The sequence below is a fragment of the Grampus griseus genome (genome assembly GCF_964374135.1).
Source record: "Grampus griseus genome assembly, chromosome: 12".
NCBI lineage: Eukaryota > Metazoa > Chordata > Mammalia > Artiodactyla > Delphinidae > Grampus > Grampus griseus.
Window position 1 is genome coordinate 61,401,544 of NC_139006.1, and position 72,089 is coordinate 61,473,632.

At 43.4% G+C, this 72,089-nt stretch overlaps 1 protein-coding gene across 1 annotated transcript; it reads left to right on the plus strand.

Annotated features, from left to right (window-relative positions):
* Positions 1-478: 478 nt before the first annotated feature.
* SLC14A2 (solute carrier family 14 member 2) lies at positions 479-55,177 on the plus strand (the record flags this gene model as incomplete). Its single annotated transcript, XM_082668117.1, has 19 exons — positions 479-634; positions 9,394-9,574; positions 10,558-10,747; positions 13,255-13,383; positions 17,788-17,980; positions 21,872-22,019; positions 23,309-23,443; positions 24,977-25,026; positions 25,508-25,682; positions 40,818-40,940; positions 43,310-43,392; positions 44,448-44,607; positions 45,398-45,587; positions 45,909-46,037; positions 46,896-47,088; positions 49,992-50,139; positions 50,774-50,908; positions 51,973-52,022; positions 54,977-55,177. 19 exons carry the CDS (start codon positions 479-481, stop codon positions 55,175-55,177), a joined length of 2,769 nt encoding a protein of 922 aa, XP_082524243.1.
* Positions 55,178-72,089: the final 16,912 nt, after the last annotated feature.

Here is a 72,089-nt window from a genome sequence, read left to right on the forward strand (position 1 = left end):
AGCAATATAAGCTGCCCAGCAACTAAGAAAACAAATCTCTCTTAGACCCCCATTTTGTTGGAAGACCCAGATCCACATGTATGTATCAAGGGGAAAATATATGTACAACTAATTACCACAATAAGAGAGTACAATAGACGATATGAAAGGTAGAGAAAAAATATTTTAGTGATCAGAAAAAAAAAAGAGATCTAGTCTAACTGGGTGGTCAGGGAAATCTGCACAGCAGAAATGGACTTTCTTCTGGGCTTGGAAGAATGGGGGGATTTTGAAAGGTACAGGTCACGTGGGTTGAGGAATGGCTTCAGGCCCCTCTGGAGACTGGAGGAGTAGGTCCCTTGTGTCAGGACAGACCTCAGTCCTCCTGGGGCCTCCATCCAGCCTTGGTCAAGTCCCTGAGGCCCCATCCTGACTCACCTGTTCTTTCCCTTTCCTTTCACCAGTCACATGATCCATGAGTGACCGCCGCATGGAAGAGATGTCTGACACTCACATTCACAGCAGTCCTCTCCTGCCAGAGCCTCTTTCCAGCAGACACAAACTCTATGAGTCAGAGCTTACCAGCCCTAGCTGGCCCTCAAGCCCCCAGGATACACATCCGGCTCTGCCCCTCCTGGAAATGCCTGAAGAAAAGGTGAGGAACGTCCCTCCCAGGGTGTTTCCCAGGTGGATAGTAGGAGAAAGAGTGTAGAAAGATGCTGCCTCCCAGCACATGTGACCTAATGCCATGGAAGTGTCGCCGCTGGGGAGATTCTGCCCCCCATACGTGCTCACACCCACAAGCAGCCCTACTTGGCCTTAGATGGAAAATGTGGCTCTGTGTGCGACATGATTTTTAAGGACACGTAGAGAATGCACACACACACATACCAGTCTTCCAACCAGTCCCCAAAATCTTTCCCCTTACACCTGCACCCTTGAATTACTCTACTATCTCCAAAAGGAAGCCCTCATTCAAACACAGGCCTTCAACACTCCTTGGACCCAGAAGCACCAAGGCAGCCTGGCTAGCTACAGATTCAGTGGAAGAGAACCCAAGACTGCTTAGGTTTTTTTAACGAGATGTAATTCAGGTACCGTAAAATTCACGCCTTTCAAGTATACATTACAGTTTTTTAGCATATTTACAAAGCTGTGCAAACATCATCATTATCTAATGCCAGAATATTTTTATCACCTCAAAAAGAAAATCCATACTCATTAGCAGTCGGTCCTCATTCCATCCTCCCCCAACCCCTGGCAACCACCAATCTACTTTCTGTCCCTATGGATTTGCCTACTCTGTACATTTCATATAAATGGAATCATATAATTTGTGGCCTTTTGTGGTTGGTTTCATTCATTTAGCATAATGTTTTTGGGTTCTTTCAGTAGATCATTCCTTTTTATGGCCAAATAATATTTCATTGTATGAATATACTGTATTTTATTTATCCATCAGCTGATGGACATTTGGGTTGTTTCTGCTTTGAGGCTGTATAAGTAGTAATCCTACTATAAGCATCTGTGTAGAAGTTTTTGTGTGGACACGTTTCTATTTTTCTTGGGTATATACCTAGAAGTGGTATTTCTGGGTCATATGGTAAGTCTATGTTTAATATTTTAACAAACTGCCAAACTCTTTTTCCAAAGTGGCTGCATTAGTGTATATTCTCACCAGCAATGTGCACATCGTGCCACTACACCTCCTCATCAAAATGTGTTGTTGTCTTTTTTGTTACAGCCTAGGTGAATGTGAAATGGCATCTCATTGTGATTTTGATTAGCATTTCCCTAATGGCAAATGATGTCGAACATCTTTTCATGTTCTTACTGGCCACTTGTATATCTTCTTTGGAAAAATGTCTTTTCACACCTTTTGCCCATTTTTTAAATTGGGTTATTGGTCTTTTTATTGTGGAGTTGTAATCATTCTTTTTATATTCTTGATATTAGACCCTGTCCAGATATATAATTTGCAAATAATTTCTCCCACTCTGTAGGTTATCTTTTCACTTTCTTGATCATGTCCTAGAAGCAGAGTTTTTCATTCTGATTAAGTCCAATTTATCTATTTTTTCTTTGATTGCTTATGCTTTTGGTGTCATATGCAAGAAAACATTTTCTTATCCAAGGTCACAAAGATTTACTCCAATGTTTTAATCTAAGGGTTTTATAGTTTTAGCTCTTACATGTAAGTCTTTTATCCATTTTGAGTTCCCTTCTGTATATGGTATTAAATAGGGGTCCAATTTTAATACTTTACCAAGTGGATGTCCACTTGTCCCAGAATCATTTGTTAAAAAGATTATCCTTCCTCCACTGAATTGTCTTGATATTCCTATCAACAATCAATTGACTATAAATGTATGGGTTTGTTTCTGGACTCTCATTTCTATTGAACTGATTTATATGTTTATCCTTATGGCAATACCACACCACCTTGATCACTGTAGCTTTGCAGTAAGTTTTGAAATCAGAAAGTATGAGTTCTCCAACTTTGTTCTTCTTTTCCAAGATTGTTGTATCTATTCTGAGATCCTTAAATTTCCATATGAATTTTAGGATGCAACTTTCAATTTCTGAAAAAAAATAAAAAGGCAACTGGCATTTTGATAGGGATTGTGTTAAATCTATAGATCAATTTGGAGAATATTGTCATCTTAACAATATTAAGTCTTTCAGTCCTTGGACATAGGATATCTTTCCTTTTATTGAGTCTTTAATTTCTTTCAATGATGTTTCGTAGTTTTTAAGTGTACAGTCTTGCACCTCTTTTGTTAAATTCATTCCAAAATATTTGATTCTTTTTCATGCTGCATAAATAGAATTGTTTTCTTAATCTTATTTTTCAATTGTTCATTGCCAATGTATAAAAATAAATTTGTTTTGTATATTGGTTGTCTATCCTGCAAACTTGCTGAACTCATTCATTATCTCTAATAGTTTTTTGTAGATTCCTTAAGGATTTTATGTATAAAAGGATGTTCCATCTTCAAATAGAGATAGTTTAAATTCTTTCTTTCCAATATGGGTCCCTTTTGTCTGTTTTTTTCTTACCTAATTCCTCTGGCTAGAACTTCCAGTACAATGTTGAATAGTAGTGACAAGAGCACACATCTTTCTCTTGTTCCTGATCTTAGAGGGAAAGCATCCAGTCTTTCACCATTAAGTTTGATATTAGCTGTGGGTTTTTATTATTAGGTTGAGGAACTTCCTTTCTATTCCTAGTCTGTTGATTGTTTTTTATCAGGAAAGGTTGCTTAATTTTTCAAATGTTTTTTCTGTTTATCAAGATAACCATGTGAGTTTTTTTCTTTATTCTATTAAACAATCTGTTGATAGTTTTTATAGGTTGAAACAGTCTCAAATTCTTAGAATTCTCTTTTGGTCATAATCTTTTTTATATTCTGCTTGGATTTGTTTTGCTAGTATTTTGTTAAGGATTTTTGCATCTATATTCATAAAGCATATTGGTCTATAGTTTTCTTTCTTGTGATTACTTTGTCTGGTATTGATATCAGGATAATAGTAGCCTCATAGAATGTGTTAAGAAGTGTTCCCTTCTCTTCTACTCCTTAGAAGATATTGGTATTAATTCTTTAAACATTTGGTGCAATTCACAAGTGAAGCCACCAGGACTTGGGGTTTTGTGGGAAATTTTGGTTTGGTTTGGTTTGGTTTTTAACTAATTCAGTTGCTTTACTTTGTTATGAGTCAATTCAGATTTTCTATTTCTTCCTGAGTCAGTTTTGGTAGTTTGTGGCTTTCTAAGAATTTATACAGTTCATCTAGGTTATCTAATTTATTAGCATACAATTATTAATTTCTTTATAATCCACTTCCTTATAATTTTTTCTTTAAGGTTGGTAGTAATGCACCCTCTTTCATTTCTGATTCTAGTTATTTCAATCTGCTCTTTTTTTTCTTTGTAAAACTAGTTAAAAGTTTGTCAATTTTGATCTTTCCAAAGAACGAACTTTTCCTTCCTTCTACTTGCTTTGGATTTAATTCTCTGTTATTTTTCTAGTTTCTTAAAGTGAAAGGTTAGGTTGTTGAGATATTTCTTCTTTTTTAACATAGGTATTTATATTTACAAATTTCACTCTACTCAGTGATTTAGCTGCATCCCATAAGTTTTGGTGTGTTGTGGTTTTGTTTTCATTCATCTCAATGAATGAAATATTTTCCAATTTCTCTTCTGATTTCCTCTCTGATCCATGGATTATTTAGGAGTGTGTTGTTTAATTTCCACATATTTTCCAAATATCCTTCTATGTTTGATTTCTGATTTCACTCCATTGTGACCAGAGAACATATTGTGAATGATTTCAATCCCTTTACTGATATTTTTATCAGTAAAAATGTTTCACTTATTTATGGCCTAGTATGGTCTATATTGGAGAAGGTTCCATGTGCACTATAAAAGGTATATTCTGCTATTGCTGGGTGAAGTGTTCTATAGATATGTATTAGGTCTAGTTAGTTTATAGTGTTGTTCAAGTCTTCTATTTCCTTGATCTTCTGTCTAGTTATTCTATCCATTTTTTCAAGTGGAGTATAGAAGTCTCCAATTATTATTATTGAGTTGACTTTTCCTCCCTTCAATTCTGCCAACTTCTGCTTCATGTATTTTGGGGCTTTGTTAGGCATGTTAGTGTTTATAATTCTTATATCTTCTTCATAGATTGATCCTTTTATCATTAAAATTGTTTTTCTTACTCTCTAGTAACAATTTTTGTCTTAGCAAAAGGTTTATTTTGCTGATCTTAGTATAGTCACTCCAGCTTTTTTTTTTGGTAACGGTTTGCACAATATTATCTTTTTCCATCCTTACAATCTATTTACATATTTGAATATAAATTGTGTCTCTTGTAGACAATATATAGTTGTATAACTTTTTAAATTCCATTCTGCCAATCTCTGTCTTTTAATTGAATTGTGAATCCATTTATATTTAATTTAGTTACTGATAAGGTAGGATTTATGCCTGCCATTTTGCTATTTGTTTTCTATGTCTTTTTTCTGTTTCTCTATTATTTCACTATGCCATCTTTTGTCTTAAACAGATATTTTCTAGTGTATCATTTTAATTCTTCTGTCATTGTTTTCTATATGTTTCTAGTTATTTTCTGAGTAGTTGCCCTGGATATTACAACTAAACATCTTAATTTATAACATTCTAGCTTGGATTAAAACCAACTTAATTACAATATTATCCAAAAGCTGTGTTCCTATGTAGCTCTATCCCCACCTCCTTTGTGCTGTTACTGTCATACAAATTATATCTTTATACACTGTATGCCCACCAACACAGACTTACAATTATTTTATGAAGTTGTCTTTACATCAGAAGGGGAAGAAGAGAATTACCAAAAATACATTTATACTGTCTATTGTATTTACCTATGTAGTTACCTTTACCAATGCTCTTTATTTCTTCTTGAGATACTAGTGTCCTTCTTAATGTCCTTTCATATCAGCCTGAAGGACTCATTTTAATATTTCTCATAGGCAGGTCTACTAGCAATAAATTCTCTCAGTTTTCATTTATCTCAGAATGTGTTAATTTCTCCTTCATTTTTAAAAATCTGTTTTGCTGAATATAGAATTCTTGATTGACAGTCTTTCTTTCAGCACTTTCAATATGTCATTCCACTGCCTTCAGACTTCCATGGTTTCTGAAATTGGGTGTTAATTCTATCGAGGATTTCTTGTACGTAATGACTTGATTCACTCTTGCTGCTTTCAAGAGTCTATACAAAATTACTCTTGTCTTTGACTTTTCATAGTTTATGATATGTCTAGGTGAAGATCTCTTTGAGTTTATCCTACTGGAAGTTTGTTGAGCTACTTTGATGTGTCTATTACTGATTTTCATCAAATTTGGGAAGTTGTCCAATATTCCTGCCCCTTTCTCTCTCCTTCCCTTCTGGAATGCCCATTATGCATATGGTGGTACACTTGATGGGTCCCACAGGTCTCTGAGGCTATGTTCATTTTTCATCTTTCTGTTTTCTTTCTGTTCCTCAGATTGGATAATCTCAATTGACTTGCCTTTAGGTTTTCTGATTCTTTCTTTTTTGTTGTTTTTTTTGTTGTTTTTTTTTGCGGTACGCAGGCCTCTCACTGTTGTAGTCTCTCCCGTTGTGGAGCACAGGCTCCGGACGCGCAGGCTCAGCAGCCATGGCTCACGGGCCCAGCTGCTCCGCGGCATGTGGGATCTTCCTGGACCGGGGCACGAACCCATGTCCCCTGCATCGGCAGGCGGACTCTCAACCACTGCTCCACCAGGGAAGCCCTGATTCTTTCTTCTAAGTGCTCCAAGCTGCTGTTGAGCTCCTCTAACAAATTTTTCATTTCCATTTTTATACCTTTCAACTTCAGGATTTCTATTTGTTTCTTTTTTATAATTTCCTCTTTATTGATAATCTCTATTTAGTGAGATTGTTCTCATATTTCTCATACTCTCCTTTAGTTTTTAAACATGGTTTTCTTTTGTTCCCTGATGATATTTTAAGGTGATTTTAAATCTTTGTTTAATAAGTCTGGCCTTCCTCAGGGACAGTTCCTATTGATTGCTTTATTTCCCTTGTCTCATACTTTCTCGTTTCTTTGCATGTCTCATAATTGTTTGTTAAAAAACTGGATGTCTTAAATAATGTGACAACTCTGAAAATCAGATTCTTCCCTCTCCCCAGGTTTTGTCGTTGCTGGCTTGTTTGTTTAATGGCTTGTCTGGACTAGTTCTGGAAAGTCTTTATTTTTTTGTCATTTGTAGCCACTGAAATCTCTGCTCAGTCAGCTTAAAGTTTAGCTAATTATTGGCCAGAGATTTCCTTAAATGCCTGGGATCAGTAAGCTTCTCAGTCTTTGCCAAGGAGAGCTGTCTGTGTGTTGGGGCATCTTCAACACTCACCTAGGCAGTTTTCAACTCCACCTAGCCTTTAATTTCTGCTTTCATAGAGATTCAAACTAAGCCAGAGGTGAGAGCTTAGGGCATTCTCAGGTCTTTCTTGAGCATACATACTGTCCTGGGCATGTGCAAGCCCTACACATGCATGAGGTGTTCTAGATTCACAGCAATATGCCCAAGGCTTTTAAAGCCCCCTTTGGATGTCTCATTCCCCAGTTTTTCCTTTTAAGCTTTTTGATGAGCTTCTTGTTTTCCTCAATTGTTATCCACCACCTCCAGCACATTTTTTTCCAATGTTCTCATTGCCTTAATGGAGGAGAGAATTTGAGGAGGTCCTTACTTCACCATTTCTACTGACATCTTCAAGACATTTAAGTTTTGATGCAGTGATGAGGTTAGAGAAAGCTGTAGACCATCAGTATACAATAGTAACGTAATATGAGCCACACATGTAAGTTTAAATTTATATTAACTACATTTTAAAAAGTAAAAAGAAAAAGAAGCAGGTGAAATTAATTTATTTTTTATTTAAGTATGGTTGATTTACAATGTTGTGTTAGTTTCAGATATACAGCATAGTGATTCTGTTATATATATAACTATATATATATTATTGTTCAGTTTTATATATATATATACATATATATATATATGTATATATATATATGTTCTTTTTCAGATTCTTTTCCCTTATAGGTTATTACAAAATATTGAGTGTAGTTCTCTGTGCTATATAGTAGGTCCTTGTTGGTTATCTATTTTATACATAGTAATGTATATATGTTAATCCAAACTAACCATCCCTCCCCCTACTTCCCCCTTGGTAACCGTAAGTCTATTTTCTAAGTCTATGAGTCTATTTCTGTTTTGTATATAAGTTCCTTTGCATTATTTTTTCTTTCGATTCCACATATGAGCAATATCATATTTTGTCTCTCTCTGACTGACTTACCTCATCTAGTATGATAATCTCAAGGTCCATCCATGTTGCTGCAATTGGTATTATTTCATTCTTTCTTATGGCTGAGTAATATTCCATTGTATAAATATACCACATCTTCTTTGTCTATTCATCTGTTGATGGACACTTAGGTTGCTTCCATGTCTTGGCTATTGTAAATAGTGCTGCAATGAACATTGGGGTGCATGTATCTTTTTGAATTATGCTTTTCCCCGTATATATGCCTAGGATTGGGATTGAAGGATCATATGGCAGCTCTATTTTTAGTTTTTTCAGGAACCTCCATGCTGTTCTCCATAGTGGCTGCACCAATTTACATTCCCACCAACAGTGTATGAGGGCTCCCTTTTCTCAACACCCTCTCCAACATTTATTATTTGTAGACTTTTTGATGATGGCCATTCTGACTGGTATGAGGTGATACCTCATTGTAGTTTTCATTTGCATTTCTCTTATAATTAGTGATGTTGAGCATATTTTATGTACCTTTTGGCTATCTGTATTAATCAGGTGAAATTAATTTTAATAATATATTTTATTTAGCCTAATATATATAAATACATCTATTATTATTTTAATATTTAATCAATATAATGTATCACTGAGATCTTTTACACATTCTTTTTTCATACTAAACCTTCAAAACCTACTTCGAGCACATCTCAGTTCAGATTAGCCACATTTTAAGTGCCAAGAGCCATATGGATACTATATTGGAAAGCACAGTTTTAGAGCAAGGAGTCCTGACCCAGGCATCCATAGACAAGATTGACGGGGGTATGAACTTGGATGGAAAAACTAATTTATCTTTATTTTCACTAACCTCCAATGAACTTTAGCATTTACTTCAATTATAAATATAAGCAAAGAACAACAGCCGTATTAGTAGTACCTGAGATTTTTGTCATTGTCACATGATTGGGTTCCCCGAGAAAGCTGACTCTGAGATGGAGAGTTGGATGTAAGAAGTTTACTGGAGTGTATCCTTGGGGTCAATACTTGTAGAGAAGTAAAGGCAGCAGAATTAGGCAGAAGTTGGGCTGTGATGCAGTCACAATAAAGGCCTCAGGTGAGCCTACGGTGAGTTCTGGAGCTAGAATGGCCCTATAGAGTTGTCCTGAGTTGTTATCCCCCATAGTCACTCATCAATGCTTTAAAATTGTAATTGGTGCCCCTATATGCATAACAGGTTTTTTTTAATACTGTGATAACTGCATTTCAATATAATTGGTTTTCATTGCAATCTTATTTATTTTATTCATTTACAAACATTCTGGAAGGAAGCCCACAGGCCTACCAAACTGCCAAAGGGGATCCATGGCACAAAAAGTTAAGAACCCTGCTATGAGGAACGTGTAGAAGTCCTGGGAAGAGCAGGCCTGCGTGGGGCACTCTAGACAGCATTGCACAATGGACATTTATTTGTCTCATGATCCTCTACCTTTATCAAAAAATCTGACAATCTTCCCTACCCACAAATGCCCCTGCTCTCAAAAAGCTATATTATTTGATGTTTTGTCATGGCTTCTCCTTGAAGGATCTTCGGTCATCCAGCGAAGAAAGCCACATTGTGAAGATTGAAAAACCCAATGAAAAGGGTAGAAGAAGAGAAAGTGGGGCAGCCCCTCAGGGCTCTTTGGGCCAAGGGGGCATCAGCCTCTTTCAAGCTGTGGGCTACCTCACAGGCGAGATGAAGGAATGCAGGAACTGGCTGAAAGGTAGGCCAATGGCCAGGGCAGAAGCAGCCAGGCCAGGCCAGAGAGCCAGCCCTCCCTCTGGCTTGGACTAAGGAAGCTGCTCCCACACTCATCAATGGCAGGGCCCCCACATTTGAGGTCCTCCAGCTCAGGGCTGGCTCTGGGTGGCCGTAATGTACCCTACTACCTGAATTCCCATGGTTTCAAAATTCAGTGCATTCCACTGATTTTAGTTCTTTGCAAATTCTTCACTCCTACATGGAACAGATATAGGACAACCACATTAGCAACGTAGAAGCCATTTTCAAACAAACTGAATGGTCATTCCTTCACTTATTCCACAGTCATTTTCTATGTGCCAAGAAAATATTGGCCTCAGCCTCCCCAATGTTCCAGATTCTTCCCTTTTAACATCATTCTTCTCCTAGTTTCCCTAAACTAAATGTTGCAACAAATATACCTAACCTACCCTCCCCCACTTGCCCCCCACTTGTATATATTGTCCTGGAAACCAAACCAGAGAATGAGACAGAATGCATGTCAATACTCAATGTCAATACATAACTCAATGCTGATTTCACAGCTGGGCTAAAATCATTTCTTTCCAAGCCTTTTTTTCTCCAGACTGTATTCTTTGCTGCTCAGATACCAGCCCTCAACTGAGTCATACAGTTCTACACAAAAAGAGTTTCCTTCCCTCCCCACCTCTTCCTTTGGACCAATAAATTTCCCTTGGAATGTTCCTGGGGCTTCCTTACCAACCAAGGCGATGGCTGGAATAGCGTTAAATTGGTCTCAGCATGGTGCCTCAGTCTGTATGGCAAAACTGACACCACTGTGGACTGATTGTCAGGCCACGCAGAGATTCCGGCTGGGCGCCAGACTGAATGAGGGAAAATGTCCTGGCTAGTGCATCCCTGTCTGCCTTGGTTGCCTCGCCAACCAGTGGTCCAGCAGGGAAGCACAGGCTGATCCCTGCTGATGACTCTGCTTATCTCTTTCAGATAAGCCCCTGGCCTTCCAGTTCACAGACTGGGTTCTGAGGGGGGCCGCTCAGGTGATGTTCGTCAACAACCCTCTCAGCGGGCTCATCATCTTCATAGGGCTCCTGATCCAGAATCCCTGGTGGACAATTGCTGGGGGTCTGGGGACAGTGGTGTCAACTTTAACTGCCCTTGTCTTGAGCCAGGACAGGTGAGTTCCTCTCTCTGAGGGTCTTGGGTTCTTGGGATAGACAGGTGGAGAAGTGTTTACTTGAGTGACCTTATCCTAGTATCAGCCAACCACAGTCTCCTGAGTATCAGCTTTAAACATGTCACTGGAGTTCTTTACACAGTTAAACTTCTCCTAAGTTCACAACAAGTGACAGTACCAGGCTCCATCTGACTGTAGAGACTTCTGGAAACACTCCCTCAAAGGCAGGTGCAGAGGAACACTTAAGCTGCTCTTCCTTCATGGAGCCTACAATCTAGTTGAGGGAGATAAGACTAACAGATAAGAAAAGTCTCAGAATAATACAAGACAGTATATACTGGAGAGCTCAGAGAAGGCAGACCTCATTAAGTGTTGGGAAGTTTAGAGAGGGCAGCCTTGATCTAGTAACATTGATGTAGGAGAGAGGAAGGCGAGAGGAGAGGGCAGTGAGGGCGTGGGGGGGTGGCATGGAGAAGGGAACAACAGGAGCTGAAAGGGGGCAGGTTGGGTCGGGGGGTGGGGGTCAGCTCTGCACCGGTGGTCACAAAGCCCAGTAACAACAACAAGCGCATTTTAGAGAACGGGACCATTTCCTCAGACTTTGCCATATGTTATTCCAATGGTTCCCAAACTTTCCTGATGGCCAGGAACACCTGGACTGATTGTTAAGAAATGTAGTTTCTTAGCACCGCCCCAGTCCCCCTCCCTCCCAGAGATATTCCCATTCAGTGGATCTGGAGGTGGGCGGTGTTTTAAACAAGATTCTCCTGGGTAGTTCTGATGATCAGAGAGGTCTGGGAATGCCCAGAGTCTCAGGTTTTTTTAAATTTGGCAGTCACCACTTCATTTGTAGATCATGAATTTTTAAAAACAGGATTTTTTAAATTAAAATAGTACAGTAAAATAAAACAGATTAGAGTAATCCATATGTAGTAAAGGTAAATATTATTTTGTGAAATTTTTGTTTCAATCATGTTGGGTGTGTGTGGGGGTGGTGAGAGAGAGAGAGAAACTGGGCCATACTATAAAATATGAACACATTCCTTCCTTACCATGGGGTACTGTAAAAATATTGAAAAACACTGTCGTGCCTTGTTACCTGTGATTCTTCCTGCCACTTCACAAGGCAGACAGTGAAGGTAAGAGGGTCCACATTTTGCAAGTGAGAGAAAGAAGGCTAGGAGGAGTAAGGTGCTCACGGAAGGAGCCACAGCCAGTGGATGGCAGGGTTCAGGCTTGGACATGTGACCTGCGTCTTCTAGGCTGGAGGTCAGTGCTCTCCCTGGCACGTGGACAGAGTGGACGGCAGATCCGGGGGCCCCTGGTGACCCCAGAGCCTGGGGAGTGATCCGAGTTGCTTGTGTTATAACCAACGCTGCACTCCTCCAGCCCCCCTGACATTCCAGCTCCACCAAGGCACAGGCGTGGGTTGACTTGTCTCCCATGAGAAGTGTCAGTGCCCCTCTAAGGTGGCCTTGGGGGACCACGCCAATTCTAGCTGGGAGACCATACGAGATCAGATGAATAAGAGGCTGAATTCTTTGGGGTGTAGGTCTGGTAGGTGACAGAAGAAATGGGCTCCAGCCAAGATTTGTGTCTCTGTTTCAAGCAGTGGGTTCCCTATTCCTTGCTGCCACTCACCTACAGCCTCACGGAGAGCTGGCATAGAAATGGCCTCCAACAGGATCAGCTCTTGTCCTACTGTTCCATCACTGTTCGCCAAAACTGCGCTGAGGTGAACTCCATCCAGCCCACCTACAGGTCACCTTCAAGAAGCCTGTGTCCCTTCCTGCTCTGACAGTCTAATTCGCCAACTTCCCTCCTGACCATAATCCACTGGAAAACTTGCCAAGCCATTCAAAGAGCTGCTCCATGGACTCTTTCTTTGCTCCCAGTTTTATGAGGGAAACACACACACATTCCCTGCCTAATCTTCCCAAATATCTTGATTAAGAATCTAAGACAAGTGTGCATTAGCTAAAGACCCAGTCCCTCAGCTTGGTTTCCAAAGCCTTCTCTGATGGGTCCCACCCAACCTACCATGTAGCATCACACTCTTCCCAACTGAGCACTTTTGCTTCAGCCTAACTAATCCTACCCTTCCTTCAAATCCCTCCTCCGCCAGGGAGCCACCCCTGACTACCCCAGTGCTCTCTGAACCTTCCTTTCTCTCTGAAAAACCACACACACACACACCCTTTCCCCGTGACACACCTCAGGTTTCTCTTAGATTTCCCTCTATATAAAGCAGTCTAGACTCCCCTGAGAAGCAAAGGGGAGCTTAGACACAAAGTGCATTATTTAATTCTAGATCAGTAAGGGTAATCAAGGTGTGTGTGTGTGTGTGTGTGTGTGTGTGTGTGTGTGTGTGTGATCTAGAAATGTGCCGGCAGCTGTGTGACTACCCTATATTCATTGACTAAGCTGACTTTTTTCTGTGAGCAGCAGGAGGAACAGACCCAGTAAGTGCCAACAAATTCACACGGTACCTCTGTTTTCAACCCCAGGACCACCATCGCCTCGGGTCTCCATGGGTACAATGGGATGCTGGTGGGAATGCTGATAGCTGTGTTCTCCGAGAAGTTAGACTATTACTGGTGGCTTCTGCTTCCTGTGACCTTCACAGCCATGTCCTGGTGAGGCACCTCCTTCTTTCCACTCTCGGACCTACAGGGCCCCAAGGTGCTGTGTCTGACAATGTTGTGGGGCCCAGTGTCTTCATAGTCAACCTGGTTTGTCTCTATCTTGCAAGAGTCCCTGAGTTGAGTTGCAACAGAAGAGGATCATTTTGAGTTTGGAATAACACGGACCTTTCAAAGAGCAAATGTTACATTTTTTTTTTTTTTGCGGTACGCAGGCCTCTCACTGTTGTGGCCTCTCCTGTTGCGGAGCACAGGCTCCGGACGCGCAGGCTCAGTGGCCATGGCTCACGGGCCCAGCCGCTCCACAGCATGTGGGATCTTCCCGGACTGGGGCACGAACCCGTGTCCCCTGCATCAGCAGGCGGACGTTCAACCACTGCGCCACCAGGGAAGATTTTTTTTTTTTTTTTTTTTTTACTGCTACATTTTTTTTTTTTTTTAAACTGTGCTGACAACCTCCTCTGAATGATAGGCTTAGTAATAAAGGTTAACATTTACTGAGTATTTTCTACATGCCAGGCACAGTGCTAGGCAAGGGAGGACTATTACTGTCCCCAATTTACAGAAGGGAAGGCTAAGGCATGCAGAGGCTATGCAACCTGCCCCAGATGATGAACCCAGAGTCTGCACTATTCAACTCCAGCCTACATGGGAATCGTCTATCCCATGGCCTAACCAAGACCCAAAAGCTGAAACTCACTTGTGATAGAATCAAAGAGCTTTCTTGAAACAAAATGTCTATATTTAAAGCATAGAATCTTTGAACAAGAAGCATCAGTTGAGGTCTTGCTGTGCATTTGCCTCATTTTTCAGAAGGAATAAAAGTCAAGATGAAGGTGTTAGCAACAAATAGGCCTCTTACATATGTAATGTTCAGCTCACTTGAACCTACAGTGGTTCCTATAGCGTTCCTGTAGGTTCCTATAGGTTCCCAACCTATAGCGTCAAGGGGTCTGGTCGCACCCACTGTCACATGGTAGCAGGAAGCCTGAGGGGAGCCCATGTCCCCCAACCCCCTGAACTCTACCACTCTCTGACATGTCGACTGATTTTTAACATCTTTCTTTGGTTTCAAAGTCTGGAGTTACTAAAAACAGTTAGTTTAATTTAGTTTAAGTGCTGTTCCATTACTTTTTAGGAGTGTTTGCAAATAAATTACTACATTAAGCATTCTGGGCAATTTACATTTCTTCTTAGGATTTCTTCGTTAATCTATCAAGACAAAATGCTAACACAGTCATTTCTGTGGGGATTTCCTTAATGTCCCCCACACGCCACGCCTGAGGAGGAGGAGAACTTGTCTTCATTTGCATACATTTGGTTTATAACTACATAGATTAAGCCCCTCAGACACAGTGCACTGGGTGGCAGTGTGTCTGCCGTGCCCCCATCCCCACCCTCACTTCCCAATTTAAAGTGAAAAAAAAAAAAAAAGAAAAAAACATTGGGCCCCTACGCTGGCTGAGCTCTGTGCTACTATCCGGGCACTTCATGAATCCACTCACACAATCCTGGAAACCCAATCCACAGCGTAGGTACTAAGTAGTGCTGGAGTTATCCAACAAACAAAAATTTGCTGAGGGCCTGCTACGTGCAGAGACTATTCTAGATGTCGGGGAGAGCTGTGAGCAAGAGAAAGTCTCCATCCTCTGGGAGCTGACATTCTTCTTGGCAAAGATAGAAATAAACTCATCAATTGTTCAGTAAAATGATCGTTTCAAGATATGATATGTGCTTTGAGGAAAGCAAAATGGAGCAAATGGGACAAAGAGTGATCCCAGACTTGGGTGGTCAGGGAAGACCACTTGGAAGAGGAGACATCTGAACTGTCACCTAAATAAGAAAGTACCTGCCATCTGAAGATCTGGGTGAAGTATATTGCAGGCAGAACCAGTGGCATATGCAAAGACACCTACTGGAGAAGTATGATGTGTTCAAGAAACAAGACCAGAGGGGCTGAAGCCCAGTGAATGAAGGAGGGGTGGCAGGAGGTGAGGGCAGAAGTAGATGATGGCCAAGGCCCATACACCTTGTGGATCTAGTAAGCCTTTCTTTTAATTGAAATACACTTGCTGTACAACGTTATATAAGTTATAGGTGTATAATATAGTGATTCACAGTTTTTAAAGATTACACTCCATTTATAGTTATTATAAGATTGGTTATATTCCCCGTATTGTACAATATATCCTTGTAGCTTATTTTGTACCTAATAGTTTGTACTGCTCCAGTAAGCCTCTTGAGTTTTACAACTGTGATGAGAAGCAGTTAAAGGGTTTTAAGCAGAGGAGTGACAGGATGTGGTTTAAATTTAAACAAATCACTCTGCTGGTAGTGTGGAGAATGGATTTTAGCTGGAGTGGGAGTGGATGCTAGAAGCATAGTTAGGTCTGCTGCAATAACCCACAGAGGACAGGAATGCTTTAACCAGGGTGATGTCCATGAAGGTGAAGAGAAGTGGTTGGGCTTGGGGTATATTTTAAGGAAGGTAGTTGGCAGGACTTTCTGGGAGGCTGTGGAGTTTGGGGGTGGGGGTGAAGGAAGACTCGGTGCACTCCTATAATTTGCCTGAGCACCTGGGTTGATGGAGGAGACGGAAAGAAAAACCAGTTGATGGTGAGGGACAGGACACACGTCAAGAGTTCTGTCTGGACATATTAAACTTCAGCATTCTGAGTAGAGATGCTGAGAAAGAAATTGGATGTGCAAATCTGGAACTTAGTGATTTGGTCAAGATTAGGAAGGCAGAAGCATATGGAAGATATTTCATCCTTGAAACTAAAGGTTATCACCCAGGAGGAGAGGATTCCAAAAGAGAAGATCCAAGACAGAGCTGTAGGATCTTCCAAGATTTAGATGCCTGGCAGAAGAGTGGAAGAACAACTGAAGGGGACTTGAGAAGGATAAGCTAGAGAAGCAACTAAGTGCAGTGTCGTGGTAGCCCTGACAGAAAGTGTTTCGATCCAGGCGGAGGATCCAACTGTCAAATGAAAGGGGCAGAGAATGACCACGGCAAGAGAGATGTCATCGGTGAACTGGACAAAAGCCATTTCTGTGGTGTGGGGAGAACATCCACCTGACTGGAGTGGGTTTAGGAAAGAATGGGAGTAGAAAAATTGGGGACAACAAAGATAGACAAGTTTTGAAGAGTATTGTTGTGCAGGGGGCAGAGAAAAGGGGCAATATTTGGAGCAGAAATAAGAAAGGGGGAGGATTTTTAAGGTAGAACGTACTAGAACACATTATGTATTTATGAGAGTGACCTGGAGAAAAAGGAGAGGTTGAAGCTGCAGGAGAGAAAGGAGAGAATTGCCAAGAATGAAGTCTTTGAGAGACTGGATCCCAAAGTACAAGGAAAAGAATTGGCCTGATAAGGGAGCAAGGACATTTCCATTATACGAAAAAGGCAGAGAGGAAGAGTATGTGAGAACAAAGCAGTCGGAGTATGAATCTTATGGTCGGGAAAATGAAGCATTTCTCATCTTGTCATTTCTGTTTTCTTAGTGGCGTAAAGCAAGGTGGTTAGCTGAAACTAAAGGGAAGCAGAAAGTGAAGAACTGAGAAAGGAGAAAATGCAAAATTGTTGTCTCAGCAAGTTGGAGAGTTAATTTGCTAGGGACGTATAGTAGGGATTTCAGGCAGTCTTAAATGCCCAATTGAGATTCATCGTACTTAATTAAAAGTGAGCCAATCAACTGCATCACATGAGTTCAAGTTTTGTCCTGCAGCTCACTGCTTGTGGGAGATGTAGAGTGTCGGGTGCCAGGTGGATGGCCCTTTCAGAGGAAACTGAGGCTAAGGAAGGTTAATTTCCTAACGCAGCTCACTCAGCCTGTAAGTGTAGGAGTTAGGATTTGCACCTCGTTCCATCTTTCTCCAGAATCCACTCTCTCCCCAAGGAAGACACCAGGAAGACAGAGGACACAGTCAACTGAAGGTTTCATTTTCACATGGTGGCTCCTAGCATAATTCCAAGTACTTCAGCTGAATTGCTATATTCGTAGCAGCCTCCTCTTAGAAGGTTATCTAAAGCATACAGTCTAAATGTTATCACAGCCCACGATACGTTGTGATGTACATTGTAATGATCCAAAGGCAATACATGACATTTTGTAAGGATAAGATTTTGTTTAGTTTTCTTGGTTTAAGAAACAAGGAAATATATAAATTATTTTATAACATTTTCTATTGAAAACAAGTTATAAGACTTTTAAGTTTTGTTTCCCAAAGATGTAGACTTATATTGAACACCTTATTTCCAGTCCCAGGTAAATGGACCACTCGAGTCTCAAGGGAGCCAGGAATGGCTGTGCCAAGGAGAGGGGATACAGAGCTGACTAGACAGTATAGACTGAAGGATGAGCACAGCGATTAATCCTTTGTCCCTTCCATCTCCAGCCCTGTCTTTTCTAGTGCCTTGAGTTCCATCTTCAGCAAGTGGGACCTCCCGGTCTTCACACTGCCCTTCAACATCACAGTGACCCTGTACTTGGCGGCCACGGGCCACTACAACCTCTTCTTCCCCACGACGCTGGTGGAGCCCGTGTCTTCAGTGCCGAACATCACCTGGTCAGAGATTGAGATGTCTTTGGTAAGTCACCAGTGGCAGGTGTGTGGGGCCTTGTTTCCACTGCAGACCGTCTCACTCACCACTTTGTGGATTACTCAGGCTCTCATCTTCTCTAGATGCACCTCCAGCAGATGATGGGTCTTAGCAGAGAGGAGGGCAGGAAACGGTCACTGCCACCTCCATATGTTCTTTCAATAAACCCCTACTGAGGACCTTATCAGACACTGGGAATACATGGAGAACAAAACATCATCCCTGCCTTCATGACGCCTACACTCTGCACAGGGAAACAGATAATAAACAAGTTTACAGATAAAGGTTAAGTTGACAAGACAGAACGGTGGGATTAAGGGGAAAATATTAAATAAAACAGATAGTTGGGTGAAGGGTCAGGACACTAAAATAATGTTTAAAATTAAGATTTTAAAGATATTATCAATAGAAGATGGGGTTAAATTTTTGTTTATTTTCCATATCAGCGGTTCTCAAGCAGGAGTGATTTTTGCCCTCCTGGGGAAGGCAAATGTCTGCAGAAATGTTATAATTATCAAGACTGGGGAGAAAGGGTGCCACTGGCATCCAGCGGGTAGAGGCGAGGGATGCTGCTAGATATCCCACAATGCACAGGTCAGCCCCTGTCCCACAGCAAAGAATTAACCAGCCCAAAATTTCAGCAATTCCAAAGTTGAGAAACCCTGCTTTATATTCTATCACACATGTACATATTCATTTATTCTACTGATCTCTAGACATCAGAGATCAAGGGATATAATAAAAACCTAACATAAGATTAGATATATAGAATCGTAAAATTTTGCCTTTGTTAATGAATATAGAGATAGCTAACAGCTTACACTAAAGCAAGTTTATTATGTATCAGACACTGTTCCAAGCCCTTAGCTTACTAACTCATTTAACCCTCATCATAACCCAATGCTGTAAGTTCTATCATCATCCCCTTTCACAGACGGGAAAACCAAGGCACAGAGAGGGTTAGATCCCTGAGGTCAAACTGTAGCTAGTGCCTCAAATATTGTTCACAAAATCTGATTTCTGAGCCCTCCCCCCGCAGCCAAGTCCTTTGTCTAGATGTGCTTAAACCTCTGGGTGGCCCTGGTGCCGGGCAGACACCAGGTGGGGTGGACAGCACAGGCCCTGCAGCGTCAGCCAAACTCCGAGCCTGAACCTGTCAGAAAAGGAAAGGCTCCCCTGCCCCTCATGGCAAACACTGCTGCCAGCAATGCCAAACCTTTTTCAAGCTTTTGTCTTTTTAAAAGGTTTACCTGAGGCTGAGGTTAGAATGGGATCAGAGGCAGGATTAGGGCCTAAATTCAAGACAATGGAAAAGACAGGAAAAGACAGAGCCCTGCATTTAAGCAAAAGCCCACCCTCTCAAATGGAAAACTGCTGGGGTCAGAGCAGGGACAAAACTAATTTTGAATCATCAATGATCAGCCATCTGGCGACTGGACACACACGGCCTCAGGGGCACAACCCGCTATCCCTGAGCCCTAGGTGTGAGTCTGAGTGACAGCCACAGGGACATGTGGCACTGCCAGAGAGAAAGGGCCACCAAGCCCCCCACCCACCCTGCACGGTGAGGCTGTACTGTCCTGTGCTGAGGGAACCAGAGTGGAGACAGCCATACAGAAGAGGTACCTCTTGTTCATCTTCAAAACAAACAAAGTGGTAGGAGCCAAATCCAGATACCCTGAGGCCCAAGCACACCCTCTGAATTCCCCACCACCACCACTCTGACCACTGGCTCCTTTTCTTCTGCACATCCAGATCTGAGTTTTGAAGAATCAATGCCATTTCCCTCTTTCTCTTCAAAACAATGAGGGGAGTGACTTCTGTTTTGTTTAACCAGCTTGTTGTTGTTACACAAGGATTATCCGGAGTACATAGGAGGCCGGTCCTTAGTAAATTTCCACCGCACACCTGACTGCACTGCGCACCAGAGTATTGGCTGTGGCCCGGAGCACAGCTTGGAGGGACCAGGGCCACCATTCGCCAGGCTGAAATTTGGAAACCGGCAGAGCTTCATTCTAAACGCAGGCTTCACTCCAAAGCAGCTCGTCCCCTCATTCTTCTCATTCTTGCCTGCTTGGGCTTTAAACCTGGGTCCCCAGTTGGGAAGGTGGGAGTCGGATTCCCCGCAGCATCCTGCATTCCTCAGATGTAGGGAAGTCATGGAATATTTACTGAGTAGATTTCCAACCTGTTCCCACTCTGAAGCTGAGCTCCCTGGACTGGTACAAGGGTTTTCAGGGTTTCTTTAAATAAGATGGGGCCCCCACCCTGTGATTCCTTGCAGAAGTCTATAGACTCTGGCCCAAACAGTGCTTGGTGATTAAAAGGCCACCCATTCGGAGACAAGAATGGACATAGTTTAAAAGCTCTCTGGGACTCCTCAAATTCTCTAAAGAAATCATACTGACTCCAGAATTAAGTCAAGTTGTTAAAAAGAACAAAATTTCACCAAAGGGAGAAATGCAATGCACTCCCAACATCTACAGTAGATTGTCTGTAGCTAATCCATTGGTCCCCAAGCTCTGTTGTACATTAGAGTCACCAGAGGCCCCAGCCCTGCCTCCTGACCCCCCACACCAGTTAAAACAGAATGTCTGGGGAGGGGCCAGACATCAACATTTTTTTAAAAGACCTTTAGGTGATTCCAATGTACACAAAGTTTGGAAACCACTGAGCTAACCAACACATATTTATTAAGCACCTATTATGGGCCCAGGTAAAGGAGGCCTGTCCTCAAACAGGTCATGTGAGCTGGTAATGGAGAAAGGAGTTGGCAGAACCTTAAAGCTGGAAGATAGTCGGCTAGGACAGCCTCCCCATCTTACGGAGGAGGCCACCAGAGCCCAGATTAGGAGGCGACATGCCAGCGGTTACACAATGACCTCCTGCAGAGCCCCCTAAAAGCTAGAGCTCTCGGGCTTCCCTGGTGGCGCAGTGGTTGAGAGTCTGCTCGTGAGCCATGGCTGCTGAGCCTGCGCATCTGGAGCCTGTGCTCCGTAATGGGAGAGGCCACAACAGTAAGAGGCCCGCGTACCGCAAAAAAAAAAAAAAAAAAAGCTAGAGCTCTCGACTCCCAAGCCAGTCCTCTCCCTGCCCTGTCAATCTCCCTCCTTTCCTTTTTGCCCTCAAAGAACTTTTTGCCAAGGTGTGGGTGGTTCAGCTAGGGCAAAAAAAGGCTATCTGACATCACTGCCAAATCAATCACCTCCAATTCCAGCGCCACCCAATGACTCTCAGGCCCAGGGATTTGGGGCTCCATGCTGTTCTCCAGATGTTCCTCACGCTACCTTTCTGCAATGTGAAGTGCTCCTCCAGAGCAGGCGAAGTGGCCTCCCCTCCTTCCCAGGGTCCCACCATCCCCCAGGTAGCACTGAATGTGAGGCAGCCACCAGTAGACTAGGGGTCAAGCTCAGAGGCTCTAGCCTGGGCTTGGCCACAATGAGCTGGCTGACCTTTGGTCAAATCATTCATCAAAATGGCCTAGAATATTTCCAAAATTCCTGGAATATTTCTAGAATTTCAGAAGGTCTAGGGGAAATCCCCTAGTGCCTGAAATCCCCAGTGGCAGTCCAGGGAGGTATCCTCTGGTCCCCTCAAAGCAAAAGCCATGTGTCCCTCAGAAGCACTTCTGACTGGCCTCTGTGTTGGGGGACCTGCCCGGCTTTGCATGAGGCATGCTCAGATGCCTGCCAGGTGGTGGAGTGAGGAGTTATTTGTTCCAGTTTGTGCCCTCCCACGTTCTCCCACACACTGGAGGGCACAGCCATCCTTCCGTTCCACCCCATTACCCACCCAGGAATGGCTCACTCTTGGCCCTAGGGCCTGGTCCTTGCATTATCAGCCCACGCTCCAGTGACCTGGATTCTATTGACTTTGCAGCTGCTACAATCCATCCCCATTGGGGTCGGACAGGTGTATGGCTGTGACAATCCCTGGACAGGTGGCGTGTTCCTGGTGGCCCTGTTCATCTGCTCGCCACTCATCTGCTTGCATGCAGCCATTGGCTCAATCGTGGGGATGCTAGCAGGTAGGACAGGGCCCCCTCTCTGCAGGGATCATTTTCCTGGGGTCATTTTTCCCCAGCACACAGCAAATTGTCTAGACTTATCTTCACTGGAGTTTTTAAACACTGTCAGGGCTTGAGAATTATTTTTCCATTTCTCGAGTCCGCAAAGGGAGCAGATTGCAGTAGCAAGATGTGTGGAGAGATGCAAAGGGACTGAGACGTGTTGGCCTGTAAGCTGAGCCCCTGGGAGCTGAGGGGTGGGAGGAGGGTAACCCAGTGAGGGTGGGGGCCAGTAGCAGACCAAGCAGAGGTATAAATGACCCAGCCCTTCGAAATTTTGACTAAGCTAAAAGGAAAACTTTTCTCAGAAATTGAATTGCCATTTGACAAATGTCATTTAATTTCTATATATGTGTATATATACACACTTATATATGTAACTGCAGACAGTAGAGTCAGAAATAGACGTCGGGCGCTTTAAGAATAGGAGCCTGTTGATTTATCGCAATATTTTTCAAAAACTTCTTGGAAGCACAACTTTAAAAATAAATTGTTTTATTTGGAAAGAATTTCAAACTTATCAAAAATTATGAAAATAGGGCTTCCCTGGTGGTGCAGTGGTTGAGAGTCCGCCTGCCGATGCAGGGGACACGGGTTCGTGCCCCGGTCCGGGAGGATCCCACATGCCGCGGAGCGGCTGGGCCCGTGAGCCATGGCTACTGAGCCTGCGTGTCCGGAGCCTGTGCTCCAGGACAGGAGAGGAGAGGCCACAACAGTGAGAGGCTCGTGTACCACAAAAAAAAAAAAAAAAAAAAAAAAATTACGAAAATAAAAATAGTCCAAGAGGCACCCACAAATTCTTTACCCAGATCACCTGCTGTTCACATCCTACCCCTTTTGCTTCCCATTTCTCCAACTGGATATATAGATATAGCTATATCTGTATATACATAATGTTTTTCAACCAGTTGAAGCAGAACTTTTTCAATTGAAATCTTTCTTGCTAAAAATGCAGCTGCTCTGGCCAAAGGAGTGGAGAGGGCCTAGAGTCCACCTGTTTGGCTTACCCTCACCATAGAAGTAGTCATACCTCTGAGTGAAATCTTCGAAAAACAGTGGAAACCACTGCTCTCCTCCCATTTTTGGTTTCCTAAGACCAGACACTATTTGCAGAGGCTCCTCTGATGAGTAGGGGTAGCAGGTGTGGGGGGAACGACGGAAGAGAGGCCACCTGAGACCTGGCACCAGCATGGGGTGATCTTTGTGCTGCGACCCTGAATCAGCCAGAAATGCAACACCTTGTCCCACAGCCCTGACGGTGGCCACGCCCTTCAAGACTATCTACCTGGGCCTCTGGAGCTACAACTGCGTCCTCTCCTGCATCGCCATCGGTGGCATGTTCTATGCCCTTACCTGGCAGACCCACCTGCTGGCCCTCATCTGCGGTGGGTATCTGGGAAAGCTGGCAACCAAGCCACTCTGCTGTTCCTTGCCCTCCCCACTCCCCTGGTTATGTGACATCCATTGTGGCCACTAATCAGTACTGAGCAGTAGTGATGGAAGGACTGTGGCTGGGGTCCTATCACTAGAGGGTTTAATGGTAGGGTCCCTAACAGCTGGGGGATTTGAGGCTCCTCCACTGTCAGATGGAGTCATCACCACTATTACTGCTACTATATGTACACAGTGTTATAAATTTCACAAGGAAATCCCACACACGTTTCCTCATGTGCTAGTGGCAGTGTTCCTGCCCTGAATAACTCTTCATTCAACCACTATTTGTAAGGCACCACTAAGTTCTAGGCCCTTGGCTAGGCATGGAGAATACAGAGGTGCCCACATCCTCATGAAGCCATGGTCTAGCAGAGGAGAAATAATTGCACAATTATTCAGGCTAAGATATCTAAAAAGATGGTTGGAAAGATCCAGTGAGATGATGTATGTACCTGGCAGCACTGAGGTCCCAGAAAATGAGAACATAGCACTAAGGAAGCTTGATTTCCATAGAGTAAACAGAGAAGAGAAGAGAAATGGGCCACGATCATTACACCTGCACCCCAGCACCATGCTCTTAAAGGGCAGAGTATCATCTAGAAGAGCTTTTCCTGTTTTTTCCCCACTTATGTGTGGGGACTGTAAATGACTTCCATGTCTCTCGTATCCTCCTCAGCATCCGGCACAAGGCTGGGCTTGGAGACAGTGGGCTCTGTAAATATTTACCAAGTCAAAAGTGCCAGGTATTTTGAGGTTCAGACTGTAACTGTCTTTGTCCTTCAGAGGAGTGGCAGATTCCTGTGGCTGGAACCATCTGGGAAGGCTTCAAGAGGAGGCTGGGGTTTATCTCAACACTTTCAGGGTGGGATTTGGATAGGCAAAGATGGGGGAAAAGGTGTTCTGGACAGAGAAACAGAGCAAAGGTACAGCGGTAGAAGGAGCTTGTCCAGAGGCACCAGGGGTGTGGATGAGCTCCCCTAACTGTTCAACTACTCTCATCCTATGGGTGAACCCACATGCCTGGCTCAGGGACGCAATAAGGCCCAGCCGTGGTGGGACTTGATTAAGGTCCAACAGCATCACAGCAGCTCAGAATCTTGGACAGGAGGGACTTTATCCAGAGCTCACATAGTCTGACCACTCACCCCCAGACAGATCAGCCTGTGCCAGACCATCACCAAGGTCAGTGTGGACTAGTGAAAGATGCTTATTGACCCCTGACTCTATTCAAGGCCACCATGGAAGTGGGGAGGGGATAAAGGGGTATGTAAGCTTTAATCTCTACCCTCAGAGAACACACAGCCTGATGGGAGATGGGTCACATCTACCTGCAAAGATAACTAATAATGTCAGGCAAACATGCCAGATGTCAGGGTATGGTGCAAACACCAAAGCTGCTGGAGCCAGAGCGGAGCCCTGCTCTTGGGGAGGGCTGGGGGCGGACCCTGGAAAGCTGACTCCCGATGGTCCTTGTTTTTCCACAGCCCTGTTCTGTGCATACATGGGAGCAGCCCTCTCCAACATAATGTCAGTGGTAAGTTTGGGGTCTCCTGACACTACCCTAAAGTGCCCCTCCCCAGCCAGGGCTTCAGGACATTTGGAGTCTTGTGATTGTTTTCTGGTAGCTAGCACTCCATACAACACCCTTGTCAAGGTTTATCCAGGGTCTGTGCAGAGAAGGACTGGCAATAGCATACATGTGCCTCTGTGTGTGTGTGTGTGTGTGTGTGTGTGTGTGAAAGAGAGTATTGTTACTAGCAGTGGAGAACATGGATGGACAGATGGAGGTACTCATGTTTGGCCGGATATGGGAGATCATTCCTGGGGGATTTTCAGCTCCATCATTAAAAGATTCTGATTGTGCCCAAAGGTACCAACACCTCAAATTCAAACCAACTACTCTGACATGATAAATCCAGAAACCAATGCCCCATCCTCAACCCCTACCGCATCCTTCTCCCCCAAGGTCCCCGGAACCCAGGAACATTTTCAGATCCCAGTGTTTTTGATTTCAGGTTGGTGTGCCACCAGGCACCTGGCCCTTCTGCCTCTCGGCACTCACCTTCCTGCTCCTGACAACCAACAACCCGGCCATCTACAAGCTCCCGCTCAGCAAAGTCACCTACCCAGAGGCCAACCGCATCTACTACCTGACAGTGAAAAGCAGTGAAGAAGAGAAGTCCCTCAGTGGTGATTAACCAAGTTACAGGCAGAAATGCTCTTTGCCTGGACTTGGGTCTGCTCCCTGTAATCTCAACTCTGGGTCAATCAGCTGCAGCACTCACTTTCTTTGCTTCTCTTTGTACCCGTGTGGAACCAAACACACCTGTAACTCCCTTTCCCTGGTGCTGATTTTCTCTTCCTGCCCAGATCACCTTAACTAATCATTGTGCATTGTTAGAGGAAGTTGGTGAGGAGCTTGCTGGCACTAGTAGTAAGGGATGTGTTTTCAATGTCATTGGCTTAAGTCTTTTGGAAAGGTGATTAAGAGATGATCTTCTTGGCATGTTTAACTAAATAATAGATGCTGTGATACTGAACTTGCTGAGTGGTTCCTGAGTGGGTGAAAATTCGGGGGATGCAGGCACCACGGTGCACGGAGCTAATGGCTGATGGGCACATACAGCTTTCCATTAAAGAGAGGAATTTCACACAGGTAGTTTTAAAGTAAAAACAGGGACAGCTAGGGCACTGGAAGTGTCTAAATAGGGAGTCTTGAATGTTCAGGGGTCAAAGTAAAGGACGAGAGGGTATTCCGTAGCAGGAAGGAATCAGTAAGTTAGAATCCTATATGACTCATGATGAAGGATAAGCATTTCTCAGTGTAGGTCAAGCCAGCAACTTTGAGCAGGGAATTCAGTTGAGGAAAGTACCTGAGCTCAGTATGTGAGAGGCTGGGGAAATTTATTTCATTTTCCTGTCTGCTTGTGGGTGTTGGAAGCTTTATGAGATTTATGATACTTTAAACAAAGGGTTAGGCTTGAGTAGAAGAAAAAAACTTATCCATGAATTTCATAATTTGCCTTCCCAATTATAGGCATTAGCTTACATTCAATCTTTATTTATATATAGATCAGGGGTTATCAACTTTTTCCCAGAAAGTGTCAAATAGTAAATATTTTTGGCTCTGGGGGCTATACAGTCTCTTACAAACACTCAACTCTGTCATTGTAGAGCGAAGCAGTCTTAGACAATATGTAAATGAATGATGGTAGCTGTGTTCCAATAAGACTTTATTAAGCAAGCAGCTAGATTTGGCCCACAAGCCATAGTGGGCTAGTCCCTGATGTAGATGATCAATATAACGATGCTTAGGAGCTGGAGATCCACATAACAGTTATAGGAGCTGGTGGGAAGTGGGCAGACCCAAAGGACACCACCATGTTCTTTACACCAGATAAACCACAAGGCATTTACATGCTGGGTGATAGTGTGAAGATCCTTAGGAAATGGAGGGCACTCAAGAAACAGTGATCAGTGTCACCGGAAGCAGGAAAATCTGCCCTGAGGCTCTTTCAGAGACTGACAGGCCCAGTGATGAGCACCAAGATGTGCAGTTTTACACGGGGACTTCCTTCCACACACATGTCTGGGAACCACCCCAAGGCTCACCCTCTCCGGCCCCTCGCTCTCTTTCCCCTCTGCCAGCAGGTGCACCACCACGAGAGGAAGAAGAAAACTCAGGCCCTTCAGTGCAGGGGTTTCTAGGCAGGAAGAGGAGGGGGGCTCTGGAATCTCAGGGTTATAAGGGAGCATGCAGGCCAGGTTGTCCCACCATCCTGTGATGAGTGATCCCCTCCATATGGAGGATGAAGGCTTCTGGGGCTCAATCACCCAAAACGGAGGGAGACACCCCACCCCCACCCCGGCTATTCTAACAAGAGATAGAACCAGAAACCCTATTCATTCATTATGGGCAAATTGTCGTAGGAAATCCCCTCTTCTCTCTGTTAAGCCCTTGAGAATCTCCATCCAAAGCACTGGATCTGATGGGAACAGTCCTTCAACCATGCTTTCTATTGGATTTTCAGGAGAGGAAAACTATTTGGATATGAAAAATGCTTTCAGCTCAACTGGACAAGATTATCTCTCCCCCTCCCTTCTCTCCCCACACCACTTCATAGTTTGTCATTTACAAGGTACCACTTTGGTCACTGGTATCTGGGTTGTTTTTCCCTCCCAAGTTCCCCCTTTAACCCCTACAGGAATTAAAAGTTAACTGTAATACAAGCTGCCAAACTCATTTGGAAAAAAATGGATAAAAGCTAAGTTATTCAGAGAAAGGAAAAAGTATGTCCAGCAAGTCTGGAAAAGCCACAGGACCCCAGAAACTCTACAACGCACTGTGATCAAGATGGCCAGGTTGTATACGTACAAATAAAAAAACACATTATCTGCTAGTGTGATGTAAGAAAGAACCGCCGGGGCCAAGTATTATTAATCACTGAATTCTCTGGCCAAGAGAAGTTGTACAGGAGTGATAAAATGTTTTAAAAAAAAAAACTTTGGGAGCTAAGAGGCCGAAAATTGATGGTAATTTTTCAAATTTGGTCAAACAATCTCCTTCCAGAGGCAGAACAATTCTCATTAAGCCAGGCTGGTGGGCAGAAGCGGAATCTCTCTCTCTCAAGTATGGATGAGGGTGGGGTAGAAGTGAAAATCCCCACCCCTCTAAGAAAACTCTGCCCAGTGCAGGGCACTCTTCCCACAGGCCATATACAGATGCCCAGATGTCCTCTGAAGTAGCCCAAATAGCCTTTCAGGACCTGAGAGCTAGCTCCCTGGAGTGATCTTGTCCCACCTTCACCAGAGCTTCGCCAACTACTGTCCCCTTGAATGAGTATGTCACGAGCCCTAACCTTACAGATTCTCACCACCAACATGGGGTTGCTTGGGAGCAGGCCCCCAGGAGGGAAGGAGAAGGGCTTCAGGGAGCATATCATAGCTGTTTTCCTACTATCACCCCAAACTACCAGCAGCAGCCCTTGGGTATACAAATGATAGTTGAACATAAGTATTTATGGATGAACAGAAATAAGCAGTCATTAAAGAGAGTAGGAATGTACGTGTGGGGTTGGGGATAAGGGGGCTTTAGAGGAGGCACTGTCTTAAACTATCTTTCCCCAACATACCCCTTTCTCCCTCTCTCCACTGTCTCTTCCCTCTGACCTGGCCATCTCACCCTCCCATTTTCATCTTCTCTCCTACAACACTGATGAGTTCTACTATCACTGTGAAATAGTTTTGTTCTATTTTTAGAACAAAAAATTCTATTTTTTGTTCTATTTTTGAGCTGTATTTTTAAATAATCTTAAATCATCTCTCCTGTCTCTTCTATGATAATTGACATAATAAATTTTTTTACTTCTTCTTGGTCAAACTTGGGAGTTTGCTAGGGAATAATCCATTTTCTTTAATTGTAAAATTTTGTTGCCATACTATTACTCATAATATTCTCATGATAATTTCTCTCTCTCCTGTTATCTGTTGCTTTGTCTCCTTTTTCATTTCTAATCTTATGTAATTTTGCTCTCTTTTGCTTAATCAGGCTTGTGAGGGCTTCATCCATTTTATTGGTTTGTTTCAAAGAAACAGTTTAGAATTTATTTGTCCTTTTCTACTCATTTTGGTTTTTTTTTTCTATGTGTTTTTCCCATTTTTTCGTGGTTTATTTAAATGGTTTTCTTCCTAATGTTTTAAAATTCATATAAAGTTCCTTTATTTTAGATCTTTCTCTTTTAACAACAAAGACATTTTAAGGCTATTAATTTCCCTCTGAGTACAGCTTTAGCTGTGTACTGTAGGTTTTGGAATAAAGTATTCTATTTTCATCAGTTTTAAACAGTTCATAACTTTACTTTTTATTTCTCTTTGATGCAAGGATTATTTAAGAATGTGTTTTTTAATTTCTAGCACTTTAAACTTTTTGATATTTTTTAACTTCTTATATCTAGTTTTATTGGATTATGAGCAAAGAATATGGTCTGTTCAATCTCTATTTTAAAATGTTATGCATTTTTCTGTGTGGCCAAGTATTTGATTGATTTTGGACATACAAAATGCAGATTTTTGATTTGAAGGAAATACATATTAAATTCATTTATTAATTGCATCATTCAACTCTTCTATGCACTTATTTATTTTTTGTCTATGAATCTTAATTCTGAAGTGTTTATTAAAATTCAACTATAATTGTATAGTTTTATTAAACTCTCTTTATATTTCTGAAATATTTGTCTCATATATTTAGCAGCTACATTGTTTGGTGCCTATGGACTATGACTGTCATTGTTTCTTCTTAAATTTTATCTTTTACTATTACAAAGTACCCATTTTTATACTCATTAGTGCCTTTAACCAAATTCCAGCTCAGCTGACATTTATGTTGCCATACTTTCTTTCTGGTATTTTCTTTTTTCTGGTGTATTCTTATCCCTTTATTTTAAACTTTATCATTTCCTTTTAACTTTATCATTTCCTTTTAACTGTTTTTCTGACTTCATTCACTCATTCATCCAGAAGATATTGTATGGGGAACTATTAATATGTTACTCAGGCCCCCCTGACAACAAACCAGGAAAGAATCAGACCAGTTCCTGCCTTCAAGGAATTCACTTTATGGGGATTTGCCTGAGCAGGTGATTAGTCTCACCTGAAGTAAAGGTGAGGATGTCACCACAGACTACCTGTGCCACATAAGGTCACAGCACCAGTTTCATGATTTTGAGTGAATTATCTTGTCGAGTTAGTCTTCTGTTTAGGAAAAGTATCAAGCATGATATTAAGGGTTTCAGGAAAATTTCTATGCCTCTTCTCCTCTTGTCCTCTATCTTGCCATTATCTGCTGCCCAAACATTCCCAGCCATCCCTTCAGTTCAAGTCTTTGAACCTGTTAAAATGTAAACAGTCCTGGGAAGGTAACACAGTAAGCATGATCAATCACTTGCATCTTAGTTTGAAGGAGTCATTTCTGAGAATAGGTTGGATGAAAAAGGAGGGGAGAGTACAAAGGAAAAAATGGGTAGCACATTCTGAGAGCATCTTTGGCAAGGGAGGGCATGCTGACATGGGGCTGGGCTGGGTGAATGAGGTCTGGAGGCCCCTTTGTTTCATCAGGAATGATGATGAAACTGTCATATTCGGCTTGGAGAAGAAACGTCTGGGGCCATGACTGTCCGTAGTATGAGGTAACACATGTGGAAGAAGAAGTCAGTTTACTCAACAATACTTCAGAGCATGGAATACGGACCACTACATGGGAGTGCTAAGCAAGCAGATATTGAGTCAGTGGAGAGGAGTGCTTTTTCACAGTGGAAGTTGCCTGAAAAATGGTTGTCCTCTGAGACCCTGAGCTCAGGAACAGGGCTGGGGGCCTGTTGGAGATGCTTGCTTTGAGTGGATGTAGACCAGCTGACAACTGCAGCCTCTCTTCCAGCTCCAAGTTTCAGTGATTCTATAGCCCTGAGTTCCTACAGAAGAATAAGGGGGAGGTATCATTAAGGTGGCAAAAAGGTAAGAACATGGAGATAAATATATCAAAAGTATACCATTGCTGCCATTATAGCTTTTCCTAGAGCTTGACTAGTTAGCCATTTGGTCAGTCTACCAAAATGCTCAACATGGCTGCTTGTGTGAATGCAAACTGAGGGGCCAGCATCACTCAACTGTGCCTTGTCCTTGACTTTCTCCTCTTCATCACTCTCCCCTCTCCAGGGATTCTTCTTCTGGTCAACCCTCTAAGATCTGCCCATCAAAAAACTTAATCTTCCTGGCCTACTTCTGTGGCTACATCAAACCTGTGTGCCCCAGTTTGTTTGTGCTTCCTGTATGAGTCTGAGCTTTGTCTCCTCAGGTCATAAATGCTGTGAGGGCCTGGGGACAACTATTACCTAAAACCAGCTAGGAGCTGGCAGTTTCAGTGTGGGTATGATTTCCACCCAATAAACCACAGTCTCATCTGACAACTTTAAAAGGTATTCACTTTTTAATGTGAGATTTTTCAACTTGCCTGGGCTTCCCTGCCTCTTGCCATTCAGAGAAGATAGAAGAATCCATAGAGAACACTGCTGTCCCTAATGGAACTAGAATTCCAAGGCCCCAAGGAGGGAGGCAGGGGGCATTGCTAAATAAGTCCTTATTCTCTGTGAACTGATAACTAGGAGTTGCCAGCCCCTCCTACAGCTACACAGGCTGCTGGAACAGAATGAAGTAAAGGAAGTAACTCTCCGGGGAACTTCTAGCTTGGCTTTCATTTATTCCACAGGAACTCTAGGCTTTTCCCCTGGAGGAATCTGACCTCCCCAAGTTTGGCTCCTGGAGGTCAATGCAGGCTCCTCCCCCTACGAAGCTGGAAATGCAGAGTTGAAGCCATGAGCATTATGAAGAAGACTTAGTTCTGAAGTAAATTCTGATGACCAAGCCCTCCAGGAGATAATCTGTATGCATAGATTATCTTGGGGATGCCGCAGAATCTGAGCTGTGGCCTCTGGTAAGACCCTCAGGGGACAAGGGTCCACCTCAGTCTTCTGCTTTCCAGGAGCACTCGACTGCCCCTCCCTAATCTAGTGTGCGTGACAGATACTCACCACACTTCTGAGTACACAGCTCCATTTGGCTCATGGAACGTGTGAGAATTTCCTGGATGGCTCCTCCCTCCCAGGTGATCATTTCTTGTCTTTTCAAACTGTTTACATGTTGTACGTGGGTAGCATCTCCCTGTCACTTTTAGATGCTTAAGGGCTGGAGTGAACACACCACAGGAAGTTCAGGAGCCTTCAAGGAGAGGCTAGAGTAAGAGGTCAAGAGATGGGCCTCCAGAGCTGAGCCAAGAGACCAGCCAGCTGGGGGGACAAGGAACGTGTCCTCAGCAGACAGCCATGGGCCTTGAACTTGCAACACCAAAAGAAGGCCCCCTGTGCAGGAAGCTGACCTCTTGTCAGTTCCCCACCCCTCCCTGGAATGTGGGTCCCTCCGGGGCTCCTCCCTCACTCTTTTGTTTGCTTTCCTTCTTCATGAGGCCCTCCGTAATCAGGACCCCTCCTCTGCAGTTCCAAAACACCTGGCCTGGTGAGAAGGGGGCCTTTGACGTCAGTGGGGAGTTTGTCTACTCAGGTGTAGCTAATATCCTCAGTGTGAGGTTCTGTTTCTGAACTTGGGTAGCCACCTCACACCCTGTCACTGAGGGGGGTTGGGGGTATACATGTGCAGGGGTGGGGGTGGGTATACAGTTGATGCTTGACCCATCATACTCACAAAGCCAAACAAAACATGTTTGGATTGGGCCTCATCCCCAGACTCCAGCCCACCAGAGCCCCGCCCCCCCAAAGTCCTCATGGGACTTGGGAGGGCCGCTTCCCTAATATATAGAGCTCAGAGTCCTTTCTGGATGCGGGGGTTAGGTCATGCCCTTCTTGCTCTGAGACAGACCCCAGGACCCAGTCAGCAGAAGTCAGAAGGAGGAAAGGTCTAAAAATTTCCACAAAACCAGAAAGACAGCATCTAGTATTAGGCTGTGCAGAAATAACCATCAAGACGCTGATGGCAATACTGTTCCCCAGCCTGTGCCCTGCCTGTGGTGGGGGGAGTTAAGGGAGTTCATTGAGGTGGGAAGGCAAATTGGCACCCTGAGGAGACAACACTTAGGTAATTGCTTTAAAGGCAAATACTGGAGCAAGAATTCTAAGGAGAGGAGTAACTGGGAGGTGATGCTTGAGGGAGGACAGGGAAGCTATTATCAGGCAGTCCAGGCTCTGGCCCTTTAAAGGAAACCTGCCTGATCAAACCAGTTTGGAGGAACCATGGTAGCCAAACCAGTCTTCCCCGGGGAGTTTAGGAAGGTCGGAGAGTGAGCAAGCTGCAGGAAGAACGTTGTCTTTCCTCTCCCTCTTCCTCCATGGTACCCTTCCTCAAGTGGAAGGCGTGCACAAGGCATAGGGTTAGGAAACACAAAGGGAATTTACAGAAAGCCAGTAAGAGGATGAGCTGCGGGCTCTGGGAACCGAAGGGGTTCGGCTTTAGGGAGAAGTCCAGCACCTGAGTTGAGGACCAGAGACGCCGCCCAATTGGAAAGGAGCTTCTTCCCAAATCCTGGTGGTCTAGATTCCTCCAGCCCTGTGCAGAAAATCAAAAAAAGCTCAGGTAAGAGGTCCTGGGGGAGAGAAATGAATCAGATAGAGCCCTAGCCAACAGGACCATCTATCTGACTTTTCAAAGGAAGAGAAAAAAGGTAGGCCAATCTTTTTCCATTCCTTTCTTCTGCTGAGCTGCAGGAGGGCAATCCTGGGGTGGGGGACCTTATTAAGAACTCCAGAGAGAGTTCAGATCCTGGAAGCTTGAAGCTGGAAGGGCTCTTAAATAGTTATAGTTCAAACCCTTTACTTTTAGATGAGGAAACCATGGCTTGTCCAGGAACCTGCCCAGGTGTTCTAACTCACAACCCTGAGCTCTTCTTGCTTATCTAGTGATGGATCCAAGTTAACCCATCAGCCCTCAAATCCCCTTACCACCTTCCTGCCCACTGGATGAGCCTTCATATTATTTATCATCCTTTCCACAACTCTGTAACCCACAGCTCTGACATCAGTATGGTTCCCAGGGCAGCCCCTTGTTGAGCTGACTGTGGGATGCTAATGAGGTAGATTTGAAAACCTTCTTCCCAGGAGTCCTTCCTTACCTGCTGCTTCCAGGGTGGAGGCACCTGGTCCAGGCTCCTTAGCCTTTCTCCTCAGGTCCTGTACACCTTCCACAGACAAGCCAATAGAAGTAGAGCATCTCAGGAACCACAAATATCTTAACATCCCAGCTTAACAGCCCATCTCCTCAATGGCCCTCTCTTACATGGCCATCTTAGATTACTTTAGACATGTTGTGTGTAGCTACAGAGAGTGGATGTAGAAACATCCAGAAGGAAACAGATAGCCATGCCATGAGGAACAACATTCCAGGACATTGAAGTTATCTGATCAGAGAATGGGATCTCCTCAAAAACTGGCCCCAAAGGATATGAGCCTTGGTGAACTTGCTGAAGTTAGGCCATCCTGTGAGTCTCGGAAAGGCCATGGCCAGGCCTCTGCCTACTGTCACATACCCCTTCTCTCAGACTTGTATAGCATCCACACCCTCATTTAAGATTAGAGGGGAAAAATAAGTTTACTCTCAAGTGTCAACTGTGACTAACTGCTATTGGTTGTCTGGAGCTTTGTGTTAAGAAGGATTCTGAGGCTGTATTGAAACTTATTGGGAAAGAGTGCTATGATCAGTTAGCTATGTTTGCCATTGGTAATGCAAAGAAAGGGTGGCAGGGAAGAGGATGTGGGGAAAGGGTGTATGGAAACATTGCCACAAGAGAAGAAGCTGGTATACAATGGCCCAGAATTTCCTTGGGCTTTCATTGGATGGCACAAATGCAATGGTACACAGGTGGGTTCTTTTTATTTGTTTTTGGTGACTTTTGTTACTCCTTTTAGGGTATGATATACTTCATAATTTTTTTTTAAATAAAAAAGTCACAAGTCCATTGGTATCATTTGCGAAGGCTCCAGCTATCTGTAAAACACCTACACTACATGGGAAAAGAATCAAAACCAGGACGTCAAAATCTAGCTCCACGAATAATTAGCTGTATAGCCTCAAGGAAGCTACTTCTCTTTGGGCCTCAGTTTTTTTCTGCTAATGCCTAGACCTAAAGTTCACTTGGTTATAAAGGATTGATAATTTCAGGTAGTTTCATTTGATTGGAAAATTTTCATGTGCATTGTAACTATAAAAGTCCACCATGGCCCTAACTCCAAAAGATGGATCTAGGGTACCTTCTGCAAATAATGGAATGATCCATGTGGCCAAATAAGCCAAGGATGGCTTCACGGAGGAAGTAGAACATAAAGCAGACACTGAAGGGTGCATAGAAACTAGGCAAGAAGAGGCACAGAGGGCCAGAGATAAGGCCAGAATGCCAAGGCAGGGTGTGTGTTGGGCAGAGAAGGCTGAGCAGGTTGATGAAGTCAGCTGTATTGTGGAATACCTGGAAAGCATGGCAGAGGAGTTTGAGCATTATTGTACTCTTGGCAATAGGGAGCCATGTAGATTGTTGAGTAACAGAGTCATGTAATGATATGGTCTAACAGTTGAAGCACAGAATGGATTGAAAGGAGGGAAACTGACAATGTACACAGGTAATGCTGAGGTGTGAGCTCGGTGTAAATAGGGGAAGGAGAGTGAAAACTCACTCTAAAGGAAGGTCAGTCAGGTGTTACCCCAGTGACAGAATGGGCACTCTGACCTTTGCACTCTCTTCAGCCTCATTCATGAGGTTGTAAATGAGGACCAACTCATATATGCTAATTAATATCTTCACGACATGAGACAGAGACACCAAAGTCCCCCCAATACTCCAAGCCTTCATTTCCTCCTCTATGAGGGGGCGGGTACTCGGTGGGGGGGGGGGACTGTATGAGAGGGCTGGACTGGATAATCTCTAAAGCCTTTTCCAATTCTAACGTTCGATGCCTCTGATAGTTTATAGAATGATCTTTGAAAATGTCAGCTAAACACAACTTCACAGAAAAAGATAGCACCTCATTTACCACCCACAGGTATCTATATCACACACACACATACACACACACAGAGTAGCCTTGAAAATTACACATCACAGTGCAAAGCTCAACTTCCACATGGGGAAACATATGCCTAAATTGCGGCCAAAGTGTTATCCTGTAGAACTGGGTGTAGGAAGAAATCAAGTTATGTACTATTGTCACTTCAAAAAATCCTGCTGGCATAGTAGCTAGGAAATTACCTCCTGGTGTGTGGTTGTGTCTGCCACAGTAAGTTGGAGGAATAAGAGACCCAGTGATCTGGGGAGGGATGACAAAAGGGTCTTGATAGTAGGTTCCAGATCCTCTATATGTTGGGCGTTGCTAGTGATAGATGGACAGTATTGGTCCACCTCCAGGAGACAGGAAAACCTGTTCAAAACCTGAGAAAGACAGCTTGTAGAAGGAGTATAGGTAAAGACTTGAGTAAAGGTTGATTTTAGTAAAATAGACTAGATCATTTTTCTTCTGAAAGGATGTCATATATGGTTTGGGTTTGTTTTTTTCCCTTCAAAGAAATTGCAGTAAGCTTCAAACTTGTATTTGACAGGTGGGCTCTTCTGTAAAATGGTTTTTACCCAGGGTATTTGAATGGATTGCATTTTCTGTATGTTAGCAGTCAGTAGAGGTGTGGGTACTATGGGATACTACTCTCCAGGAAAAAAAAAAAAAAGTGCTTCTGAACAAATCATTATGGCTCATGACTATTCTTTTCTTCTCTGAGTCAATGGGAGGAAAGCATCACTGGACTCTTGCCTGTTAAAACACAGGATGGTGGCAATCCTCAAGGGCAGGGACCATGCCCCTGAAATGGTCCTGAACAGCCCCAGTGTGAAGCTACACACATTGGGACACTTGAAAGGCTTGTTAGAGAAGGAGGGGGCAGCAGTTCCTACACCAGGTGGGAAAGCCGAGGAGTTACTCAGCTGCTAAGGTTTACCTGCAGGTTCTCAAGGACAGAGCTTCTCAGCACGTATGTAGCTAAGCCACGAGAGCAAAGCCCTTGGTCTTCGAAGCAGACAGAGGTGGGCTGGTGAGGCCAGAGTCCTCAGGCCCAGGCCGTAAACATCATCATCTGTTTTCTGCACCATGCCACACAGTATTATTTTTATGTGTGCCATGATGCTGGGGGGCAGGGGGAAGGGGAAGCTGGAAAGAACTCCCCAGGGTGAGTTATTGTCAAAAAAAAATTTGTTCTTGGGCTTCAGAACACCCAGCTGCCCTCTTCCAAGAAGCTTTGGGGTTTTCAACCACCTGGTGTAATCTCTTGTTAACCAAAGCAAATCCCATCAAGCAAGATCTCTGTCTTCAGTGGCCTGTTTTATTCTCTCTCATTAACTGGCTTCTTCTATCCACCCATGAAGGATTTCTGGGTTTCTGGTTGGTTGGTCATAGATGGCCAATCACTTTATCACATCTATAAACTTCCCTTCTTTTCTCCAGGTACTGCTGGAGATAATCAACTCTTGCCCTGAAACTTCTAAATCCCTACACAACTCAGCTATTACCATCGTTAACCTATGAAAGGCTCACTTTTATTTCAATATTTATCAAGCATTTAACATTTACAACGAGATATATTATTTTTTTAATAGTTCATACCCCGAAATAGCCAACGGTTGTTCATTTTACTATTCAGAAATTAAAATGTGTAGGATAATTATCCCTCATTAATGTATTCAACAAATACTTCTGAGTGCCTACAATAGGCCAGGCTCATGCTGGGTGCTGGAAGTGCCAATATAAACCTCTGTAACCCAGGCTGTCAAGGATCCCACCGTCCTGTGAAGGTGACAGACAGGAACACGAGGTAGGAGTGGGTGATGATAGGTATAAAATGCCAGGCCTGCCCTGACTTAAGGACCCACCCTGCCCAGAGCACAGGCTGTTCCAGAGACATGGCCTCCCTGAGGAGATACTGACATGAGCTCTGCAAAATTATTTTCCCCAACATTTTGCAAGCATTAATTTCATCTTCATAACAATATGAGAACGAAATAGCAGGTACCCTCCGAAATATCTGTCATCATTCTATAGGTTGGGTTTGCAAGGTCAGCTCTACGGGGTCTGTATATCTCCTTCTGAGCGCCGTGCTTGCAATGAGGGAAACTGTCGATGAAATTACTTGACTTGCAAAATGCCGTGCAGAATGAGCGATGCTGGTTCCCGGCCAGTGTTATCGTTGTTTTCTTTTTTCCCCACCACACCAATGGAACATTTATTTCTAGAGCATTTGATAGATGTGTTCATGATATTTTTGAAATTGCCTTTATCCATTATGAAAGCCCTGAGAATCTGTCCCAAAGGTAGTGGTAAGTTGCTATCATCTTAGCTTTAAGTATTTTCACAGCCTCAGGAAATGTGTTACTTTCTCTCCAATCTTCCTTGTGGCATCCGTCCCACCTGTCATCCTCACCGCTTAGCCGGCACATCTGGAGGGGCCATCGCCCTCCCTGGGTGGTTGGTCTACAGCTCAGCACTCCCGTCCTGCCCACGGGAGGTCCAGGAGCAACACGATGTCAGACCACATTTGGGGCTACCTCCGCAATCACCCCAAATAAGAAAAAAAAATGTGTTCAAGGAAAAGAAAGATACTCTTCATTTTTGTTTCTGTGGCTGGGACATCGATTCTGGGAACACGTAGTACTGTGGACCCTGACCCACTTTCCTGGGCTCTGAGCAAGCAGCACAATCTAAGTGCTGAAAGCGAAGGGCCAGGGCAGGAAACGGGAGCCAGGTCTTCTGCGGCCATCCGTAGAGCAGCGAACTGGGAGTCTGGAGACCTGGGTGCAGCTCCTGGCTGTGCCATAATTAATAAGCTATGTGACTTGGGTGGGGCGAGGTGATTTCTCTGGATATGGGAGGTAGACTGTGATCTTGAAGATCCATGCAAGTCTGAACCTATGATGCTAAGGTCAAAATATGGCTCTGCGCAGGGCGTGGCTAGGGTGGCTGACCATTGGCACGTGAGAAATGAGAAGCATTGAGCCAGCAGAGGTGCCCTTCCAGCCTGGGAGGTGTACACTGTGGACTGGCTATGGGAGAATGCCCTGCTTTGCCAGATGATGCAATAATACCCCCTCGGTCCTCACTCCCCTGCCCAGAACCTATCTGCAGAGGTGCCCTACGGAAGGCTGACCTTCCACGTGTGTCTTAAGCACAGGGTCAAGGGGGCTTCTCCAGCCTCTGGAGTTATGGCTCCATGGTGACCCACGGGCAGGGTGATGAGTGAAAAAGGAGCTTTTTTCCCATTCCGAGCCTAGAGGGAAGGGACACAGTCACATGTGTGACCTTTCAGTCTGAGAGTATAGACAGAATACCTTCTTTGCTCACACATGTCCCACATACTCCGGTTGTTGGTCCTGCTATATTCTCAGCTTTGCTAAAGTTGTTTCTACATGAGTAGTGTGAACTAGACCAGTTTTTTCAAACTTTAATGTGCACACAAGTCAGTTGGAGATCTCATTTAAAAAGAAAAAACAAAAAACTTATTCCAATTCAGTGGGTCTGAGATGGGACCTGAGAGTCTGCATTTCTAACAAGCTCCCTTGGATGTCCATGAAGCTGGTCCACAAACCAAACGCTGAGCAACGAAGCTGCAAAGAGGACTGAGGGCTGAGAGCCACATGGCTCACTGTTTGTAGGATGCTTCAGAAATCATCTGAGCCTCAATTTTCCATCTTTTGGTGATAACAATGCCCAAGTGAGTTAACTTACAGAAGTGTGCAAATGTAGTAACAGTGTGAAAGCTCTCCAGGCAGCCACTTGATCATCTAACTCTAGACTTCACTGGAACCACAAGCAGAAAGTGTCAGAAGTGTCTGTCTCGGGGACCACCACGTACTCCAATTAGTCAGTGTGGGCCGGGTGTAGTAGGGTTTGGGGCACGCATCATGACAAGCCGTCAGGTGACCTGACACTGTCAATTCTCAGACCCAGTTTGAGAAACTCTGTGCCACATGGTAAGCTACTCTGTTCTCCACAAGGATAGAAATGTTTCTTGTAGCTGATTGCAGCTTCTTAGCTCCCCACAGAGCAAAGCAATGTGCACAGAAATCACCTGGGGAACCTTGTTGAACTGTAGATTCTGATTCCATCAGCCTGGGTGGAAACTGAGATTCTGTATTTCTAACAAGCTCCCAGAGGAGGCTGCCGGTCCAGGGACTACACTTTGAGCAGCAAAACCCTAGATGAGAGGTTCTCAGCCCAAACTGCACCTTAGGGCCACCTCCTAAAACATCTTGGGCATTAAAAACTCCAATTTTAAAAATGGGTCTGGGGTAGGGGTCAGGCATTTTTTTAAGCACCCAGGTGATTCTGATGTGCAGCGAGCACTGAGGACCCACACACACAAACTCCCTACTGCAGGCGGAGGCCAGGCCACCGGCTGAAGGATGGGAACGGGCAGTCAGCTCGGGCCCACCATCCACGCCAGTCCGAGACCAAGTGAAGGAGGTCTTAGAGCAGTGTATTACTGGGGAAACAAGGCAGGCTGGCCTGTCCATATCTTGACACTGATAGGTGTCTGGGATGCAGTTTCTGTGAGGAAAGGAAGTTTCATCGGGAGGAATGGAAAAGAGGGATTTTTCCGCAGATACTGGTGCACTCACTGCTGCAGCTCACGCCACGCTGCTCCTCTGGCTCTGCACATGATTTCCCTGCACTCTCTGCTTGCCTCTCGGGGGGTGGTCCAGGGTGGGACACTGACCTGTCTTGTTTTGCCCCCGGCCAGGCAGCGCTGGGGGGCCGCCGCCCACGACGAGCCCAAAGGCAGATGAGGGCTCGGAGGCTGTGCACCCCAAGCCCAGGAACGTGTTCCACATCGAATGGTCATCCATTCGCAGAAGGAGCAAAGGTGTGCGCTTCCCACTACCCCCCACCCCTGACCCCGCTCCCGGGTCCTTGATCTGCTCACCTCTAAAATGGGGACCATGGCAACACCTCCATCACAAGGTAGTGGGGAGAGCCACAAGGGTGAGGTTCAGTCTCATCACCCTCGACCTCTGACCACAGCCACGGGTTCCAGGGTCTAGACGCCCTGGGGCAGGGAGACTGGAGCCGCGACAAGCAGCTGACTCTGTCAGTCTAGGCCAGGAGGTTGCAAACTTCACTGCACATTGGAACCACCTGCATCTCATTCCCGGAAATGCTAATCCAATTCACCTGGGAAGAAGCCTGGGTGGCAGAAGGAGCTTTAAAAGCTCTCCATGAGGGAGTTCCCTGGTGGCCTAATGGTTAGGATTTGGCCCGTTCACTGCAGAGGCCTGGGTTTGATCCCTGGTCAGGGAACCATCCCATATGCCGTGCAGCACAGCCAAAATACAAAAAATAAAATAAAAATAAATAAAACTTTGCACTTTTAAAATGACCCCAAAAAAAGCTCTCCATGAGATTCTAATGTCCTGCCAAGTCACAACCACTGATCCTGATGCTACTGGTCCTGATGCTGATGCTGGTCCTGATGCTAGACAGTGGTGATGTCTAGAAAAGGGAACAGATGGAGAGCCCTGGAGGGGAGGGGCTCCCAAGGTCAAGAGGAGGGTCTAGAGGGCAGCCAAAGCGGGGAAACCAGAAACTTCAATTTGGACGCTGAGGACATGTTGTGTCAAACAGGGAAGAGCTGGCAGTGGGGGAGGGGTGTGGGGTCAAGTGGGGGTCTCCCCAGTCAGATGCACGGTGGGAGCAGCGTCATGAAGACCCAGGGCAGAGGGGCAATCTAACTTTGCCCTCCAGAGAAGGGAGGCGACTTGCCCAGGGTCACACAGCTGGTGAGGGCATGGCAGGGATAAAACTGATTCCTGGGTTAGCGTCCTTTTACAGTATCACATGCTTCCCAGAAGCATGTGACTTTCTTGCCCCAGTTTGTCTAAGCCTCCTTGTTTTATAGCCAAAGTAGCCAGCCAGAGAAATGGCCTGGGGTGGTCTGGGAAAACCTCATACACTGGGGAGAGGGCACCAAATTAAATCAAGGACCCCTTTAGCCCAGGAGTTTGTGTTTGACAGAGACCCCAGGGCATCCTCAGGAAGAAAGCATAGTTTGCCTCAAAAAGTTAACAATCTCCCTGCAAACATATTCTTAGGATAGTGGCTGGGGACTGGGGTGAAAGAGGGCCTAGCAGAGAGCCCCACGCAAAGGAGCCTGGGAGGCGGGTTAGCAGAAGCTGCTGAAGAGCTGACGCTTCAGACAAGCAGAGAATCCATCAGGATATCAAACACACTAGCCTCACAGTCTAGAGTCATCCTCTTTGCTTCCTACTCTTCCTTTCAAACTTCCTTAATTTGTTTCTCTTACATAGTGTAACTTCCCAACCACACTGGTATTTGCAGTCCCTGCTCCTTCAGATGGGGGAGCTCAGAGCCATTGACGTATCTCTTCTAGTGTTTAGGTGCCCTGAAATCTCATGAATGCAGACAGAATGGCCAATTGAAGATACAGGGCATTCTGAGCCCAGACAGCCATTCTCACACTGGACCACAAGAGGGCACCAGAGCATAAACAGCAAAACCTCCAAGGGCCTTCTTTCATGTTACTTAAAACCTTTCTGAAATTACTCACCTTTACAAATAAATTATCTTGTAATAATGAAAAATACATTCAGAGCTACTTAATAACAGTTTTCTAGAATTACAAGGACATGCCAAAATCTGTGTCAAGTGACAACACGGATATCACTTGTCTTAATCCAACAAGAAGCTGCTGCTAAAATACCTAAAATTCTAAGACATACATCCTAAAAATACCAAAACAGCTGAGGTTATCCAGTTGGAAAATGTTGTAGTATAATTTGAACACAGACGTATGGTTCAGGCAGCTTAATGTTTTATGAGCAATAATGCCTCATAAATACCAATCTTCGTGTTCATGTGGAAAAAGAACCCTGGGTTCAGGGCTCACAGACAGCTTTGTTTCCTCACCTAAAAAATAGGGTAGTTGAACAAGATCAGAGCCTCTTAACTAAAAGTCAGCTGAGTCTCTGAATTCCCTAAATTCTTGTAAAATGTCCAATTTACATGAAGATGTGAATTTTTTTCCCCCGAAGAGCTTGCCCAATTGGGTGTGTGCAGTAGCAGAGGAGGGGGCCCTCCTGCCCCAGGCGCAGAGGCTGGGGCATCCTCACTGGGGTAGAAAGTGCTGAGTATTCCAACTTGAGCCTTGCAGGAAATTTGCTGCTAAGGTGCCAGGGTAGAGGTCCTAACAGATGATGTTCTCCCTGCCAACTCCAGTATTTGGAAAAGGTGAACACCAGGAAAGGCGCACCAAAGACCCTTCTCCCCACCAATACCGGAAGCCCACGGTCGAGTTGCTGGTGAGTAAAGAGTGGCCCGAATCAGGGGCAGCGCCCACATCACATAGTCCGCAGCAAGGTAGAGAGCTGAGGTCCAGAAAAGACGTCCTCTGATTTAGGCAAACTTTTCTTGAGTTCATATTTCCAGAAACATAATTATGTGGGATAAAGATGTCTACTTTTCAGTTTACTTTATAAAGTTTCATGTTTCTTTTATTTTGATTATTTCTTATCCATCTTCCTCTGAATCCAGCATTCAAGCACTTAGGAAATAAGCTGGTGCCAATTTTCAAAACAGAACATTTACTTGTTTAATTTTATGAACAGTTAAATTTTAAAGACTAGACATGCTAGGGTGGGAGGGGATACTTTCTTCTGGAAAGAGTATGGTACAGTAGAAGTAATATTTGTTTTAAAAAAAGAATCTAAAAATCGGTGGGTAAATCTAAATTCTATCATTTGACCTTGACTTTTACAAATGAGAACCTCTCCATCCATGCCTGAGACCTCATCCACAGAATGAGGATAAAGATGTTGTCTTGTTATACTACAGTCATGAGGGATTGGTTCCAGGACACCTGATGTGTACCAAAATCTGTGGATGCTCAAATCCTTTACATAAAATGGCATAGTATTTGCATATAACCTACGCACATCCTCTGGAATACTTTAAATCATCTCTAGATTACTTACAATACCTAATACAATGTAAATGCTATGTAAATAGTTGTAAGTACAATGTAAATGCTACGTAAAAAGTTGCCAGTGTGCAGCAAATTCAAGTTTTGCTTTATGAAACTTTCTAGAAATTGTTTTTGAGTATTTTTAACCTGAAGTTAGCTGAATCCATGGATGATACAGATGGCTGACTGTGCAAGGCTGTTGCCCATATTAAATGAGGTAAAAGATCAAACAAAACAAAAGATATTCTGGTCTACAGAAACAAAAATGATTAAATAGCAATTTCACTAAATACCAAGTGAAAATCTTAGCTTGTCCCCAAGCAAGCAAGTCACTCCTCAGTGTGAGAGCCTCAGAATGTGGGAGCTTCTTGCCCGTCTCTTGTCCCTGGACAGGATCTGGACACCATGGAGGAGAGCTCCGAGATAAAGGTAGAAACAGACATCTCCAAGACTTCCTGGATTCAGAGTTCCCTGGCTGCCAGCGGGAAGAGGGTCCGCAAAGCGCTCGGGTACATCACAGGAGAGATGAAGGAGTGCGGAGAGGGGCTTAAAGGTAAAGTTTCCGTGAGAGCAGCCCCTGCTCCTATCCCTAAAAATGTCCCCTCTGGTCGTCCCCCAGGAAACACGCTGCACAGATCTCTGTAGATGAGACTGAGTCCCATTTCCATGGATAGTATAGGATAGGATAGGATAGGGTAGGGTAGGATAGGAGTTTCACTCTTATGACAGACACGCAGTCTCTCAGGATGTAAATGCCAATACATGTAGGTATACAAGCTCTCAGTTCTGAACATAACAGTCATGTGCTTTCAAATATCCCCTCAGAATGTCACATTGTACACAACATTGCAAAGCAACGATACTCCGATAAAAATTTTTTTTAAATAAAGAATGTCACATTGTAGGACTGGGATTCTAGAGCCAGCATTCTAGAAAAATGCCTGCCCTAGAGATGGATCGTGGGAGAGCCGTGTCTACTATTCCAATAGGTTCCCGTTAGCAATCCTTCAGACCTCAGGCCATGGGTTTGATGCCTGCTGGGCTGCAAGAGTTTTCTTTCTGGATCCCTCCTCTTGAAAATTCATGCCACTCTCACAGGGGCACAGGTCACACGGGGTACCCACTGCCTGAATGACAACCTAAAGACCACAGCCAGCTCTCAGTGGGTCTGAAGGGTTTTCTGGGCAGTCAGATGCCCCCTCAGGTTCTTGGTGTACCCTCCTCTGTGGCAGGTGACAGCAGGGAGCTGAACCCACCTTGGACACCCAGCTTCCCTAACCCCCTTGCCCTCTGGGGCCTCGCCTAGAGGTGTAACAGCTGAGCCTTGACTGGTTCTATTTCAGACAAATCCCCAGTGTTCCAGTTCCTCGACTGGGTCCTCCGGGGCACATCCCAGGTGATGTTTGTGAACAATCCCCTCAGTGGCATCCTCATCGTCCTCGGCCTCTTCGTCCAGAACCCCTGGTGGGCCATCTCGGGCTGCCTGGGCACCGTGGTATCCACCCTGACAGCCCTCATCCTGAGTCAGGACAAGTAAGTCCCAGGAAACCCAGGGTCCAGGCCTGAGACCACAGGTAGATCCCCGTGGGGACATTCACCAGCCTCACATCCTCACTGCCTGGCTCCCGGCTCAGAAACCCCTCACAATAAGGTCACTAATCACTCAAAACAACCATTCCCTGGTTACTTTTAACAACCACACATTGTCTAGGGGGCTGTGAAGGGTTGATGGTTTGAAGGGGTGTGTGTGGTCAGGCTCCAGCTGAGAAAAGCCTGACTCAGAAGGAAAATCAAGAAGGCAGTGCCCTGCGTCAGGCCTCGGGGAACCCCTCCTTCACCAGCCCTCCCCCCCAGGTCTGCCATCGCAGCCGGACTTCATGGCTACAACGGGGTGCTGGTGGGGCTGCTGATGGCTGTGTTCTCGGACAAAGGCGACTATTACTGGTGGCTTCTACTCCCCGTCATCGTAATGTCCGTGTCTTGGTAAGTTTGCTTCCAAGGCTGTGGGTGTAGATCAGCCTTTCTACCCCAACTCCGTGACTGTCTGTCCAAACTGGAGTTTAAAGAAGCATTTCCTTAGCTTGCACATCAGAAACAGCCACTAGAAATAATTACTGATGTTAGACAGCAACAGCACCACTGTGCTAGGTGGTCTGTACACAGTATCTCATTACATACCCTCCTTTACTCTTCATTTTTGTAAGATCTAAAAGAGCCCCTGGTCCTACCCCGGCAGAGCACAGGGAAGAGAACTGAGGCCCACAGAGGTTAAGAGCATACTATGGGGTCCTGTCAGTGTCTGGAGATCTTCCCATCCCTCCTGCTCCCCCAGTGCTACCCTGTCCTTGGGCACCCTGACCAGACAGGGACAACCTCCCAGTGTGGGCTGCAGGCCCAGCCCTGCCCAGAGCCCTCATACGGCCAGGCTCCAGGTCCTTACTCACCTGCAGAAACCACAGGGCACGCCGGCCAGGAGTGCTCTCTGCCTCAACAGACATTTGCTGAATGATTGAATGAATGTGATTCCCCTCACCATCAGCCCCTTTCCCATGCCTGCGCAGGGAGCCATGTGGCTCTTCAGGGAAGGTCTGTGGCTCCCCGCCTTAGGATCTCCCCTGAAAGCCCTCCTTCTGAAGTTGAGTCTGGGCATCCACCCTGTTGCTGTGCAGGGGCAGAGGAAGGAGGTTCAGGGGAGGAGCTGCCCAGGGCCAGTCAGGCTGGGAGAGGGAGCCAGCCAGCTGCTTTTCCCTGGGAAGGCACAGGGGGCCCCCTAAACCCACTCAGGCTAGTGTCAGGGCCAGGGGGCATCTTGAACAGCATCTCCTGTGCTTCTGCCCTCAGCCCCATCCTCTCCAGTGCCCTGGGCACCATCTTCAGCAAGTGGGACCTCCCGGTCTTCACGCTGCCCTTCAACATCGCAGTGACCCTGTACCTGGCGGCCACGGGCCACTACAACCTCTTCTTCCCCACGAAGCTGCTGCAGCCCTCCTCCTCCATGCCCAATATCACCTGGTCGGAGGTCCAAGTGCCCTTGGTAGGTATCGTGGAAGGTGGAAGGGCAGCGTCTGTCCAAACTCAGTGTTAAAGTGGCATTTACTTATTTTGCATGTCAGAAACACCCATGAGGGGCTTTCCTGGTGGCACAGTGGTTGAGAGTCCGCCTGCCGATTTAGGGGACACGGGTTCGTGCCCCGGTCCGGGAAGATCCCGCATGCCGCAGAGCGGCTGGGCCCGTGAGCTATGGCCGCTGAGCCTGCGCGTCCGGAGCCTGTGCTCCGCAACGGGAGAAGCCACAGCAGTGAAAGGTCCGCGTACCGAAAAAAAAAAAAAAAAAAGAAAAGAAACATCCATGAGTAACAACTATTACCAATTATACAGTGCGAGACACTCTACCTCAATATCTCATTAGCCACCAGCTTTTTCTTTCCTCTTTTTAAGAGCTAAAACGGCCATTTTTGGCCGCACAATGTCCTATCATAGCACAGGGGGAGAGACTAAAGCCAGGTTAAGAGACTGCCTGAGGTCACATGGTTAATCAGTAAGGAGCAAAGTCAAGACTAGAACTCCCGCATCCTGACTCCTAGACTTGGGTTCCTTTATCTTTTTTTTTTTAAAAAAAAAGCCTTTTTGATGCTTTACTCCAGTTTCAATCCAAGCGACTCTGTGTATTTTTGTCCTCCTTCAATGTCATTGAATCATTGAAGATGTGCACATCACACACACTGCCATCTGTTGGCTCGACAAGTCTCTGCTCCAGCCTGGGGAGCAGCTTCCCCTTGCTCTCTGGGGCATCCTCACACTTTAAAGCACAGGTGTTGCTCCACTAAGAATTATCTATATAACAGAGATTTTTACGCTTTTGGCAAGTATTCTGTATATACTGCTGGCCGCTGGAAGTCTGCCAAACTAAATAAGAAGCTACTCTAAAAGCGTTAAGTCAGCCTGGAGAACTATGCCCATCAGCCTTCTTTTCTAACTGGGCACATTTTCTCTGAGGTCCCCCTACTCTCTGTTACACTAAATGACTCCATAGGCTAGAGCTCACTCTGAACTTTGTTATTGGCAATTCATCATCTAACCACAAAGCCACCTGGGCTTGTTGAAGGGAATTTGTGTCAGAAATAATGGTGCCTAGTTTCTCTGAACAGTTCAAGGAGACAGCAGCATGGCAGGGCAGAAAGAGCCCTCCATTTGTCCAAGACGCATTATCTAGGAAGAGACGTATTCACATTAGCCCCATCCTTGTTGGGGTGTGTGTGTGTGTGTGTGTCTGTGTCTGTGTGTCTGTCTGTGTGTGTCTGTGTCTGTGTGTGTCTGTGTGAGTGTACCTTCATGAGCCAAAGGTGAGAAAAGATGCTGTTAGCAGTTCAGCCCCTCAGGCTTCCCTTTCACGATATTAAACCAATCAGTATCTTTTGAAGTCAAAATTGCTCTAATTGTCATGCTATGGGGAAATGATGGTAGAAAAGGCAAGTTTAAGATATTTTGCATGCTCCAAACCACATTTTCAATTGAAAAGATAACCAGGAATTTTGTAAAAATGAAAAAAATGGAAAATATTGTACAAATGCTTTAGAACCCCCAAATTTCCAGGAAAGACAAATTCAACGTTTGGTGGTTATTCTTTAAGAAATACTTTTCTGGCCAATTTTGAATGGATTATGGTAATAGTGAGTATGTTTTGTCATTTTGACAATTATAACTAGAGCCTTGAGTTTTGGGGAAACAAGTGGTAGATGTCAGAGAGAGGGTCTAAAGCTCCCAACGATTTTGAGGCCCCACAAGCTCCTCTGCTCTTTGGTGAGGGGAGAGCGTGCTGGAGGGTGCAACCGGCTGGAGACCAGAGGAACCAGCACCACTGCCTCTGCACCAAACTCTCTGCCTGTCCCGCCATCCCCCGCGTGGCGATGCCGGAGCCCAGTCTTGCTCTCTGTCCTGGGATAACGGGGGACGGAGCCCAGAGGGTTGCCCACAAGACTACCCTGCAGTCCTGTCGCTGCACACTCTCGTGTGGGGTGAGGGCCCTGGAGCTACAGGACCTCCCTCCCCTGCACCCCAGGAGGAGTCCTCAGAGGACTTGGGCTGAGGGAAGAACTGCCTTATCATGAAATATACACAAGGGGAAGGATGGACCCCAGTGCATCCCAGCAGGGCCCAGAGCCCCTCCTGTAAGCGTTTCTTTGCTCAAGGGCCTTTGGCCAACCTTCCAAAATACAGGACCCAATCTCAGTTGCTGGGGAAGCCCATGTGCCCTGGATCCTTTGCCCAAACTCCAGAGTACGTGTGCAAGTGCCCACTCGACATTGCACCCTGGCCTTCCTGTCTCATTCACACACAGGTCTGCTACTTGAGACACACGGAGGCCTAACACATCAGGGTTCTCCTCCATCAGCCATGTGACAGGTTCATCAATAAAACCCGCAGATGCCAAGATACCACCTGCCCAGGTGCTGCTCTGTGGATACGAGTCCATCTCCTCGCCCAGACGACGGCACAAACGTGACCACAGCCCAGACATGCTGTTCTTGGAAACAAAAAGGACCATTTTCCCATCTAATATTTAGCCTTCTAGTCATGTTTTTAGCTTTAAAAAAATGTTACAAGAGTTTTTCAACCCCAACTTTGGTTAGACATCTATTACTTTTCTAATGAATAACACCCTCATTTGAAGTATTCAGTTTCTCTTCACTGAGAGTTTAGTGCCTTACACTCATGTTTCTAAATAAAGGAAATGACATTTTAACCCCTTACTGTTCTAAGAACTTAAGATTAAAACAATAAATCTTGTGTGCCTTTTAGAGTGAACCTATTTGAAAATATCTTGGAAAACTGTTGCAAAATATTAGTGTGGAGGGTTTGGCCCCAAACCTTTTCCAGCCAAGCTTCAAGTTGTCTCTTTTGCCTCCATAATTGCATGTGCTCTTGTTGGACCTGCAGCTTTTGAGAGCCATCCCTGTTGGAATCGGCCAAGTGTACGGCTGCGATAACCCCTGGACTGGAGGCATTTTCCTCATAGCTTTGTTCATATCGTCACCTCTTATTTGCTTGCATGCTGCGATCGGATCCGCCATGGGGATGTTAGCAGGTTAGTGTCATTATTAATTAATGGGCCCCTTATAAATGGGCAATAAGGATGCTGTATCTGGGGCCTGCTCCAAAGAAAATGGTGCCATGTGTCTTCCATGCTCCACCGGCTTATTCCTATAAACTCTCCCTCCTTCCATTACACCTGTCTTTCCATTTTGGGTGCCGGTGCCCTCCTACTCCCCTGAGCAAAAGCTGTCCTCAGGAAAGGCTCTGGTGTTAGTCATTTCCACCTCAGTATAAATTAAAAGCTGGGGAGGAGTTGCTTCCAGGCATGTTTATATTTTAAGTCTTATCTCTAATCACGATAAGAAGCATTTGTCCTCCATTAGAGAACATTAAGGTTCTGTTAACCCGCCTTTTTCTGGCAGGGAAGGGACCTTCTCTGGACTGCTCACTCAGACTTCAGATCACTACTCAAAAGGGTCTCTTGTACCCATACCAGCTTAACCACTGATATGCATGTGACCAAGGCCTTTGTTTCCTTTAGATGTTTTTTCACTGAATAGTCAGAAGTCCTTTTTATACATACTTTGGTGTTGATAACTGGTCTGGGTTGAGGACTGTGGAGGGCTTTGGGGCTGGTGGGTGGGCCCACGCGACCTGCACAGCACTCAGCCTCTCTTCTCCCCCAGCCCTCACTCTCGCGACACCCTTTGACTCCATCTACTTTGGGCTGTGTGGCTTCAATAGCACGCTGGCCTGCATCGCCATAGGAGGCATGTTCTACGTCATCACCTGGCAGACGCACCTCCTCGCCGTCGCCTGCGGTGGGTACTGCCAGCGGGATTCCCTTTCCACCTCCGATGATGCCGGGGTCCATGCCCACAGGGAAACCGCCCCGCGGAAATTCTGCTGGTCCTCCAAAGATAAATGGGAAGATGTGTTTGCTTTATAAAAGCGTTTTTATTTTAAGCTGTTTTGATGGTCCTTTAGTGATTAGTACATTGAAAACTATTCTCAGTGAACACTAAGTGTTCAGCCACATGGAGGTTGTTCGGTTGTTGCCCGTGGGCTGTCTGCTGTGGTTGCTGCTTTCCGTGCTGGTGATTGGAACTTTCCGACAGAGCAAGTCTTATGCAAATTAATCTTTATATGTGGAATTGGGCAGTTTACATCAGATACAGCAGTTAACCTTATGCACCCAAACATTAACCACAAAACCTTCAAATAATGCTTGTAGGAATGCTGAAGAATGTGGTCAGGGCACTCAGTAACTCTCTGATAAAGGTTTGCTGCTGTTAATATCCTAGGGACCATTGGGATGGTTTAGTGGAGAAAGTGAGAGCTCAGAAGCAAAGCCAAATTACTGTGGCCCGTTTTCACGGAACCTCACCTCTCACCAGCACTTGGGTCTTCCCAGTGGCCAGCCTAGTGGTACCCTCCACACACAAAGCCTAGAAGATGAGGCAGTAGGTGTATTTGGTCTTCCTCAAGCTTAAAGAATGCTGTTCCTCCCTGGAAACCCATATTATGTTAATAACTTGTGATGAAATATCACAGCAGGGAGTTCTGGGATTCACGTGCCTTGGCTGTATAGTAAAATGTTCATTTATGGTTTATGCTCCTAAATGTTCCTTTGCTAGAATGCAAGGTGGTAGGACCCAGGAGAACTGTAACAGCTAAATTCTGGTCCTTTTCAACAAAGTTCATCTGCTGTCTTAGTTGTGCTGGAATTTGCATGGAATTTAACACTTTTCAAACCTGCCAAGCAACGGAAACATAACTCGATTTTTTTTAATCTGAGAGATAGCATTTGTGGCATGAAACGTATGGGGGGAGAATATGTAAACTCGAGACACTCTTAGTCACCTATTTCTTGGTTCTTTTGCAGCTCTGTTTTCAGCCTACCTGGGTGCTGCCCTGGCTAACGTATTATCTGTGGTGAGTCAACATGGGCTAGGAATGTGCATTACACCCTCCTCTGTATTCTCTCAGCTCCCCAAACCCCTCCTCCAGGAACCCCTTCGCAATCCATCCCTCATGTCTCAAATCACGCTTCCCTCCTTCACAGCCGCAGACAGAAAGAGCTGGGCCTCAAAAGTGTTAATGTCAACACTGGTCAATCAGATCCTGTGGTCAGTGGGCCAGTGGGGCTCCGTATAGAAGGACAGTCTGAAGAGCATTATCTTGTAAATCAGACTCGTTTCTTGTAAATCAATCCTCTACAACTAGTTTTAAATCTTCATATTTAATTTTTTTTCCTATGTTTCTAGATCATCTACCCAAGTAGCTTGTGGGCCAGTGTACATCTTTGTTCACCCCATAGCTACTACCAGGGAGTCAGGAGTCACGAGGCAAGGCTTCCAGGAGGACAAGGCCAACCCCGAGGGAAGCCAGAGCTGGCGGCTGAGGGCCTGTGCAGCAGTCTGAGAGCCCTTCTCTGCCTGAGCCCCAGTGCAGATTGTGTGTGAGGTTGGGGGAGCCACATGGCCAGCCCAGCCCCCAACACACACAGGAGGGACACTGGCCCCATCGCAGAGCACACAGGGCTCAGCCTACAGTCTATGCCTCCCCCTCCATAAAGGTTCAAGGCCCAGCTCACACAGGCAACCAGGAAAAGTCCCATTGGTCCTGCAGGTGGAGGTGGAGATGGGCATTCCACTAACCCGTGTTTAAATCCCTCCTCCATCCTCAGTGAAATTGCATGGTTTGGACAGAGCATAGGAAGGAATTTTGTAAGCAATAGAATTCGACTTCCCTAATACCATCCTGTGTCCCCCAGTGGACTAAGTCCGTCTTCTGGGCCACATCACGTTTTGTGTTTATATCTGCTACGACGCTTGACAACATTGTGACAAGTCTAGTACACACCAGTCCTCTTCCACCTTCAGCCCTTGTGCTCCTTCGAACAGGGGCCCGGTTGTATTCTTATCTTTATCTCTAGTACCTATTATAGTGCCCAGCTCATTGTAGGTGCTCAAGAAATGCAGAATGAATGAAACCCTAAGGTAGTGAGTCCCCACCATGGGATATATTAGAGCTGGGGCTAGATAGCCGACCATCAGAAACAGGACGGAGCCTGGCCTCTGAGGTTCCTGTCTGCCCCAGGCTTTCCCACCTCTTCTTGCCCCCATCCTTTCACCCAACTGTCCATCCAGTAAATACGTGTCACGTGCCTTCCTTGGACAGGTACTAGAAGGGATGCAAACGGGATACTTTGGTTCCTGATCATAGGAATTTACAGGATAACTGGCCCCTTCATCTTGTGCAGAGAAGTTACAGGTTATATCACTCTACCTAGACATTTTTCAAAACAAAATCATGTTTATTTTCTGTGTACCTACTATGTTTAAGACACGGTACTGCCCACTCTCAGGGATACAAAAAAAGTGCAAGCTATTAATTCACTCTGAAGGAATTTCCAGTCTCCTTGAGGAACAGGATATAAAAATGTTGAATGACATTTATGAGACCGTTCAAGCCTCTACAGAAGAGGGCACTTAGGAGCCGCACAATTTTGCTTTCTAATCGGCTCCTGCATGTGCAGCCCCGTATCTTCAACAGCACTGCCCTCTGCCTCACGACAATGACCACAAACTGAGGACCATTTACTGAGCGCTTAGTATGCACTAGGCACCAACTCTGAGTAGATATCTTTATCCCTATTTTGCTGTTGAGGAAATAGTTGTCAGAAAGAGGAAATGGCTCCAACAAGGTAACCAGAGCTGAGATTTGGATTTGGGTCTGTGGAACTCCCAGCCCACATCCTTCTCACTGTAGGACTTGAAGGAGATGCTTTCCAAAACACCCTATGCAGTCTTAGCAGGGCTTTGGTAAGACTCACGGAGTGGAATTCTTCAGTCATGGGTGTTCCTTAAGGCTACAGTTCTGGTACCAGGTTGTCATTGCTCCTCCTAAAGTCCCACCCAACAGGGCCATCTTTGACCACACACCAAGTGGAATCACTCCTTCAATGGTACTCCCTGAGGCTTTTACTGCTTATGATAAAAGGATGTTTGGGGGAGAAGGGGCATTGATTTGCTCGGCTTCATAGTTGACTTTGTAGGCTCTTTGCTAACAAGCTATCCAGGTTATCTCAAATGAAGAATGGGGAAGAGTATGTAAAAGCCTCAGGGCATCTTAAGATACAAAAAACAGGGGAACATCATGAGAAAGGCTGTTGGGAATGGGAGAGCCCTTGAGGAGAGAGGTAGCTACTCCTGATCTCCAGCTCCCTGGGACTAGGATGTGACATCTCTGCCTCTCTCCATACGTCTGTTCTGTTTCTGTGTCTCTCTGGGATGGGTTTCTTCTGCTGCACAGAGGCCCCCAAATATCCACCCAGCACTGGTTGGCTCTCTAGTTTTTTCAGATCGAGTCTTTGGACGCAGTCTCTGTATCTCTTAGCTCAAATTCTCAAGACAGGGATTCTATTCCCAGGTAGCCTGCCTATGGGAAGCTGCATTTGGGTCAGGTGCTTATCTCTAGTGCAAGCAGACATGACCAAAGAGAAAAAGGTTTTGAACGAAAAATGGCTGCCGATGCTGTTCCTTCCACAGGGGCTTTGGGAGAAGGTGGGGAATGGCCACAAGTCCTAGAGTGGGAGGTAGAGCCTGGCCAGACACCCAAGACAAAATATGTCTTCCACATAAAGGCATATTATAAGAGGGTTCCAGCGGCTGCATTTTGAAGAATATGTGTCCCCTGTTACAATGCAGACTGACCCCAATGGAACGATTTGATTTATGTTGGTCATGAATTAAGTATTATTCTGCTCAGTGCCCACCAAGCCTCCCCTCCTCCACCCAGGACCCTAGGTGATTGTGAAGGGCCGATGAGACGAGCACAGGCATCTGATATAACCAAGGTTTCTCTTGTGATCCGCCTCCCCCCAGTTTGGATTACCGCCCTGCACCTGGCCCTTCTGCCTCTCGGCACTCACCTTCCTGCTCCTGACGACCAACAACCCGGCCATCTACAAGCTCCCGCTCAGCAAAGTCACCTACCCAGAGGCCAACCGCATCTACTACCTGTCCCAGGAGAAAAACAGAAGAGCATCGACCATCACAAAGTACCAGGCCTACGATGTCTCCTAAGTTGCCCTTTCCAAAACATGTCACTGTAAATTCAGCCTTCAGCAGGCTGTCCAGGTCCCCAGGCTGAAGACCACTTAAATTCTCCTTCTGATGGTTCTGTGATTCTGCCCCCAAGCAAGCCTATACCCCAGTTATTCCCAAGAACAGGGAAATAAGCGTGCAGTCCCTATTCAGGAAGTTCTATGTTCTAAGATGCACAATACTTATCAAAAACATGGTTAATTTAGACCTTATACCTATAGCTCACTCCACAAGAGCTCTCTTTGTGGGGAATTTTCTCTCTTTTGCAAAATAAGCCACACCCCTAAAGAGAATTCACCAGGAAGGGGACAGAGATGGGTGACATTGTTAGCCAATTCAGTCATTTGATGCAGTGACGTAGTGTCAGGAAATCAGTCTACAAGGCAAAAGGGCAGGTCTACCCCCAGCTCTGCCATGAGTGAACTCCAACCACTTGGGTAGGTCCATCCCCCCCTCAGCCTCAATTTCTTATTGGTTTCATGACGAGGAGGGGCCCTACAGTCCCTTCCACCTCAGAAGTATTGATTCTTCTCTTTCCTATAAACTGACAAAATCAGCATGACCAATAAATAATTACTTTAAGTAAAAGATGAAAGGGCTATCTGGAGAAGAGGCAGGACAATTTTAATGTTGTGTGGAGATTTATTCTTGAGTCATGAGATGTTCTCCAGACTTGGGATTAGGAACCTAAGTTCACTGGAAATTCCAACATGCCTTCTTTTACGTAACAATTATTACTAGAAATGTCATCAGATGAAAATTGATCTTTTTCAGCATTTAAATCATATTTTAAACAAATGTGTTTCCTTTTATAATATTCATAAGCATACTCTCATTAAATGTTTAAGGTTGCAAGTTGGTGTCAGGGTTTTCTTAAAATGCGGCTCAGCTACATTGTCCACACCGTGCTCATTTGAGGGGCTTTCCACGGTCAAGGATGTGTTTGAAAAGAGATGAGGATGAATAGATAAAATGCATTCTTACCTCTTTCCACAGAATCACTTGCCACCCATTCTGTCTTAACACTGAAAAAGAAACAGCTATGTATTCACTGTAATGACTATATTACATAAAGTCCAAAACAATAAAAGATACCTCTTCCAAAAAAAAACAGAGAGAGAGGAGGGTGGGTTGAAAGTTATCAGAAGAAGGTTTGATTTGCTTACAAAGGGAATTATACAGTAATGACCATGGTCATTGTTTTCTGTTTCAGTTGAAGTGCAAGTTGTTGCAACCCATCTCATTTCTTAGGGGATAGTCTTGCACCCTAAAATTATTAATCCAGCCCTTCTTGAATGGCCAATAACTCTTGTTATTTAGTTGCTGTGGTTATAGCATTGAGCTCCTAAAACACAGGGTCCCTTTGTGGGAAGCCACGTGGCTCAGCCTTCCCACCCCTCCCCCAAAAGACAGGGATGAACCACTTATAGTCCCTCAGTGCCCACCCCCTGCACCCTTCCAGGTTAGCATTGTGGGGTGAGGACATAAGGCGGGAGATGAGGGAAGGAAACAAGGGGGAGCGGACAAACTATAAATCCATCATTTAGCAAAAGCTGGTGTCTACGTTTATATTTTCTTTCCTCTGTCAGCCCTGAGATCCCAGCCCTCTTCCATCAGCCCAAAAATACTTGGCTGCCTATTTCTCTTCCAGATTATATCTATCCAATTATGGCTTCTCCAGGAAAACAGAACACTTCTCGCTGGAAACAAATGCCCCACATAGGAAATGGGAACAAGTCACACTCCAGAGGCTACCTCTGAGTTTGTGATCACACCTTGAGGCCAAGAAAGTCTCAGGCTCTATTTTCATGACCAGTGAGTTATGGCTGTCTGAGGATCAAGCATCCGAGAATTTCACCAGAAGGCTGTTTATGCTCACAGCTCACTCAGCTGCCCCAGAACCTCTAAGTGATGACATAGAACAATTAAAATACCATTTTTCATGCATTTTCCACCAAAGTGTTATAATCTGGTTTTATTAAGAGCAGGAAACCCTCCACATGCATGCCATTCTGATTATTGACCACTAACAAATCCATTCAGCTGTTCTAAGTATTTCAATATCCTCACCTATAAAGCAAGTTGAGTTGGCCCAGGATACCAAGCAAGGTGGAAATAGATGGGATAAAAGAATTTGATTTATGAAATGTATGACATCTAGAGGTTACCAAAGTAGTTCTTCTCCTCCAGCCCTTCAATTCCACGTCAGCAGTGGAGAGGGGAGACAGCTCCAACCAGCTCCTGAAAGCTGGTTACCCAAGTGAGCATATCCCTCCAGTGCCACACTTAGTGTCATCACCTTGGTAGCTGGAAATCAGAGAGGGTGGGAGTATTTACACCCCAGAAATTACAAACCTGATCTTTGTTTTCCCGGATGGCCAGTTCACCAGCACACCACTGACACATCAGTTTGGTGAGAAGGAACTAATGTAGGCTTCCTAACCAGAGACTCCAAGACTAGGGCCAAAATATTCAATCCAGCGATGCTACATGGATGCCACTCTACATACAGGAGGCATCTGAGAGAATAACAAAAGTGTTCTCAAGCATAACATTTACCCACAGAAGCCTGTACTGAAAACACTTTGAGTGGAAGCATCCAAATAAGGAGAAAAATGAAACCAGGAAATGCTGCAAAGGACACAAGAAGTGTAAGGTGATCAAACATGTTTATTGTTTATTAGGACCAAAGGGGAAAAACAGAAGAAATAGACCTACAACTGGAATATCAAATGATGGTGGCAGGGTGGGTGGGGGAAGAGGCAGGAGAGCCTATTAGAGTATTTAGCTTGTACAAAAATTCATACGCTTACAAGGTCCACAGGGAGGAATAAACATGGGTGATAAGGGCAACCACCATGAGAACAAAATCAGAATTATAAATTTTAAACCAGAGGAAAATTCTCTTTGCAATGGAAAGTAAAAAAGGAGTAAAATATTATAGAAAGTCTCCCTTCCAAAAAAAAAAATAAGCAGAAGGTAGAAATTAGTCATAATATGACCTTAATTGACCCCCAAAAAAAGTTAACTATTAAATTCACCACTGAAAGACAGACTCTCAGGCTGCATTTTTTTAAAGACTGAACAATTTTCTATTTACAATAAACATTTAAAACAGAAAGACATAAATGTTTGAATACGAGAGGATGAAATAAGATATACTAAACAAATCCGGACTGAAAGAAAGCTAGGGTATCAACCATAATACCTTGAAAAGTGAAATTAAAGCCCAAAAATAAAGGACAAATAATGATGTAAAGGGAACAATAAGCCAAGAGCACACACTCATCATCAACACTTGTGACCTAAACAGTCAGTCTCAAAATACATCAAGCAACAAATGACTGAACTGCAGGGGGAAACAAACAAATTAATAATTGTAGCTAAGATTTTACCAAAACCTCAGAAACAGATCTATCATGAGAACAAAAAATGAGCAGAGATATCAGGGCTATGAACATTACAATTAATAAGTGTGAGCTCTTATGTACATGTAGGATTCCAAACCCTCCCACTCAACACCCCTCAAAAAATGTGTTCTCAAATAGAGAACAGATGTTCTTTTAAAGCACTCATGGAGCAAGCTTGGGGTCCTCATGAGATGCTGGTGGGAAATTGAACACTGTTGCCTTTTGGAGAGCAGGTCCTCAGAATTCAGTCATGTTGAGTATCTACACACCTTGTGGCCCAGAAATTCCTGGCCAGAGTATAAACAGTTCCAGATGGGGCTGTTCACCACGGCCTTGGTTGCATTGCAGAGAGCTGGAGAGAGGGCAGAGGCTGAGTGGGGTGCTGCACACCAGGGAGCCAGCACAGCAGGTAGAAGGCCAGAACCACACATAGAGCCATGAGGATAGATCTTAAAAACATAGTGCTGGCATAAAGAGGAAAATGACATTTATAATCATACCAATTCATAAATTTAAAATGCATGCACACAAAATAATAGATATTTTGCAAGCATGCAAACAAAAAAAGAGGTACACTGGAATGTGAGAGAGAAAAGAGAATGGAGCATAGAAATGAAAAGACACACAGACCTTCACACATTCAAGAGAGGGGCTTGCACAGACCAAGAAGATAATATGGAGGGACTAAGCCACATGATTAACTCAATCCTCGGTCAGAAGAAATTATAAAAGGGGTGGGGCATAGTGTGTGCTCTGCTCAGCTCTGTCAGAGCCTCAGAGTGAACGCAGAATTGGGTGGGGTCAACCTGCAAAGCCTGAGAGCATCCCATCTACCTCCGCTAGCATATGGAAGCACTCTGGCCACACTACAAACTGAGATAGATAGATGATAAATAGATAGATAGATAGATAGATAGATAGATAGATAGATAGATAGATAGATAGATAGATACTTAGATAGATGATAGATAGATGATAGATACTTAGATAGATGATAGATAGATACATAGATACATAGATAGGTAAATAGATGATAGATAGATAGATAGATAATAGATAGACTGATGATAGATAGATGGGTAAATAGATAGATGATAGACAGGTAGATGATAGATACATAGATACATAGATAGATAATAGATGGATAGATAGATATAGATAGATAGGTAGATAGACGGATAGATACATAGATGATAGATGACAGATAGATGAGAGATAAATAGATAGATGATAGATAGATAGAGAGATAATAGATAGATGATAGATACATGATACATAGATAGATAGATATGTATTAGATAGACAGATGATAGATAGATGGGTAGATAGATGATAGATAGATGATAGATAGATAGATAGATGATAGATACTTAGATGATAGAGAGATGATAGATGATAGATAGATACTTAGATAGATGATAGATAGATGATAGATGATAAATAGATGATAGGTAGATGGATAGATAGATGATAGATAGATATAGATGATAGATAATAGATAGATAGATAGATAGATGATAGATAGATAGATATAGATGTGAAGATTTTGCACTTCACCTCCAAATTAGTTGAACATATTTTAACCCCTAGAAGAACAATAGTAAAGAATGTATGTTTTATTTCTTCTTTTAGAGTGTTTTAGAATCTCTGATGAAATGTAGGAATAAGAGGAAATTTTTGTTGCTGTTGAGATTGCAGAAAGGTGGGAAAGAACATTTCTAAAAATGAAAAATGTAGGAATTGAGGATATAAACTGAGTTCAGAAAGATCATGAACCTACGAGAAAGATAATAAATTCACAACACCTCCTACAGTCATCAAACCTAGTTGGTGAGTCAGAAGGTAGGTGTGAAGAGGTCCCAGCTGTGAACTAACCTGGTTTTGAATCCAGTCCTTACAGGCTGGGAGGTTATCTCAGAGCCTGCAGCTCATTGTCTATGAAACGAGGGCTGTACCTGCCTCAGAGCAGTGTTCATGTGAAGGCTACTTAAGAACCCTTGGGGTCAAGATGGCGGGGTGGGAAGACGCGGAGTTTGCATATCCCCACAACTAGGGCACCGGCCAGACGCTGGTGGGGACTTCGACACCCAAGGAGATGGGAGGAACCCCCGAGTGACCGAGTAGAACGTTGAGGGGAGTGAGGGGAAGGAGAAGTGAAGACCAGACAAGACTTGTGCCCCTGAGTGGTGGCTGGAAGAGGCGAGGGGTTCCCATGCCTGGAGGGACCCTCAGGGGCCTGGAAGATCAGACGGACAGGGGAGAGCACAGCTAACATTTCCCCTGCCCAATTGGACCCCGGGAAGCCTGCTGGGCTCCTAGGACTGGTCCTCTGCCCTCCAAGGCCAGAGGCACTCCTGGGCCCCTCTTGTGGCACTGAACCTAAGCCCCACCCCCTACCCCCTCCAGGGCCGCCTTTTCGGGCAATGTGGGTATTAAGCATAGGCCCCGTCCCCCACCTAAACTCCATCCATGCCTAAGCTCCACACCCCACAGACCAGGCCTTTTCTGGCTTTCTTTTTTTTTCCTTCGATAGCTACTTGCAAATATAATAAAACGCTTAAGAGTAACAATTTTATTTTTTTAATTTGAATTTTATTTTTTTATACAGCAGCTTTTTATTAGTTATCTATTTTATACGTATTAGTGTATACATGTCGATCCCAATCTCTGAATTCATCCCACCAAAAACAACAACACACCCCCAGCTTTCTTCCTTTGGTGTCCATACATTTGTGCTCTGCATCTCTATCTCTATTTCTGCCTTTCAAGCTGGTTCATCTGTACTATTTTTCTAGATTCCAAATATATGCATTAATATACAATATTTGTTTTTCTCTTTCTGATTACTTCACTCTGTATGACAGTCTCTAGGTCCATCCACGTCTCTACAAATAACCCAATTTTGTTCCTTTTTATGGCTAAGTAATATTCCATTGTATATATGTACCACATCTTCTTTATCCACTTGTCTGTCGATGGGCATTGAGGTTGCTTCTATGACCTGGCTATTGTAAATAGTTCTACAATGAAAATTGGGGTACAAGTGTCTTTTTCAATTATGGTTTTCGCTGGGTATATGCCCAGCAGTGGGATTGCTGGGTCATATGTAATTCTATTTTCAGTTTCCTAAGGAACCTCCATACTGTTCTCCATAGTGGCTGTATCGATTTACATTCCCACCAACAGTGCAACAGGGTTCCCTTTTCTTCACACCCTCTCTGGCATTTGTTGTTTGTAGATTTTCTGATGATGCCCATTCTAACCAGTGTGAGGTGATACCTCAATGTAGTTTTGATTTGCATTTCTCTAATAATTAGTGATGTTGAGAAGCTTTTCATGTTCCTCTTGGCCATCTGGATGTCTTCTTTGGAAGAATGTCTATTTAGGTCTTCTGCCCATCTTTTGATTGGGTTGTTTGTTTTTTTAATATTGAGCTGCATGAGCTGTTTATATATTTTGGAGATTAGTCCTTTGTCCGTTGACTCGTTTGCAAATATTTTCTCCTATTTTGAGGGTTGTCTTTTCATCTTGTGTACAGTTTCCTTTGCTGTGCAAAAGCTCTTAAGTTTCATTACGTCCCATTTGTTTATTTTTCTTTTTATTTCCATTACTCTGGGAGGTGGGTCAAAAAAGATCTTGCTGTGATTTATGTCAAAGAATGTTCTGCCTATGTTTTCCTCTAAGAGTTTTATAGTGTCCAGTCTTACATTTAGGTCTTTAATCCATTTTGAGTTCATTTTTGTGTATGGTGTTAGGGGGCGTTCCAATTTCCTTCTTTAACGTGTAGCTGTCCAGCTTTCCTAGCACCACTTATTGAAGAGACTATCTTTTCTCCATTGTATATCCTTGCCTCCTTTGTCATAGATTATTTGACCATAGGTGCATGGATTTATCTCTGCACTTTCTATCCTGTTCCATTGATCTATATTTCTGTCTTTGTGCCAGTACCATATTGTCTTGATTACTATATCTTTGTAGTATAGTCTGAAATCAGAGAGTCTGATTCCTCCAACTCCATTTTTTTCCCTCAAGATTGCTTTGGCTATTCAGGGTCTTTTGTGTTTCATTACAAATTTTAAGATTTTTTTGTTCTAGTTCTGTAAAAAAATGCCACTGGTAATTTGATAGGGATTGCAGTGAATCTCTAGATTACCTTGGGTAGTATAGTCATTTTCAAAATATTGATTCTTCCAGTCCAAGAACATGGTATATATCTCCATCTGTTTGCATCATCTTTGATTTCTTTCATCATTGTCTTATAGTTTTCTGAGTACAACTCTTTTACCTCATTGGGTAGGTTTATTCCTAGGTATTTTATTCTTTCTGTTGAAGTGGTGAATGGGATTGTTTTCCTTAATTTCTCTTTCTGATCTTTCATTATTACTGTATAGGAATGCAAGAGACTTCTGTGCATTAATTTTGTATCCTGCAACTTTACCAAATTCACTGATTAGCTCTAGTAGTTCTCTGGTGGCATCTTTAGGATTATCTATGCATAGTATCATGTCATCTGCAAACAGTGACAGTTTTATTTCTTTTCCAATTTGGATTCCTTTTATTTCTTCTTCTTCTCTGACTGCTATTGCTAGGACTTCCAAAACAATGTTGAATAATAGTGGCGAGAGTGGACATCCTTGTCTTTTTCCTAATCTTAGAGGAAATGCTTTCAGTTTTTCACCATTGAGAATGATGTTTGCTGTGGGTTTGTCATGTATGGCCTTTATTATGTTGAGGTATGTTCCCTCTATGCCCACTTTCTGGAGAGTTTTTATCATAAACCGGTGTTGAACTTTGTCAAAAGCTTTTTCTGCATCTATTGAGATGATCATATGGGTTTTATTCTTCAATTTGTTAATATGGTGTATCACATTGATTGATTTGCATATATTGAAAAATCCTTGCATCCCTGGGATAAATCCCACTTGATCATGGTGTATGATCCTTTTAATGTGTTGTTGGATTCTGTTTGTTAGTGTTTTGTTGAGGATTTTTGCATCTATATTCACCAGTGATATTAGTCTGTAATTTTCTTTTTTTGTAGTATCTTTGTCTGATTTTGGTATCAGGGTGATTGTGGTGTCATAGAATGAGTTTGGGAGTGTTCCTTCCTCTGCAATTTTTTGGAAGAGTTTGAGAAGGATAGGTGTTAGCTCTTCTCTAAATGTTTGATAGAATTCACCTGTGAAGCCATCGGGTGCTGGACTTTTGTTTGTTGGAAGATTTTCCATCACACTTTCAATTTCATTACTTGTAATTGGTCTGTTCATATTTTCTATTTCTTCCTGGTTCAGTCTTGGAAGGTTATACGTGTCTAAGAATTTGTCCATTTCTTCCAGGTTGTCCATTTTATTGGCATAGAGTTGCTTGTAATAGTCTCTTATGATGCTTTGTATTTCTGCTGTGTCCGTTGTAACGTCCCCTTTTTCATTTCTGATTTTATTGATTTGAGTCCTCTCCCTCTTTTTCTTGATGACTCTGGCTAAAGGTTTATCAATTTTGTTTATCTTCTTAAAAAAACAGATTTTAGGACTTCCCTAGTGCTGCAGTGGTTAAGAATCCGCCTGTCAATGCAGGTGACACAGGTTCGAGCCCTGGTCCAGGAAGATCCTACATGCCATGGAGCAACTAAGCCCGTGCATCACAACTACTGAGCCTGTGCACTAGAGTCCAAAAGCCACAACTACCGAGTCCACATGCCCTAACGACTGAAGCCCGCACACCTAGAGACCATGCTCCGCAACAAGAGAAGCCACTACAATGAGAAGCGCTCGCACTGCAATCAAGAGTAGCCCCTGGGCTTCCCTGGTGGTGCAGTGGTTGAGAGTCCACCTGCCGATGCAGGGGACACGGGTTCGTGCCCCTGTCCAGGAAGATCCCACATGCCGCAGAGCGGCTAAGCCCATGAGGCATGGCTGCTGAGCCTGTGCGTCCGGAGCCTATGCTCCACAACGCGAGAGGCCACAGCAGTGAGAGGCCCGTGAACCGCAAAAAAAAAAGCAAAAGGGTAGCCCCTGTTTGCCACAACTAGAGAAAGACTGCAAGCAGCAATGAAGACCCAACATAGCCAAAAGTAAATAAATAAAATAAAATTTTTTCGAAAAACAGCTTTTAGTTTTATTGATCTTTGCTATTGTTTTCTTTGTTTCTATTTCATTTATTTCTGCTCTGATCTTTATGATTTCTTTCCTTCTACTCACTTTGGGTTTTTTTTATTCTTCTTTCTCTTGTTCCTCTATGTGTAAGGTTATATTGTTTATTTGAGGTTTTTCTTGTTTCTTGAGGTAGGATTGTATCGCTATAATCTTTCCTCTTAGAACTGCTTTTGCTGCATCCCATAGGTTTTAGATCATCGTGTTTTCATTGTCATTTGTCTCTAGGTATTTTTTGATTTCCTCTTTGATTTCTTCTGTGATCTCTTGGTTATTGAGTAATGTATTGTTTAGTCTCCATGTGTTTCCATTTTTACGTTTTTTTACCCTGTAACTGATTTCTAATCTCAAAAAGTTGTGGTCAGAAAAGATGCTTGATATGATTCCAATTTTCTTAAATTTACCAAGACTTGATTTGTGACCCAAGATGTGATCTATCCTGGAGAATGTTCCATGTGCACTTGAGAAGAAAGTGTAATCTGCTGTTTTTGGATGGAATGTCCTATAAATATCAATTAAATCTATCTGGTCTATTGTGTCATTTAAAGATTGTATTTCCTTGTTAATTTTCTGTTTGGATGATCTGTCCATTGGTGTAAGTGAGGTGTTAAAGTCCCCCACTATTATTGTGTTACTGTTGATTTCCTCTTTTATAGCTGTTAGCATTTGCCTTATGTATTGAGGTGCTCCTATTTTGGGTGCATATATTTTTATAATTTTTATATATTCTTCTTGGATTTATCCCTTGATCATTATGTAGTGTCCTTCCTTGTCCCTTGTAACATACTTTATATTAAAGTCTATTTTATCTGACATGAGTGTTGCTACTCCAGCTTTCTTTTGATTTCCATTTGCATGGAATATCTTTTTCCATCCCCTCACTTTCAATCTGTATGTGTCCCTAGGTCTGAAGTGGGTCTCTTGTAGACAGCATATATATGGGTCTTGTTTTTATATCCATTCAGCAAGCTTGTGTCTTTTGGTTGGAGCATTTAATCCATTCACATTTAGGTAATTATCAATATGCTTGTTCCTATTACCATTCTCTTAATTGTTTTCAGTTTGTTTTTGTAGGTCCTTTTCTTCTCTTTTGTTTCCCACTAGAGAATTCCTTTAGCATTTGTTGTAGAGCTGGTTTGGTGGTGCTGAATTCTGTTGGCTTTTGCTTGTCTGTAAAGCTTTTGATTTCTCCATCGAATATGAATGAGATCTTTGCTGGATAGAGTAATTTTGGTTGTAGGTCATCACTTTAAATATACTGTGCCACTCCCTTCTGGCTTGCAGAGTTTCTGCTGAGAAATCAGCTGTTAACCTTATGGGAGTTCCTTGTATGTTATTTGTCATTTTTCCCTTGTTGCTTTTAATAATTTTTCTTTGTCTTTAATTTTTGTCAATTTCATTACTATGTGTCTCAGCTTGTTTCTCCTTGGGTATATCCTGCCTGGACTCTCTGAACTTCCTGGACTTGGATAGATATTTCCTTTCCCATGTTAGGGAAGTTTTCAACTATAATCTCTTCAAATATTTTCTCAGGTCCTTTCTCTCTCTCTTCTACTTCTGGGACCCCAAAATGTTAATGTTGGTGCATTTAATGTTGTCCCAGAGGTCTCTCAGTCTGTATTTATTTCTTTTCTTTCTTTTTTCTTTATTTTGTTCCATGTCAGTGAATTCTACCATTCTGTTTTCCAGGTCACTTATCTGTTCTTCTGCCTCATTTATTCTGCTACTGATTGCTTCTACTGCATTTTTCACTTCAGTTATTGTATTGTTCATCTCTGTTTTTTTGTTCTTTAATTCTTCTAGGTATTTGTTCTTTAATTCTTCTAGGTCTTTGTTAAACATTTATTTCATCTTCTCGATCTTTGCCTTTACTCTTTTTCCGAGGTCCTCAATCATCTTCACTCTCATTATTCTGAATTCTTTTTCTGGAAGGCTGCCTATCTCCACTTCATTTAGTTGTTTTTCTGGGGTTTTATCTTGTTTCTTCATCTGGTACATAGTTCTCTGCCTTTTCATTTTGTCTATCTCTCTGTGAATGTGGTTTTTGTTCCGCAGGCTGCAAGATTGTATGTCTTCTTGCTTCTGCTGTCTTCCCTCTAGTGGATGAGGCTATCTAAGAGGCTTGTGCAAGGTTCCTGATGGGAGGGACTGGTGGTGGGTACAGCTGGAGGTTGCTATGGTGGGCAGAGCTCAGTAAAACTTTAATCCACTTGTCTGCTGATGGGTGGGGCTGAGTTCCCTCCCTGTTGGTTGTTTGGCCTGAAGCAACCCAGTACTGGAGCCTACAGGCCCTTTGTTGAGGCTAATGGCAGACTCTGGGAGGGTTCACACTAATGAATACGTCCCAAAACTTGTGCTGCCAGTGTCCTTGTCCCCACAATGAGCCACAGCCAGCCCCTGCCTCAGCAGGAGACCCTCCAGCAGTAGCAGGTACGTCTGGTTCAGTCTGCTATGGGGTCACTGCTCCTTCCCTGTGGGTCCTGATGCACACACTACTTTGTGTGTGCCCTCCAAGAGTGGAGTCTCTGTTTCCCTCAGTCCTGTCAAAGTCCTGCAATCAAATCCCACTAGCCTTCAAAGTTGATTTTCTGGGAATTCTCCCTACTGTTGCTGGACCCCAAGGTTGGGAAACCTGATGTGGAGCTCAGAACCTTCACTCCAGTGGGTGGGCTTCTGTGGTATAATTGTTTTCAAGTTTGTAAGTCACCCATCCAGCAGTTATGGGATTTGATTTTATTGTGATGGGGCCCTTCCTACCATCTCATTGAGGCTTCTCCTTTGTCTTTAGATGTGGGATATCTTTTTTGGTTAGCTCCAGTAGCTTCCTGTAGATGACTGTTCAGCAGTTAGTTGTGATTCCAGTGGTTTTGCAAGAGGGAGTGAACGCACGTCATTCTACTCCACCACTTTGAACGAATCTCATTTTGTTATTTCTTATGGTTGAGTAATAGTCCATTGTATATATGTAACACATCTTATTTATCCATTCATCTGTTGATATACATTTAGGTTGATTCCTTATCTTGACCATTGTAAATAGCGCTGCAGTGAACATTGGGGTGCATGTATCCTTTCAAACCATGGTTTTCTCCAGATATATGCCAAGGAGTGGGATGGCTGGATCATATGGTAGCCCCAGTTTTAGTTTTTTAAGGAACTTCCATATTGTTCTCCGTAGTGGCTATACCAACTTACATTCCCAACAACAGTGTAGAGGGTTCCTCTTTCTCCACATCTTCTCCAGCATTTATTGTTTGTAGATATTTTGATGATGGCCATTCTGACTGATGTGAGATGATATTTTCTTGTAGTTTTGATCTGCATTTCTCTAATAATTAGTGATATTGAGCATTTTTTCATGTGCCTCTTGCCCATATGTATGTCTCCTTTAGAGAAATGTCTAGTTAGGTCTTCTATTCATTTTTTGATTGGGTGGTTTTTTGATATTGAGCTGCCTGAGTTGTTTGTAAATTTTGGAGATTAACCCCTTGTGGGTCTCATCATTCGCAAGTCTTTTATCCCATCCTGTGTGCTGTCTCATTGTCTTGTTTATGGTTTCCTTTGTTGTGCAAAAGTTTTGGGGTTTAATTGATCCCATTTGTTTATTTTTGTTTTTATTTCCATTACTCTAGGAGATGGATTGAAAAAGATATTGCTGTGATTTATATCAAAGAGTGTTCTGTCTATGTTTTTTGTTAAGAGTTTTATAGTATCTGGTCTTATATTTAGGTCTTTATTCCATTTTGAGTTTATTTTTCTGTATGGTGTCAATGTTCTAATTTCATTCCTTTACATGTAGCTGTCCATTTTTCCCAGTACCATTTATTGAAGAGATTATCTTTCCTCCATTGTATGTTCTTGCTTCCTTTGTCATAGATTAATTTATCATAGGTGTGCGAGTTTATTTCTGGACTTTCTATCCTATTCCATTGTTCTATATTTCTCTTTTTGTGCCAGTACCTTACTGTTTTGATAACTGTACTTTGTACTATAGTCTGCAGTCAAGGAGCCTGATTCGTCCAGCTCCGTTTTTCTTTCTCAAGATTGTTTTGGCTATTCGGGGTCTTTTGTGTTTCCATATATTGTAAAATTTTTTGTTCTAATTCTGTTAAAAATGACATTGGTAATTGGATAGAGATTGCATTGAATCTGTAGATTGTCTTGGGTAGTATAGTCATTTTGACAATATTGATTCTTGCAATCTAAGAACATGGTACATATTTTCACCTGTTTGTGTCATCTTCAATTTTTTTCATCAGCATCTTATAGTTTTCAGAGTACAGGTATTTTGCCTCCTTATGTAGGTTTATTCCTAGGTATTTTATTCTTTTTAATGCAATAGTAAATGGGATTGTTTCTTGAATTTCTCTTTCAGATCTTTCATTGTTAGTGCATAGGAATACAACAGATTACTGCATATTAATTTTGTATCCTAAAACTTTACAAAATTTATTGATGAGCTCTGTTAATTTTCTTGTAGCACCTTTAGGATTTTCTGTGTATAGTATCATATCATCTGCAAACAGTGATGGTTTTATTTCTTCTTTTCCAATTTGGATTCCTTTTATTTCTTTTTTTTTTGTCTCTGACTGCTCTGGCTAGGACTTCCATAACTATGTTGAATAAAAGTGGCAAGAGTGGACATCCTTGTCTTGTTTTTGATCTTAAAGGAAATGCTTTCAGTTTTTCACAGTTGAGTATGATGTTAGCTGTAGCTTTGTCATATATGGCCTTTATTATTTTGAGGTATGTTCCCTCTGTGCCCACTTTCTGGAGAGTTTGTATCATAAATGGGTGTTAAATTTTGTCAAAAGTGTTTTTCTCCATCTATTGAGATCATCATATGTGGTTTTTATTCTTCATTTGTTAATGTGGTGTATCATAGTGACTGATTTGTGGATATTGAAAAATCCTTGCATCCCTGGGATAAATCCCACTTGTTCGTGGTGTATTATCCTTTTAATGTATTGTTAGATTTGGTTTGCCAGTATTTTGTTGAGGATTTTTGAGTCTATGTTCATCAGTGATATTGGCCTGTAATTTCCGGGGTTTTTTTGTGGTATCTTTGTCTGGTTTTTGTACCACGGTGATGGTGGCCTCATAGAATGAGTTTAAGAGTGCTCATTACTCTTCAATTTTTGGGAAGAGTTTCAGAAGGGTAGGTGTTTTCTCTAAATATTTGATAGAATTCACCTGTGAAGCCATCTGGTCCTGGATTTTTGTTTGTTGGAAGTTTCTTAATCACTGTTTCAATTTCAGTACTTGTGACTGGACTATTCATATTTTCTATTTCTTCCTGGTTCAGTCCTGGAAGCTTGTACCTTTCTAAGAATTTGTCCATTTCTTCTAGGTTGTCCATTTTATTGACATAGAGTTGCTTACAGTAGTCTCTAATGATCCTTTGTATTTCAGTGGTGTCAGTTGTAACTTCTCCTTTTTCATTTTTAATTTCATTGATTTGAGCCCTCTCCATTTTTTTCTTGATGAGTCTGGCTAAAGGTTTATCAATTTGGGTTACCTTTTCAAAGAACCAGCTTTTATTTTCATTGATCTTTTCTACTTTTTGTCTCTATTTCATTTATTTCTTCTTTGATCTTTATGATTTCTTTCTTTCTACTAACATTGGATTTTGTTTGTTCTTCTTTCTCTAGTTGCTTTCACTGTAAAGTTAGGTTGTTTATTTGAGATTTTTCTTGTTTCCTGGTGTAAGATTGTATTGCTATAAAGTTTACTCTTAGAACTTTTTTTTGCTGTGTCCATAGGTTTTGGATCATTGTGTTTTGTTTTCCTTTGTATCTAGTTATTTTTTTGTTTCCTCTTTGATTTCTTCAGAGATCCATTGGTTGTTTAGTAGCAAGACATTTAGCCTCCTCATGTTTGTGTTTTTTTACAGATTTTTTCTTGTAGTTGCTTTCTAATCCCATAGCACTGTTGTTGGAAAAGATGTTTGATATGATTTCAATTTGCTGAGGCTCACTTTGTGGCCCAGTATGTGATCAATCCTGGAGAATATTCCGTGTGCACTTGAGAAGAATGTGTGTTCTGCTTCTTTTGATGGAATGCTCTATAAATATAAATTAAGTCCCTCTGGTCTAATGTGTCATTTAAGGCCTGTGTTTCCTTATTGCATTTCTGTCTAGATGATCTGTCTATTGATGAAAGTGGGGTGTTAAAGTCCCCCACTCTTATTGTGTTACTGTCAATTTCTTTTTATGGCTGTTAATATATGCCTTATATATTGAGGTGCTCCTATGATGGGTGCATACATATTTACAATTGCTATATATTCTCCTTGGATTAATCCCTTGATCATTATGTAGTCTCCTTCTTTGTCTCTTGTAACAGTCTTTATTTTAAAGGTTATTTTGTCTGATATGACTATTGCTACTCCAGCTTTCTTTTGATTTCCATTTGCATGGAATAGCTTTTCCCATCCCCTCATTTTCAGTCTGTATGTGTTGCTATCATTGATGTGGGTCTCTTGTAGACAGCACATATACGGGTCTTTTTTTTTTGTATCCATTCAGTCAGTCTATGTCTTTTGGTTGAAGGATTTAATCCATTTACATTTAAGGTAATTATCAATATGTATCTTTTTATTGCCATTGTGTTAATTGTTTTGGATTTGTTTTTGTAGGTCTTTTTTTTCCCCTTCCTCTTTTGTTTTATTCTCTTGTGATTTGATGACTAACTTTAGTGTTGTGTTTGGATTCCTTTTTCTTTTTTATGTGTATCTATTGTAGATTTTCAGTTTTCAGTTATCATGAGGTTTTGATATAGCAGTCTGTATATAAATAAGATTGTTTCAATTTGCTCATCTTTTAATTTCAAATGCATTTCCAATTTCCTGCATTTGTACTCTCCTCTTCTCACGATTACTCATTTTGATATCATATTTGTGTGTGGTTGATTCCCTACATTTACTGTATGTTTGCCTTTACAGATGAGCTTTTCCATTCGTAATTTTCTTGTTTCTAGAGGTGGCCTTTTCTTTTCCTCCTAGAGAGTTCCTTTAGCATTTGTTGCAAAGCTGGTCTGGTGGTGCTGAATTCTTTTAGCTTTTCCTTGTCTGTAAATCTTTTTATCTTTCCATCAAATCTTAAAGAGAGCCTTGCTAGGTAGAGTATTCTTGGTTGTATGTTCTTCCCTTTCATCACTTTAAATATACCTTGCCACTCCTTTCTGGCTTTCAGAGTTCCTGCTGAAAAATCAGCTGATAACCTTATGGGAATTCCCTGGTATGTTATCTGTTGCTTTTTCCTTGTTGCTTTTATTTATTTATTTATTTTTTACATCTTTATTGTAGTATAATTGCTTTACAATGGTCTGTTA